At 50.1% G+C, this 70,225-nt stretch overlaps 2 protein-coding genes across 2 annotated transcripts; one reads left to right on the top strand and one right to left on the bottom strand.

The window, feature by feature from the left end:
• The first annotated feature begins 15,970 nt into the window (after positions 1-15,970).
• Positions 15,971-33,418, top strand: ACSBG2 (acyl-CoA synthetase bubblegum family member 2). Its single transcript, XM_082297710.1, has 15 exons — positions 15,971-16,020; positions 20,198-20,327; positions 22,337-22,416; positions 22,967-23,208; positions 24,430-24,518; positions 25,071-25,191; positions 25,645-25,725; positions 26,222-26,371; positions 26,864-27,040; positions 27,594-27,775; positions 28,017-28,250; positions 28,841-29,058; positions 30,227-30,366; positions 31,245-31,491; positions 32,071-33,418. Exons 2-15 carry the CDS (start codon positions 20,227-20,229, stop codon positions 32,181-32,183), a joined length of 2,175 nt encoding a protein of 724 aa, XP_082153836.1. The 5' UTR covers positions 15,971-16,020; positions 20,198-20,226; the 3' UTR covers positions 32,184-33,418.
• Positions 33,419-34,069: 651 nt separating this feature from the next.
• On the bottom strand, positions 34,070-66,482 carry MLLT1 (MLLT1 super elongation complex subunit). The gene is made up of 12 exons (XM_082297643.1): positions 66,350-66,482; positions 62,602-62,782; positions 59,659-59,741; positions 50,795-50,938; positions 49,146-49,271; positions 47,376-47,921; positions 42,508-42,595; positions 41,674-41,785; positions 40,398-40,497; positions 40,130-40,201; positions 38,726-38,797; positions 34,070-37,981 (listed from the first exon to the last, which is right to left on the bottom strand). Exons 1-12 carry the CDS (start codon positions 66,359-66,361, stop codon positions 37,853-37,855), a joined length of 1,665 nt encoding a protein of 554 aa, XP_082153769.1. The 5' UTR covers positions 66,362-66,482; the 3' UTR covers positions 34,070-37,852.
• Between the last annotated feature and the right edge of the window lie 3,743 nt (positions 66,483-70,225).

Raw genomic sequence — 70,225 nt, 5'->3', positions numbered from 1 at the left:
ACGGGATGTTTATGAGTTTGGAGCATGGGTTCAGCTCCTGATGGGAAAGGGAAAATGTGCACAGGAGAGAAATAAATCCAGCCAGGATCCTCTTCTCTGGAAGGGATGGGGAATATATAATTTTATGTGCAAACGTAGAATCACGGAATGGTTTGGGTTGGAAGAGACCTTAAAGCTCATCTCGTTCCACCCCCTGCCATGGCAGGGTCACCTTCCACTACTCCAAGTTCCTCCAAGCCCTATCCAACCTGGCCTTGGACACTTCCAGGAATGAGGCAGCCTCATCTTCTCTGGAAAACCTGTGGCTCACCCTCCTGACAGTGAAGAATTTCTTCAGTTATCAAACCTAAATTTCCCCTCTTTCAGTTTGAACCCATTCCCCTTTGTCCTGCCACTCCAGCTCCTGATTCAGAGATGCTGCTACACGGTGCCATCCCCTGAACCTCTTCCCTCTGCTTTGTTCCTGCTCATGTTCCACATTTCCTTTGCCAGGATAAGGCTTTGTGAGGATTAGAGACACCCTGAAGAAGTCAGAGCATGGAGTCACCCTGCCAGGGGAGACGGGGGCGTGTCTCGAGCTGCTCCTCCTCAGAACCTGCACACAGGTACCTGCTGGTGTTTGTCCTCACACACATCCAGACATTCTGCACATGAAGCCAAAGAAAAAACCCCTCACCCAGGAAAAAAAATGATTTGTGGAACCTGGATGGTGAATATGCAGTGAGCTAAATGCAGCATCAGGGAGGAATATCTCTGCAGTCAATATAATTATTACTTCTGTCAGCTTCTTGCTAGAGACACTGAGGATTTCTTTCAGACTTGGGACAAGAAAACAAAGCACCTGATTTTTGTTTGCATATTCTTTATATAAAAGTCATTATTGGTGCAGCATTGTGTGACCTGTTCCTTTGACTGCAATGTTCAGTCATCAACCTCTTGCAAAGCTTCCTCCCACTACACATTTCTACAATGCCGAGACTTCTCTGGCATTTATGAAGCCCAGAAAAACAAATTCTTAATAGAAATCTAAGTCAGGAAAAAAGCAAACTTAAGAACTGCCTTTAAATGACTTTTCAAATGCCTTCACCTGGGATTTCTACAGCTCTTCACTCCTGTGGAACATCGGGAAATACCCAAGGGAATGACACGAGGTTGTGTCAGGGGGGGTTTGGGATGGATCTCAGGGAAAGGTTCTTCTGTGATTTTATGACCAGATCAACGAACCAAAACAGTTTCTAAAGTTCTGTTTGGGAAACTCTGTGCTTCTGTTGCAATTTCAAATACACCTTGTAACTTTATTGCTGGGTAGACACTGCCTAACGCCTGCAGTGACATAAGTGAGCAGGAATACTGTGGGAAGAGGAAGATTTTCTCACTCACTGACATGAAATCACATGTCTAGACATAACTGCGTATTGTTTTAACAACTCAATTAGCTGAATTAACAGCATTTAAACTTCTCCAGAAATCGCCATCTCTCATAAAACATCACCCAAAGCTGAAAGTAAGTTTGTTTTTTTTCTCCTTTCCCCCCCTACCTGGAAACATTTTGTGCATTAATGTGTCCTGAAATAATTTCTGAAATGTGAACATTGCCATCTCTCATAAAACATCGCCCAGAACTGAAGGTGGATTTGTTTTTTCTGCTTTCCCCCCGAACGAAAATAATTTGTGTTTTAATCTGACCCTGAAATAATTTCCTCTGTGCTTTGTGGGCTAAGAAAAGTGACTCTAGAAGTGCCCTCTACAAAAGGATTCCTCCTTGCTCAAGGAGCTCAGGTTTGTGCTGAAGGAAGGTTTTGTCATTTATTTATGAATTTATGGATAATTAGTCCATAAGCCACATTCCTCTTTGCTCAGTGCGTTAAGGGGTCCACGGTTTGTGTTGAAGGAAGGTTTTGTCATCTATTTATGTATTTATGGAGAATTGCCCCATAAGCTGCTCGGACAGACACATCCCGACGTGGGAAAGCCGGCACGTTCCCAGACAATAAGCTGGATTTGTGAGTGTTTGAACAAAGGAATAAAGACCTGCCAGTCCAAAGAAGACAAAACAACGCGTCTGAAAGCGCAGATGACAGACAGAAACCTTCCCTGCGTGTCAAATATCGGCAACGCAATCCCGGATCCCGATGGATCCCAATCCCTGAGTCCGGGCGAGCCCTGGCACGCTGGGCTCCTGCTGGCCGGGATCCAGCCCTGCACTGCGCTGGCATTTGTTCCGAGGGAGGCAGGGAGAGGAGGGAGAGCTTGGGTTAAATATAACTCGGTAGCCTCCAGCAGAAACTCCGGCGGAGGAGCCGAGCGGGCGGGATCCGCCTGTTGAATCAGCAGCGCGCTCGGACTCCGCTTTTAGCTCGGGAAGGGCTAAAAGTGAGCGGGGGAAATGGGCTGGAATACGCGAAAGCAGCTCTGTTTATGGGCCTGTATCAGCAGGGAAAACATGTTGTGATTAAACGTGGCAGCTGTCGGTGCTCCGAGGTGTTACAAGCAGGGGACTATTTAAAGACAATGACTGGCGCCGTCTATTCTGCCGCGATGGAGCCGCGTTTGTGGCAGCCCCGAAGTTATTTTGTGGCAGAAAGTGACTTTTAGTGGCAGGGAATACCCTCAGTTGGAGCATTTCCACCAAAAAGCCAGGACACACGACGTCATCAGAGACACTGGCTGCTCAATGATCACAGAAGAACAGGTTGGGTTGGAAGGGAGCTGAAATCCCACCTCGTTCCACCCCCTGCCAAGGGCAAGGACACCTTCCACTATGCCAGGTTGCTCCAAGCCCCGTCCAACCTGGCCTTGGACACTGCCAGGGATGGGTCTGATCGTGTTTGCACACACAAAAGAACACAGAAAGTGAAATTCTGATGTACCTTCACATACCTAATACACGATTTAACAGCGACTCTCTCTAGACCACACTCAGCCTTCTTGGGATGGGTGACCCCAAACTTCCCTCCCAGCCCGGCTGTAGGGGCTCAGCGTGGTGCCAAGTCCCTTGATGAAGGAGGGGCCTCCATTTATGGGCCAAATCTGCAAATTCATATGGCAATCCTACAGCTTTACAAAGCAATCCTACAAATTTATATGGCAATCCTACAAAACACTCTCAGAGTGCAAATCTGATGCTAAAGGAGAACAAACTGCTGCTGGCCACGGCCCCAGTGTGCTGCCTGCAGGTCTCACCCCCTCTCAGGTGCTCTGGATTTCCCACTGGCTCGGACCCTTCCCCAGGAACAGAGCTGGCACACAGGGCCCCAGCACAGACACGCTCCTGTGAGAGGAATTCATGAGATGCAAATGGCCCAGCAGGGAGATGCAAAGCAGGGACTGTCTGTGGGAGTCCCCGGTGGCTGCGAGGGACCTGGCTCTGGCTTTCCTCGGTGGCAGTGGATGCTCCTATCCCCATCCCCAAAGCACACTGGGATCATTCCTGTTTTGCAGGAAGCAAGCAGGGACAAAGAAATTCCAGCTGTCAACCCCTTCTGTCTGCGCTTTCAGCCTTCAGGCCAAGATCCTGTTGTTACCTGAGAACCCAAATGCCGATTAAAAAGATGAGCAGTTCCAAACCTCACAGTTACAGGAAAAGCTTTGAGAACACCAACTCCAACGGCTTAAAACAAACCCCCAGAGCCTACCCACAGCTGTGTAACCCCAAGGCAAATGCAGCACATCTCACAGAATTCCAATACATCTCCCATCCCTCAGGACAGCGACACTGAGAGGTAAAGACCCAGCTGGATGGTTTTTTTAAAAACCTGAACTAAGATTTTCACGTATCCAGCACCCCACAGGACAGTCTTACAAAGTCCTACATGGTCCTGCCTTTGGGGTTTTGCCTCACCTGACTCCAGCCACCCAGAAATCAAACTCTGTTCATCCCAAACTCTCTCAGCAGACACAGAGGTTGATTCAACCCATCTTGAACCGAGGTAACCATGAAAGAGCCTCCCAAAATGCCTCCCCTTCCACAGACTGCCTTCTACTAAACGTGGCACTTTAAAATAAAACCTGAGACTGAACTGATCCTAAACTGACTGAAGCAAACTCACATCGAAAAGTGAAACAGCAGAAGCGGAGAGGAAAGCCCAGGAGCTTAAGGTCGGTATTTTAAGACTGATTTTTTTTCCTTTTTTTCTAAGCCAGACGTTACTCTCCATTCTCAAATGATTTGTAACCAAGATAGAGTTGAAAAGTTTGGGCAGAAGAAGATGAAAAAAGCCTCGACTAAATGATTCTGAAGCTGAGCTCTCAGTTTAACCTAGCAGTTAAAGCCTCAGTTTATGGACATTCAAAATGCAAAAAGGTAAAGTAGATTTAACAATATTAAAAAAAAATATTATTTATTCTGCTCTTTAACTAGTAAGCCTCGCCTCTTTCAATAGCAAAGCCAAAATAAAGGCTTCAGAGTGCTGTCTAAATAAAAAGAATGGAAAGATTTAATCAGGCAGCAGGAACTCACGCTTGAAACAGGCACGTCCACAAAATCCCACTCTAGCAGGAGATGAATCTTGTTTCACAACACACTTTATTCAAAACAAACAGGAGAAACCGCGTCAAGAACAGGCGGCAGATGCTTGCAAATAGGTCTCGCTGCGATTTTCCCTCGTTTCTAAGACCGACACGAAAGCGAACGCCGGGATCTCCCAGCTCTGGCAAACTCCAGGGATGAGCTGGAGTTGAAACCACCTCCCTCCACCCCTAAAGAGGAGGAGGAGCGCTCGGGGGGGGACGGGGACAGCAGGGAAAGAGGGACGGAGGACAGCACGGGGAGGTGGACGGGGACAGCACAGAGAGAGGGAGAGCACGGAGAGGGGCACGGGGACAGTACGGAGGGGTGCCGGCTCCGAACCCAGCGGAGCCGCTGCCCTGTGCCCCCTCCCGACCCTGGCCGGACACTTTGGGGCTCTCACCGCCCCCGGAGCCGGGTGGGACCCCCCGGCAGAGCCGCGTCCCTGCCGCCCGCGGAGCCGGGAGCGCGGCGTTCCGGGAAGCCCCGCGCCGGGAACGGCGGAGCCGCGGGGGCCGCGCCGCCCCCGCCGGCCGGGCGGTGTCGGTTCCCGTGCCCGGGCGGGGCCGCGCTGCGGGCGGTGCCCCGGGGCAGCGGAACCGGCCCGGGGAGGGGGAATCCCGGGGCGGTTCGGCGGTGCCGCCTCCGCCGCTCCCCCGCTCCCAACTTTCCGGGGGCGGCGCGACCGACGCCCCCCGCCGCGGCGCGCAGCGGGACCGCGCATCCCGCGCCGGGACAAGCGGAGTCCGCGCTGCCGGCCCGCACCGCACCGGCCCCGCGGAGGACGCGGAGACCGCGCACACATCCCCTGCACCCCCCCCCCCCCCCCCCGCCCGCGGTCCTACATCCAGCCCGTCATGGGGCGGCCCCGCTCACCTGCCGTCCCCGCCGGGTGCCGCGGGCTGCGCTGGGCTCCGGCCGCCGGGGCCGCGCGTTGCCGCCGTTGGCAAGTAACAGTCTCCAGGGCTACGGTCACTATGGCGCCGGGCGCCGGGTCTCGAGGCAACTGTTGCTACCCCGGCCCCGCGCGTCACCGCCCAGCCCCGCCCCTCAGGGGGCGGGCCCAGCGCTTCTCCGCTGCCCATTGGTGAAGCGCCTGTCCGTCATTCGACAGGGCGGGACGCGGGGCGGGAGGACCAATGGCGTGGCGGAGGGGGCGTGGCCATCAGTTGGCGCGCGGTTTGGCGCCTCGGCGCGGGGCGGGGCGGGCGCGTGACGCGCGCGCGCGCGCGCGCGGAGAGGGGGGGGGGAGCGGGGGGGGCGGGGCCAGCTCGAGCGCCTCGATGATTTCACCTCAATAAATCAATAAAAAACCCCAGAAAGTTGATTTTCCCGCTGTTAAACATTACCGAGTGGCGGGCTGGCGGTTTCTCCCGTTGCCGCTGTTTTGTGTTTTTTTTTTTTTTAATGACATCAAGCCGTTGTCATGGCGACGGGGCGTGACGTCACTGACAACAACGCATGGGGGCGGGTGGGGAGAGGGGGATTTGGGGCGGATTGGGGGGAATATCGGTGAATTGCAGCGTTCCGCCCCCGGGCCCGGCCCCTCCCGTCCTGGATCGCGGCCCCGGCAGCGCCCGGAGCTCGGGGGGACGCGGTGAGTGAGGGGAGAGGCTGCAGCAGCGCCCTTTGACATCAAATCGTCACCGAGGGACAAACGGAGCGAGCCCCGTGCTGGGGCTGCGACAGAAGGACGTGGAGCTGCTGGAGAAAGTCCAGAGAAAGCCACGGGATGCTCGCAGGGCTGGAGCCCCTCTGCTCTGGAGCCAGGCTGGGAGAGCTGGGGGTGCTCAGCTGGAGAGGAGAAGGCTCCAGGGAGAGCTCCGAGCCCCTTGCAGGGCCTAAAGGGGCTCCAGGAGAGCTGCAGAGGGACTGGGGACAAGGCATGGAGGGCCAGGAGCCAGGGAATGGCTTCCCAGTGCCAGAGGGCAGGGCTGGATGGGATCTTGGGCAGGAATTGTTCCCTGGGAGGGTGGGCAGGCCCTGGGATGGAATTCCCAGAGCAGCTGGGGCTGCCCCTGGATCCTTGGCGGTGCCCAAGGCCAGGCTGGATGGTCCTCTGCTGCCCACATCCTGTCCTGTTTTATTTTGTCAGTGAAACCCAACCCAGGCTCTAGGTCGCCTCTCATAGTTTTTGAATGCAGGTGCTGCCAAGGAAAGCAGCATTTTTTTACAAAGCTTTACGAAATATCTCTGTTTGTGGGGGTTTTATGGGTTTTCCCCCACCGTTAAACTCAGCAGAATCACCACCAATTGCTCTGAAAAATCCCCATCAGGAATTTCACGATTTCCAGGATCACCTTCCTGACATGCAATAAAAAAAAGCTTTTATGATGTATTTTTTCTGCAACGTTTTCTGAAAAGTATGTCCCAGCCTCAGCCAAGGAAGCGTGTGGAATTTGTACCCATGGAGACTCCAATAACACAGCTCACTCCAAACACCACAGGATTATTACTTTTCTTACCTAACACTTCGGGAAAGGAGTTACTGGAAAAGGAAGTGACTGAGCAAGGCAATATAAATGGGAGGCACTGGTTGGCGTGTGGTCCATCTGCAGATTTGGGGTTGCTGTTCCTGCTTTTGAGAGATTATCCTGAGAATTACACTGAAAAATTCATGGTGTTGTGTGTCTGACCACCACAGACACACGAGAAGCCCCAAAGAGAAATAACTTGCGTTTTTAATGGGTTGTAGATGCTTAAGCCATGGTTATTTAAAAAGAACAGCTTTTAGGTGAGGGGAAACATACAGTAAAATAGAAAACAGAGATGGAATTGTTGTTAAGAAGTCATCTAGTACCTATAAACATCCACCTTTACTCCTGGAAACTGAGGCCAGATGAATAGATTTGCCTTAAAACCTCCTGATGTGTTTGAAGGTTGCTCTCATTCCTTCCCTCAATCTCTTGTTTTACAAATGAAGCAATCCTTTGGTTTTCCTGCTGGAAAAATCCAGGCCTTTCCCAAAAACCACGCAATAAACAGCAATTTTTTTTTATCCTGTGGTCACTTATTACTGCTTGAGCACCGTGCATTGGGTTCAGCCACACTGAATTGCAGCATGCTGATTTTGAATTATCACTCAAATTTACCTAGAGCTGAATGAAATTCCTCAGTCCTCTCCCCTTTAGTATCACCTCCAATGTGTTGTTGCAGCTCTGTTACCACTTCAATTTTTAGGGCACAATTCCCCACTGAGCAGCGCCTGTTCCTCTGGAAAAGAAATGTAAAACACATTTGGACGTGCTCCTGTTCTTCCCAGAGCGCCGATTATTGTGTGAAACCCAAAGCACAGGTGACAACAACATCCTGAAATTCCCTCGATCACAGAGCCATCAAGGCTGGCAAAGCCCTCTGAGATCATCAAATCCAAGCAGCAACCCAGCACTGCCAAGGCCACCATCAACCCTGTCCCCAAGTGCCACAGCCACGTATTTTTGAACACTTGAAGATTCTCGGCGATGCCCAGCACACCTCGGAGAGAGCCGCTGGGAGCCAGGCAGTTCCCTGCTGGGATCCCAGGGAACCAGCCCAGCGCTGTTATTTTTAATTAGGGACCTGTCTGCCACCTCTTGTGCCAAACTGATCACGGGCAGTAAGTTTTTCCTTGTTTCTTCCAGCCTGTTCATGAGCCAGATCTCACTCCTCTCATGCAGTACCGGGGTCTGGGGGAAGGAGATTCGTTTTAAAAAGTTGTTGGTAAAGAAAGAGAAGTTTGGTTTTTCTCTTCTCTTTGCTCTCAGAGGAACAGTTTGCTGCAGCTGTCTCTGCTGCCCACAGGAGGGCAAACTTTCCTCAAAGCAAACTGGAATTCAGCTCAAACCCAATCCCGCCCAGAGATCTCATTGATTGACTCGATTTCACTAAAGGGAGGTTTTGACAGAAAAAAGAGTATTTTGATGAAAGCAAATTCCTTGTAAAGGTAGTGGGATCCTTCGAAATCTTGTGTTTATCCATGAAAAATAGTATGGTTTTGGGTGCTGGAAATGAAACCTTAACTGAAACTATTCCTTTGAATTGTTTCCTGAGTAAAAAAAATTCCCAGAGGACTGAAACCAAAAAAACCTAAAGATTTGCCTTTGGGATTTTTGCTTAAAGAAAAAGTTTGCTTGTTTTAAACGGGAGAATCCCTATTCCTACACAGGTACCAACCCACTGAGCACTTTCCTACCTGGCAGATTTCTGTGCCAGCTGCCCCCCATCCCTGGAGGTGATTCTGGGATTCTGGGATTCTCTCCGTGCTGTGTTTTACTGCTGGGTGAGCTCAGTGCAGAGCATTTGGAGCCGGAACTGGAGCCTTTCTGTGTCCCCTGTCCCACAGGATCAACAGCACCATCCCATGCGAGTTATGAGGATCATCTCACCTGTGATCGTGGATTTTCCCTTTAGTACACCAGCAATAAAATTAAACCTCACCATCATTTCATTCATGATCATTTCAAGTTGTGGTGCACATGGGAGATGTCCTGGTTTTGTGGGCAGGGATGCACTTTGGAACAGATTAAATCTCCATTCCAGCTATTTCCAATGAAACTCCAGTGGGACTGGTGCAAGCTGCAGCTTTTCCTTCAGGGAGCTGCCACATCCCATGGGTTGATAACCCTGGGTGAGATCCTGCTCCAAGCACGGCGCCAGGGCTGCGTTTTCTGCATCACAGACTCACTGCTGGTCAGACAGCAACATTCTTCAGTGCTTTTGGCTGGGCTTGAATGGAGAAATCTGTTGAGTGTGGCTGTGCCAAGGCCGTGCTGGAATTCCCCAGTGGCACCGTACCCTGTCGTGCCCTGCCCACGCGTCTCTCCAGCAGGAAAATGAATTCCAGGCTGTTACAGGGTGCTCTGTCCTGTCCTGGCAGTGGCCCAGAGCATTGTTTTCCTCCAACCTGGAAGCAAACAGGTGAGTGCTGAAGGTGGGAGAAACAAGAGAGGGTGTTCAGCCCTTCCTGTGCTCTTTTTCCTGCCTCACTTGGGTTGTATCCCGACAATCCCTGGCAGAGGCTTCCCTGCACAATGTGGGATTTGGAAAGGTCGCTCTTCTCAACCTCACATCTTCCCCCTAACAAGTTTTTAGCACAGCTAAAACCCCAAATGTTTTCTTCCCCCCCCCACCCCACCCTGGAAATTTCCTTTCATGAGATTTAAAGGACCGAACATTCATCTGCAGTTTTATCTGTTTGGTTTGGCCGTAGCCGCCTGGAAATTCCGCAGAAAACACTGGATAAAGTCATGGAAAAGAAACAGTGCCTGTGGGGTTTTGTGTGCCACTCCCTGCAGGGAGCTGCAGCCTCCTGAGCCCACGGAAGGAGGATGTGTCCACAACTTGGATGCAATCAAGTGCAGTCATACTGATATGACTAAATCCGCACAGCTTCTGTCAACACAGCTCCTGCACGGATGCAACGGATGTGGAATTACACCCTCGGTGACTGAATAGCCCCCGTGCAGGATTTAAATGGAATTTCTGCACCAAGCACAGGTTTTCTGGTGAGTGAGTTTGAATGAGGCTCCTCTCGTTCCTCAGGAAACCACAGGTGCTGAGAGCAGAGTGACCAGGAGCCTTGAGGGGGTGGTGGATGGGATCAGAGTGAGGGGCCTGGGCGATGTGGTGGGGAGGGGGCACAAAATCAACAAAACGCACGGCAGTGGCACCTTCAGCACCTGCACAGCAATAAAGAGGAACCTCTGAGGCACCTGGGGACAACCTCCTCTGCTGCTCCTCATCAGACCCTTCCCCAGCTCCATTCCCTTCCCTGGACACACTCCAGCCCCTCTATGTCCTTCTAATCATGAGGGGCCCGAAACAACCCAGGATTTGATGTGTGGCCCCAGCAATGCCCAGCACAGGGGGATGGGCACTGCCCTGGTCCTGCTGGCCACTGGTACAAGCCAGGATGCCACTGGTCTTCTTGGCCCCCTGGGCAGGCTGCTGGAAGCTTGGAATCTGAATATTGAGCAAAAAGGTTCGGTTTGTTGACAAGGGGAAGCTCAACATCCTCGTGGCTGTGAGAGTCTTAAAGCTCTGTAACTGTTTTACTCTGGTGAGTTCATGATTAAAAACCACAGAAAATGATTAAGTGGCCCTGTGGATTATTAACATCTCGGGCTGAATTGCAGGTGCAGAGGTCTTGCACCTCACTCCAGCTCAGTCAACCATCAGCAGAAAGTTGTCAGCTTGTGTTGCCCCCCGGCTCCTGGGGCAGCACCTGGCCCATGTCACCAAGGGACGTTTCTGTGTCGCTGCTGCTGGTCACTCGTTCATCCCTTTTTCCTGCTTACAACACAGCCTGAGTGGGGAGGGCAGCTGGGGCACAGCCCTGCTCTGCCTGGCAAACACTGTGGCACCACTGCCACAAAGTCCCGTGGGGCTTGGGGATGGGGGAGCATCCCGCTGCTCTCGGCCTCCAGCAGCGAGAGAAAAGACAGAATTCCATTTTTACTGAAGTTCTGGAGGTGCAGTTGGATTTGTTTCTGAGGTTACAAACAACTCTTCTCCCTGCAACATCTGTATCCATCTCATTTTAGAGCAAATGGCTTTCCAAAGAATTCTTTTCCAAAATTAGGATTACTTGTGGGCATAGATAGCGTTGCAATTTGGGTTTAGGTTTAATGTTCAGAGGATATAGGCATGGCCTCTGAAGTGAGGTGATATATAACAGCAAACTAAATAATTATACAGCCAAGAAATCCTAATTCTCCACTGCTTTTCAGGCTTTATAAATACGTATTCCCCACACTACAATTTGCATATTGCATAAACAGCCTTTGCCCGCTCTGTGTTCAAAATCCATGAGTGTGCAGTTTTTAATGAGTATTTTAAAAAAATTTAAAAGGAGTTTATGCCGATGACAGGCCAGGGTAAGTAGTTTTTGCCCTGTTTTGTTTATGAGAATTGCAGAAGACTCATTTAATCACAGACAGAGGCAGATAAAGGTCAGTTATCAGCTGGTGTATCCTGCTGATGAGTCCTTGGCTTTGCTGATTTATGACAGTTGAGAGTTGGATATTAACCTAGAGCATAATTTGGTGGCGATTTTAGTGTGTGTGTGCCTTTTTGTTGTGTTTGAGTGCTTTTGGGCTGTGTTTTTTTGGGTTTTTCCAGTATTTCCCACACCTGTTTCCTGTAGACCCTTTCACACGACGAGAAAAGATGTTGCAAGGCCTTGATGGGAAAGACACCGTGAGCAGTTGAAGTCTAGAAATGACTCAAGTATAAAGACACTCTTCTGTCTCCCTTCCTGCCTTGTGACCACGAGGTTTCCAGCCTGTTTCCTCATCACATGCATCTTCTCCTTGTGTCCAGCTTCAAGTGGAAATTGCTGAAATATTTCATTTCCCCCCATGCCCCGTTATCTTCCAAGTCAACGTCCTGAGGTGCAACAACTCGGGTTGAGTCACTTGTCAGCAGTGACTCTGGAGCTGGGAATTCGGGAGCGTTATCAGAGGAATGCTAGCCCAGACTAGCTCCCAGATCCAGTGCCAGGGCTGGTGATAAAAGTGAGAATTATGTAAACTGTCTTGGGCAATTCAGATGGTCAGACAGGGCTTGTTCCGTACGGGGAATGATTAAGCTGAAGAAGAAACTTATTTCCACTCTGTGTCCACAGGAAGGGATGATGCTTTGCTTGAGGTAGGAAAGGAAAGAACTTGCGAATGGAAATTTCACTGGGGTGATGTTCTGTAGGGCACAGGAAAGCTGTGGCTGAGGTGAAGGAGAAGCAGCAGCCAGCCCGTGTCTCACCACCAAACCTGTGCCCCAGCGTCCCTACCCACAGTGGGGTGGTTTGAAATGCACAAACCTGGAATCCCCACGGCCCCAGTCTGCTTTTATCCTGGGCCTTTGCTCTTATCCTGATGCTCTTGTGAGGGACAGCTCTGTCCCTGCTGGCATCTCCCCCTGCCTTAGTCATGTGAAATAGCTGGAAATGTCAAGGTGAGGCAGAAATGTGAAGATATCATGGAATTATTTAGGTTGGAAAAGACCCTTAAAATCAGCAAGGTCAATAGTCTAACACTGCCAGCCCACCACTAAACCATGTCCCTAAGTGCCACATCTCCACATCTTTTAAACCCCTCCAGGAGTGTGTCTACACTTGGAAAAAAGCGACTTTTATCACAGAGGCAAAAATCTGTAACATCCCAGCACAGAGAGCCCAGACACTGCTGTAACTCACCCCAGCAGATGATGAACTGAAGGCTTTGCGTGCGTTCTCACCACACATTCACCAACAGGAGCAAAATGGATTCTGTGGAGCTTTTGGTCCTCCCCTCGAGGCTGAGCCTGTGTTATCAGCAGAGCTCGAGGCTGCTGAACCTGCAGCCACCTCCGCCCTCCTGATCTTGTGCCACAAGAAATGACCCAGTCCAGCCAAAGCGGGGTCACCCGGAGCAGGTGACACGGGAACGCGCCGAGATGGGTTTGGGATGTCTCCACAACCTCTCTGGGCAGCTGTTCCAGTGCTCAGCCACCCTCAACGTAAAGTTCTTCCTCATGTTGAGGTGTTTGTCTTGTGTTTCTGTTTGTGCCCATTACTCCTCGTCCTGTCACTGGGCATGACTGAGCAGTGGCACCATCCTCTTTGCAGCCGCCTTGGAGATATTTATATGCATTGATGGGATGCTCTCTCAGCCTTCTCTTCTCTGGACTAACCAGGCTCAGCTCCCACATTCTCTCCTCATCTGAGATGCTCCCGACCCCTCATCATCTTTGTGGCGTCCGCTGGATCCTCTCCAGTAGTTCCTTGTCTTTCTTGAACCATGGAGCCAGAACTGAACACTGGACACTGCTCCAGATGTGCCTCACTAGGACCAAGGAGCAGGATCACTCCTGCCCTGCTGGCCACACTCTTCCCAATGCCCCCAGGGTCCTATTGTCCCTCCTGGGTTTGTAATCCCCTCCCTGCAGAGCTGCTCTCCACTGGGTCACCGCCAGTGTGTCCTGGTCCTGGTTCCTTCACTTTCCTGGAGCTGCTGGGGCCACCCTGCTCCTGGTGCCTCAGAAAGCAAGAATCCCGTGGCTCTCTAGGAGTTAATTCCTGGCAAATACAGAGCCAGGAAAGGAGCTGTTTGACCAGAGACCCAGTCACTCCGGTGCATTTGCTATTCCAAGCCTAACAACTCTCTGTTTGTTTATAAAGGGCTGTGTTATCACCAATCAATAATAACTCCACGGTATCAACCCCTCTCCTGCCTGTGGCAGGGCTGCCCGAGGACCACCTGGGCTCATCTCTGCTCTAACCTGGTCCCTCACCACCAGCGTGGTCCCCTTTGGCCCCAGAACCAGCAGGAATTCAGCAACCACCACAGGATCTATCTTGGGAGTGATGCCACCTCCGTTTGACGGGCAAGGACACAGGGAGCACTAAAAAAGCCGCTCACCCGAGGTAATTTGTTGGCTCAGGGAATGGCCAAAAATAGACTCTTGCCACTTGAGTTAACCTTTGGGCTGTGCCCCTGGAGCTCTCCTTGGTTCACTGGGAATTTTGTGCCCCTCATCAGCACAGCAGGTCCTGGCTGAGGATCAGGGCAGGCTGGAGTGTGAGGGTCAGGAGTCTGTGAATTTTACAGATCTCACCAACAGCTGCTTTGTCTTCCTCTTCAAAATAAATTCACCATCTGAATGAGAGCAGAGCCACATTGGAGGGGCTGCAGAGAGGAGGAGGTGAGACAGCTGGGGAGAGATGGGAGCGTGGAGGAGCTGCAAGGGAAGGCTCAAAGTGCAGATGGGAAACAGCCAACACAGCAGGAACTGGGGGTGCCTGGGCCAGAGGACAGCGCAGGGCTCCTGAGGCTGCCTTGGCACCCCTGTCTTGCTGCGCTGATGCTGTTTTACAGCTGCAATATCGCCAGCACGGCTCTGTCCTCTGGCCCTGCCGCTGCTCCAGCTGCAGCCTGACCTTCTGGCAGGAGCTTCCCTAATTACATATTCCTCAGGTTTGCTCATCAGCTGAACGGTGAGAACCATACCCTCCCCTCCCTGTGTGAGTGGGGAATGTCTCTGGGCAGTGGGAGGAGGCAGAGAAGAATTCACAGGGAAAAAAACAACGGCTTGGAATTCTTGGCCTGGCACCAGAAAAATAGCAGCAATAATCCATTTCACAGATACAGCTGTTTTCCTAACAGGATAAACAAAATCCTGGCTTTTCTGCAGCTTTATCAGCCAGGAACAACTGAGAACAGTTAGATGGATCCACCTGATCATAACCCTTAAAAACAAACAAACAAACAAGTAAATAAATATGTACTGTTGGACTCCAGCTTAAACAAGCAAGGAGGGAGGGCAGGAGATGGTGGAGCTGCCACCAGACCACAGGTTCTGCCCCAGTCTGGTAATGGGGGCCTGGACATCACGGCCAGAGCTGCCCCGTGCTTGTGCTTGTGGTGCTGCTCAGCAGCTCCAGCCCGTGTCCTTGGTTTGTGCTGATTGGAAAACAACAGCACGGGGCTGGTTTGTTCAGGGCTGTGCTCTGCCAGCCCCCACACTGCTCCTCCCTGGAGTACAGGGGGCCTCTCATCCCCTGTATCCCTACATCTAAAAACCCACTTTGATCCTTCCCTGGAGAGTTCTGCTCCACGTTGGACTGTTCTGCTCCAGCTGTGGTTGGAGCACATTTTACATCTTGCCCTGTCCAGAATGGCCCATGAGCATCTTTATGAACCACCTCCTGTTTCATTTGGTCAAAGTGTTGTTATTGCTCAGGGCCCCATTTGAAAATCTTTTTCACAGAATCACAGAATCGTTAGGGCTGGAAAGGACCTCTAAAATCATCAAACCCAACTGCCAGCCTGTGGTCACCACTAAACCATGTCTCCAAATGGCACATCCACGTGTTTTTGGAACATTTCCAGGGATTGCGACTCCACCACTGCCCTGCACAGCCTGTTCCAATGATTTACAACCTTTTCCATGAAGAAATTTTCCCTGATGTCCAATCTAGACCTCCCCTGGCGCAACTTGAGGCCGTTTCCTCTTGTCCTATTGAACCTCGCCCTTAACCTCACTTCATTTTAGGGGAAAAACAGCTTCCAGAAGCATTCCGACTATTATCCTCCTCTTCCCGAAAACTTCTGCTGCGTTGCCCCACACCACCAAAGCACCCCAGGTGCTCCAGAGCTTCACGCTGTTCCAGCACAGCCTGGGGCAGTGTTTGGGCTGTGTTCCAGGCACAGAAACAGCCGATTCCCGGTGTCCGGCACAGCCGATCCCCGACTGCCGCTGTCCCGGACACCGCGCCGGGCACTGACCGCGGGTAACCCGCGCCGCGGAGGGGGGCGTGTCCTGGCCGTTATTGACAGCCGCGTCCTCCAATCGCGCGGCGGTGCGCTTCACCCTCCCGCGAAGGGGGCGTGGCTTCACCTCTGCCCACCGCCGTCTCGTCCAATGGGATGTTTCGAAAGGGCGGGGTGGGCGGGGCGAAACGGAAATGGCCACGCCCCCAGGGGTGAGCGCTCTAAAGGGCTCCGCCCGGCGGCGCGCGGGAGCTGCTGAGGGGCCGCGCGCGCCCGCCGGGCCCGGAGGTAACGCGCGGTCCTAAAGCCCGACCTCGGCCCGGGGCTGAGGGAGGGAAGGGGGATCCCCACTCCACACAAGCCCTCTGGGTGTTCCCAGCGAGTCCCGCTGTGTGTGGGGTGCCCGCCCGCCGTGGGGGTTGCAGTGTGGGGTTCACCATGCCGGCAGATGCTTCCCGTGATGTGTCTTTTGTGGGTGGGTGTCTGGGCAGCGGGGTGGGGAAATTCTTGGTGGATTTTGGTTAAATGAACACGGGGTGGGTTGGGGGCGACTCCCCCCTAGCCTCCTGTCAGGGCAGGAGGTGGTCTGAGGAGAAGGGAGAGAAGGGCTGTCCCTTCCCTGTGCCGTCCAGGAACCCATCGTGAGGGGCCGTGAGGTGTGCTGGGAGCTTCGGATGCTCTGAGATGATCTGAGAGATTGGGGATGCTCTGTGAGGTGACCTGAGGGATCGGGGATGCTTCGTGAGGTAACCCGAGTGCTCGGGATGCTCGGTGAGGTGCTCGGAGAGTTTTGGATGCTGTGAGGTGACCCGAGTGCTCGGGATGTTCCTGTGCCAGCTCCCAGCGGACACAAAGCCACGTGTGGGAGCCGGCGGAACACAGCTGGTGCCTCTGTGGAAACTCAGCCCCGTGCTTTCCTGCTCGGCCTGAGGGGATTTCCCCCCGCCGGGCGACCGTGCAGATGGTGTGGTGAAGCAAAAGCTTAGGAAAGAGGAGCCTGGCTCAGCCTCCTGGTGAGTCACACTGCTGGGGAATTCACCTGGAACATCCCGCTGTCCTGGAGAAGCAGTGTGCCTGAAATGGAGAGTTCTGTGCTTGTCTGCGTGGCCGGGGAGCTGGGCCTGGCTGACCAAGCGATGGGCAGTGGGCAGCTTTCTCCGGCCAAAGCTCAGCTCTGAAGGTGCTGTGGTGGAGGCAGGTGCCTGTCTGCAGTCGTGACAGTCACTCATTGTCCTTACAGAGGTTGAAGTTACTTTTCCTCCTGTTTTCTCCACCCCAGCACATGTGGTCAGTGGTGCTGCCAAGGACAAAACCTTCAGTGCTCAGGAAGCTTTTATCACTGCCTCCTTTAGAAGCGGAGTTTATTTAAGAGGAAGAAGAGTGGGTTGCTCAGCTTTTGTTTCCTCACTTAGTAAACTTTAAAGGTAACAAAGGAACAAAGAGGCCCAAGTTTCACTTTTGATGGTGATGTGGCAATTGCCTGGAACCGCTCTGGACAGGGAGAACTGGAGCAGAGCGGATGTGGTGCCTTCACTGGTTAAAGAAATCAGCCACAGGAAGCCGAGTGGGGCCGTGCTGGAAAATGTCAAGTGGCTGATAACGTACTCAGTAATTTGAATTTGAACTGGTGTTGTTGAAGCTCTGTGTGTTTTAGGTAAAGGTGTGTCCAAAGCCTGTTAGAAATGAAAGCTCCACTGCCTGCTCCGTTCACTATCATGAGTCTGCACATTCTCAGACCTTTGTTCTGCTTTGTCAGTGAAGCCCCATAGTGGTTCCAATTCTTCCAGTTCTTCTGGGTCACGGTGCTCCCTCAAAGCAGAACACGTTTTTATTTAAATGATTTAAGGAGTCAGACAGGCTTAATTAAAAGAGACGTTTCTCCCCACAGGTTTTTGTTTGGGTGTGTGTTCCCCATGTTCCCGAACACCTGTGGTACATCATGGTGTGTTAATTCCTCAGGGAACAGCGTGAGGTGGGAGAGGAGCATTTGGGGTTCAAGAGTTACACCTGGCTCTGGTAAACCATGGACTATTTCGGGGTGGAAAGGACCTTAAAGATCATCCCCTCCCAACCCTGGAACACGTGTGATTTCCAGTGGCTTGTGTTTGTAACTAAGCATCAGGGAGGGAAGGGCCGAGCTGCAGTGCTGAGCAGAGCTAGGGAGAGTCTGTATATATTAGGAAATATTTGCTTCTAACCTGAATTGATTGGATAAAATGCATGTCTGGTCTGGGATCTGGTTTGGGAAGCTGCACAGTCAGGTTGGACTTCAGTTCTTGGTGCAAGTGTACCCAGGGCTGTGCACAGTGAGGACAGGACACAGGGATGGTCTCCACTGGGAGGAACTTTTTGCTCTTGAGTGACTGAAGGTGATGCAGAAAGCCTACCATGGACATGAAACTTAGAGGGATGGAACACTCTGCTGTGAGGAAAGGGTGAGAGAATTGGGATTGTTCAGCCTGGAGAAGAGAAGCTTTGGGGTGACCTAATTGTGGCCTTCCAGGACCTGAAGGGAGGCAGCAAGAAAACTAGAGAGAGAGAGGGAGAGACTTTAAAAGGGCCTGTAATGCCAGAACAAGGGGCATTGGCTTCCCACTGACAGAGGGCAGGTGGGTGAGGGAGGGGAGGCCCAGGCTGGCACAGGGTGCCCAGAGCAGCTGTGGCTGCCCCTGGATCCCTGGCAGTGCCCAAGGCCAGGCTGGACACTGGGGCTTGGAGCGGCCTGGGACAGTGGAAGGTGTCCCTGCCCATGGCAGGTGGGGAATGGGGTATTCTTTAAGGTCCCTTTCCACCCAAACCATCCCGGGATGCTGTGATTCCCTTATAGCTGGAGTGAGAACGCCTCCCCCTTTCCCTTGAAACTTTGTTACTGCACTAATGCACAGCTGGCAAGAGAAACGCTGCAGTTAGTGCAGAGGCCAAAGCTTCCCTCAGGGGCACTGGGGTGCCCTGAACCCCTCGCTTTGGGGTGCTGGGAACGAAAGTGGGAGCAGCATTGCAAAAGGGGGTCAGGAGTGACGGCAGCTGCTGTGGTCTGTCCCTCCTGGGCTCTGCTCGGCTTTTCCTTGAGCAAGAGAGGCCGTGGGGACATCTCGGGTGGCACCGCGGGTGGGTTTGCCCTGCCACGGGTGCGTTTGGGCTGCTCCTGGCTGGGCAGGTCCGAGTGGCTGCTCCGAGCACGGGGCTGCTGATACAACACCCTCTTCTCACACTCCCAATAAACCTCTCTGGTGTTCCAGCCCAGAACGGGGTGTGGGGCAGCGTCTGCCAGTTACCTCGGCGCTTCAGAATGGGGATTTTTTGCAGCCATCCCCCTCTCAGCTGCTCGTGAATTAAACTATTTTTGGCGTGGTGACTCGCAGGCTGTAGCAGAGCTCGGCGTGAGCAGCAACGTGTCCTTGCGCAGATGAGTAAGCGGAAAGGGGGACGTCCCCGAGTTGTGGCTGGCGTGGCTTTCCTCTCCCGGCAGAGGCGGGAGGCTGCAGCGTGGCTGGGTCGGATTTAAGAGATAAAAAGACTCTTTCCTTTCTCTCCTGTCCCTCATCGAGATGCTCCTCAAACATACGATTTAAATTTTAAAAACATGCTCCTCACATCATACGATTTAAATGAGTCTGTCTAATGCAGGCACAAAATAGCAAGCACAAAATCCACTTCTTAGAGAGATCAAGGATGATGGGATTCATCTCTAATCAGCTTGAAATCCTTTGAAACAATTAAAGCTCAGCCTGGCAACTCATAAGCACCAAAGGCTTTTGATGAGTGTAAACCTTAAATAAAATCAGCGTTTAGAACACACTTCGTTTAGGCGATGAAATCCCTCAAGACGAGGTGCTGAAAGCAGTGTGAGAGCCACCAAAAAAACCAGCTGCAAACCGCTTATTTTGATGAGAACAGGCTAAATGTGGGGTGTCCCAGGGCTGCGTCCCCCCAGAGGGACCTGAAATCCCCGGTGTGCCGAGGCTGACGGGCAGGCGTGGGGCCAGAGCCTCCTTAAGAGGCGGCGGTGTGGGGTGACGAGCCGCTTCCAATTGCAAGGCAGCAGCACATGACATAAGATGCTCCAGATCTGCCTCCTGGGCGCTAGTTTAAAAATAAAGGATATTACACGTCGGGCTCGGCGCCGGTGCGGAGCGGCTGCGGAGGGGAGGCTGCGGGACCGGCGATGCGCGGTGAGGCTGGAGGGGTCGGGGGGGCTGCGAGCCGAGCGGGAGCATTTGGGGCAAAGGGAGTTGGAATTGAAATTGTTTGGCTCGTGGTGCTCTTGGGGAGCTGTGGGTGTCACGCTGGTTCTGCTGCGGGGTTTTGCAACGACCGGAGCGTGCCCGCTGTCAGAATTTCCCCTATTTCGTGCAAATGCAGCAGTCTCGAGTTGTGTGTCTTTGGGGTTGCCTCGCTCACGTCAGTGGAGCTGCTTTGTTCTGACGTTTGACTGTATTTTAATTTTTCAAACCTGTTTTCGAAGGGACAGTGCTGTGTGAGTCAGACGAAAGGATGGCACTTGCAGAACCAGTCCCCGTGGCCTATTGCAATTCAGCTCCTCAAGCGACCTGTGAGGTGTCACTGAAAGATGTGCTGCTCAACTCTTCACCCAGGTTTGTCTAATTTGGGGTTTTATTTATCCTGTTGTGACCTGTATATATAGTTCATATTCTATCATGCTTACTTTGATTAATTAAAGTGATTTTGGAAGAGCCCTGCCTCTGCAGGGAACGGCTCATGTGCAGTACCTACACTGATCTCAAACTCCTGCTGGTAAGAGGCTGCTTGGATTTACAGACTAAAGAGCAGATTAGGGTCTATATCTCACCACAGCATAATAGGATCTAGCTGTCTAAAACCTCTTTACCTAAATTTTTTTGGGGCTGCATTGAATTACATGTCGTAAGGGAGAGAAAAGATGACTTGATTGACTATGAGGGAAATAGCTGGGGCTTTTCTCCTCATATTACTGGGTCATTTGCATGCTTTGATCACAAAAGATGATGGAGAAATGGTGCAGAACTATTGCAACTGAGGATTAATTTGTGCTGAAAAATGTTCTCAATAATGAGGAGGGAGCACGGAGATGGGAACATCTCATAATCCCTTTGGGGGAAATAAAGAAATTATTTACTCAGCCCTGGTTGCTGGCTTGCAGATTAGTTCTGAGAAGCAGTTCTGCTTTAGGACAGGACATGGGATCAGCCGTGTCAGATCTTCCCATGGCCTTAAACCTCCTCATATACCCAAAGCAGTGATAGTTGACTATTCCCTAGAAATTCAGAGTAAATGTAAATTAGAGGGAAGAGATTTCCCCCTTAGCCTGAAATTCACACACTGCCTGTGCTGGATTTTCTTGTCTTTGGCCTGGTAGAAAGGGAAGAAAAGGTGGGGCTTGGTGGGAGCCCTGCCTGGCTTAGGCTGAGAAGTTTGTGTGGGACCAGAGGAGCTCTCACCTGTGTGCAGTGTGACTGTGAGGGGCAGAGTCAGGGCTCCTTTTTGCCCCAGAGCTGCCCCTGCAGTGTTGGGGTTATTGTGATGTCAGGGCCCTGCAGCCCTTCTGGAAGAGCCTGGGCTTGGTGCTGCAGCCAGGTGTTGCTGTGGGGAAGGGAAAACACCAGCCTGGAGAAACAACACCTGTGTGATGGGCTGAGGCAAAGGGCCCTGGTAGGACAGGGCGGGATGGAGAGTTTGGGTCTCTGCAGGATAATCTTAAATCAGCTAAAACTCAGACCTCAGTGCTGTGCCCATGGTCCTGGCAGGGCATTGCCCAGGGCAGGGAACCCAGCAGCGGCTCCCTGGTTGGAGGGTGGGATTCCCAAATCTCACCGGGTCTGGCTTCCCACTGCTGCTCTCAAGTGGGACATGAGACTTGATTATCCCCCTCACTTACGGTTGTGAGAAAGTCCAGCTTGGAAAGGGGCAGAGTAAGAACAGTTTTGCAATCAGGCAGGTGGTGCTGCACCAGCTCCTGCAGGGCTGAAAGTGAAAGGGGGCTGAAACTCAGCTGGGAGGAGTGTGGCTGAAGCACATGGGGATGAGCCTCTTTCCATTTCTTCCCAAGCATCTGGTGGGAGCCCTGGCTTTAATAGGAATACCTAAGAACAAGATTTCCTGTTAAATCAATTTCCTGCTCTTTTGCAGGAAATCTCTGTGGGTTTCCCCATGGGGTGACTTGAGAGTGTCCCCAGGGCCTCCCTGTTGTTGGACTCACATACTGCAGACAGGAGATGAGCTCCAGATCCATGTGTCCCTTCCTGCCCCCCTCCTTCTCCTCCTCCCAGCTGCAGGCTCTTTGTTTCAGGCACCTGGAGCAGACCTTAGGAATTAAATGATGGCTGTTTTTGGGATGATGTTTATGGATTCTTCTGCAGCTCGCCTGCAATGAAAGCTGCAATTAGGACAACACTCACGTGTTCGAAACAGGCAGAGCTTGCACACTCTGAGGGACCTGTTCCATTGCTGGGGCCATGCAGGGCAGTGAATTAATAAAGTCACCTGCAGAACATCAGGAGTCACTTTGACATCCAAGGACTGAGTGACATTAAGGGGTGGAGCAAACCTGCCTGTGGCAGGCAGCCCTCAGTGTTCTCATCCAGGGATAATTCCTCTTGCCTTGCAGAACTGCTGAGCCACACAACAGCGAGCCAGGGGAAGATTCCAAGATGGAGAAATGTCAGGTGAACTCACTCGGTCCCAAAGGTGGGTGGATGGAAGTTTGGTGACTGTGGTGTGCATGAAATTATTATTGCAATGAGAGAAGGATTTGTCATGACAATGGAAGAAGCAGCTCAGGTTGCAGGATGGGCTGTGCAGAAGTGTCTTGAACTCAGACTTTAGAGCCCAGCTGTGCTTCAAGGATTAAATAGGCAGTGTCAGTGCCTGATGCTCATCTACCAGCTACCAGTGTCCTGCTTTCAGTCCTCCTTAAAAGAAAAAAATTAAAAATAGCAGAGTATAAGATGCAGGAAGCTTTCACCTTACCAGTACAAGAGCCTTGGGGCAGCAGAGCAGGTTAGAGGGGATGTAAGTGGGAGATGTTTAACAAAATTTGAAGGTGCTCTAGAGGGCTTCCAGTCTAAAATACTGGGGGTCACATGGCAAACTTGCCAAGAAGAAAAGGTCAAAAAAGAGCTGTGGGAGGAGGTGTAACAGCATTTGCTTTCATGTGCTTGGTACTTGTATTTCTACTGCTGTTATGGCAGCAGGAAATTTCTATTCTAAGATGCTGAACACTTTTCCTTCCAAGCAGCCTCCCCCCCTCCTGGCTCCAGCGTGTGGACAACGCGTCGTGATGGAGAGGTCAGGCTGAGGATGGAGGAACAGGGCATTGGCAGCGAGGCCCCAAAGACTGTGCACCAGCTCCTGCAGGAAAGTGTGAATAAATACAGTGACTATTATGCCCTTGCATCCAAAAAAGATGGCCAGTGGATAAAGCTGACATATAAGATGTACTATGACGAGTGCTGGAAAGCAGCCAAAAGCTTTCTGAAGGTAAGAGTGTGTTGAATTCTCTTTTTTCATATTCACAGAATCCTAAAATCAGCACGGTTTGAGTTGGAAGGGACCTTAAAGCTCATTCAGTGCCACCCCTGGCACTGGCAGGGCCACCTTCCACTGTCCCAGGGTGCTCCAACCTGGCCTTGGACACTGCCAGGGATCCAGGGGCAGCCACAGCTGCTCTGGGCACCCTGTGCCAGGGCCTGCCCACCCACACAGCCAAGAATTTCTTCCCAATATCTGATGTAAATCTGTCTTCTTTTAACTTAAAACTGTTCTCCCTTTTCCTACCACTGTGTAAAAAGTCAAGTTTGATGGTCACTCATTTAAGTGCTGGAATGGCTGCATTCAGGTCTGTCTTAAACCTGCAAATTCCCTGAGTGCAGATGAATCTTAGTGACAGGGAAGTACTGAACATGCTATGGACACCTCGGTATTTAATATTTTTGACATTTGCTTCCACATTTAACCAAGAAAAAAAGCATATAAGGAAACATTTAAACTGAGGTGTCTGGTAAGCCTGGACACTGCCCCTCCAGAGGCATGGAAAAGTTCATCTTTCTAGGAAAAAAACTCAAAGGAATGCTTACAAACCAGACTTAAATGTCCCAAGTGGCCCAGCCCTTTGCCTGTGCTGTTGGGATTAGGAGACTTGGAGAGGGAAACCAACATTATCTGTTCTTACTGTTGGGATCAAGTCTTATCTCTTCAAGTTAAGGCCAGCCTGGTTGTACTCCTGTGGTGGGATCTTCCACTCTGGGACAAAACCAGGGAGTTAAAGACTGGGTCTCCAAGAGCTGGAATTTCATAGCCAAGTGTCACTGTCCCTGGAGCTTGTTGCTCTGGCCATTATTGATGTCTGACATACCCAACTTATACCAAATGTCCCAGGAGGTGTTGTCTGTCTTCACCTCTCACCTTCTCATTCCCAGCCCCAGGAACTGGTAACTCCCTGGATTGCAGGTCTATGTTCCTGTTAGTGCCAGTGAGCCAGTCTTTCCAAGGGCAGACCTCAGCAAATTTCTATTTTCCTGCCCACTTACAGTGGTGTGAAACTTTCACTGGTTCCATCTTGGCTCCTGGGAAGTTTTTCAGTGGGAATTACTCCGTGTAAGACCATGAACTCTTTCCCTCAGTGCTGTGCTCAGAGCAATGAACTCTGAGCTTTGTCCAGAGGAGAAGCCAGGCTGCTGTAATGTCATCTCTTGTTTGCAGCTGGGGCTGGAGCGTTTCCATGGAGTGGGCATCCTGGGATTTAATTCTGCAGAGTGGTTCATTGCTGACATTGGAGCTATCCTTGCAGGGTAAGAGTCTTGTTTCTTGCCATGCATTTTGCTTTGGCAGGCAGAGAGTGACTGCAGTCATAAGAAGCAGGTTTTGATTAAAACCCCCAATAAAACAAACAAAAAAAACCCCCGAACCCAACTGCTTATATTTGAATTTAATGAAGGTAGATAGAACATGAACTATTTCATAATGAATTAATGAGACCAGAGTTAAATTCTTTTTTTTAGCCAGCTGCTTCTCTCAAAATAAGATGACCAGTAGGTTAATCCAAAAGCATTCTTATGTACACAGTGATTAAAACAGGGTGGGAAATGCCAGAGAATCCCAGGGCTGGGTTGTGATATCTGCCTTCCACGTGAGACATTTTGGTGCCTCATGCCACTCTTGACATTTCCCACGCCCCAGAACAGAATCTTTCCTCTTGGAATTAAGCCCTCCCCTCTTTGTTGAGGGATATTCTTATTACAGTTTTTTTTCTCTGAAATGGTCTGAATTTTGACAGCAACTCTGCTTGTCCTCTAACTCTGTGTTTTGCTTTTCTGTTTTGTTTTTTCCCTTTTCCTTTGCAGGGGATTTGCTGTTGGGATCTACACTACAAACTCTCCTGAGGCCTGTCATTATGTGGCAGAGAACTGCAGTGCCAACGTTATAGTGGTGGAAAATCATAAACAGCTGCAAAAAATCTTAGAAGTAATTACGTTTTTTAAATAGCTGGGGGGTTACAGCAACCTGTTGACAGATGTGTGAGGGTAAAATGCTGTGGGAGGGCATTACCTGGGGGGAATGCTGGCTCTGAGAGCAGAGGGGAACTCCTTGGTGTGCTCCCTGCTCAGCTGGGTGAGCTGGCACTGGCACTACGTCTCACAAGAGGTTAAGTGGTGCTTTCACTTCTTAAAAGCCTTGGGCTTAAAATAGGAGAAGCCAAAATGAACAACTGAGCATCCTCTAGGTTGTCTGGCGACATCCCAGCTCAAATTATGACTGTTCCTAGTGAGGCAAACCCATTCTTTCAGGAGCACAGATGGGATTCTCTTGGCTTTACATAAAATGGCAAATATGAGGAGATGCTAAGTGGGGGTTACAGAGGCCTGAAAGGGACAAACAGCATTTGCTCCTTCTCATGAATCTCCCTTCTTAACACAGATTGAAGATAGACTACCTCATCTGAAGGGGATTGTCCAGTATGGGGAGGAGATCAAAGAGAAGAGACCCAATCTGTACTCGGTAAGTCCTGGGCTTCTTCACTGCTTGTGAGTCCTGGTTGTGTTCAGCTGATGGCTGCAAGTACCTCTCACCTCCCACAGGACCTTAAATGAGATGGTCTTTAAGGTCCCTTCCACCCCAACCAGCCTGGGGTTCTGTCACTGTGATCCCCTGAGCTCGTGTTGGCTGTGATGGGCAGGAGTTTGCTGTTGTGCAGCCTGGATAATCCATGTTGTAGGGGGGCTGTGAGCCTACTGACCTCTGCCAGGCAGCCTCGGGCCCTGCAGTTACTCCAGGGAGTTGCTACAGAGCTGTAAAGCTACTGGGGGTGGGCCTGTCTCCTTTCTGCTTCTCCCTGTGTCAGCCAGAAAGCACTGTGGGATGACTGTGGATTTACAGCCTTTTCCAGAGGTTTGGGCAGGGAGAACAGCATCCTTGTCCTGGTGTGCAGCAAAGGGTTTAATTTTTCATGTGGGTGATACCTTACAAAGTGACCGAGCTCTTCTGTTCTCTGCAGTGGAGGGAGTTCATGGAGCTGGGCAGGGACGTGCCGGACTCGCAGCTCCGCGAGGTCATCGCGGCCCAGAAACCCAACCAGTGCTGCACCCTCATCTACACCTCGGGCACCACGGGGCAGCCCAAGGGCGTCATGCTCAGCCACGACAACGTGAGTGCCCAGAGCCACCCCAGCAACTGTGACCCTGGGGGTGCTGAGGGAGAACATCCTGAGCTGGAAGGGACCCTCAGGGATGATCAGTGCAGCCCCTGGCCCTGCACAGACACCCCAACAACCCCAGCCTGGGCATCCCTGAGAGCGCTGTCCAAACGCTCCTGCAGCTCTGGCAGCCTCGGGGCCGGGCCCATTCCCTGGGGAGCCTGGGCAGTGCCCAGCAGCCTCGGGGGGAAGAACCTTTCCCTGAGCTCCATGGCCAGCCCTGACCCAGCTCCAGCCGTTCCCTGGGCTCCTGTCCCTGTCCCAGAGCAGAGCTCAGCCCCTGCCCCTCCGCCTCCCCTCGGGAGGAGCTGCAGCCCCCAGGAGCCTCCCCTCAGTCTCCTCTGCTGCAGTCCTGCCTTTGAGATCCCAGGATGCTGTAGCTCTGTTGTGCCTGTGTGTTCTGTGCTGTCCCTGCTCTGAAGCCCCTGTGGGTCCCTGTTGCAGCTGACGTGGACGGCGGCGGCGGCCGGACGCTTCATCATGCTGAGCGATGCCCAGGACAGGCAGGAGCAGGTGGTCAGTTACCTGCCCCTCAGCCACATCGCTGCACAAATGTCTGATATTTGGTCAGCCATGACCTTTGGAGTGCAAGTTTACTTTGCCCAACCAGATGCATTGAAGGTAAAAGAAAAGATAATAAACTTACACCCATCCACCTGCTTGAGCTGGGGTGGGTGCTTAAAACAAGGCTGTGTTATCTCATGGTTCTGTCAGCTTTGCTAACTGGGTTTACTTTGCCCACTGACCAAGTGCCCCTGTTGGTTTGAGTGGAGCCACTCTGACCGTCACCTTTTGACTGTCACAGACTGGGAGAAGCTGACCCAGCACTTCTCAACTGGGAGCTGCTGAGTTCTCACCTGATACCTGGTCCCACATCTAGAACTGGTTGAGCAACAGCTTTGCTCTGCCCACATTGCACAATGGCCCCAGCTAAATCTGAGTCCTGGTTGTAAAGGACTCTTTTGTCAGCACTGGCACTGAGAGCATCGACCCTTGCTCCCTTCCCAGTTCCCCCTGGAATGCCCCAGGGGTTCCCTTCTCTTGGTGCCACTGCAAAAAACAAACAATTCCTCAAAACTGATGGCAGAGTCCCAAGTTTTGCTAGTGACCAGAGCTGGCCTGAAGTCTGCAGTGAATCACTTCTAAAAACTGCATTAAATCCTTCTTCTCTCAGGGCAGCTTGGTGGAGACCCTGCGGGAAGTGAGGCCAACTGCTTTTTTGGGAGTTCCTCGTGTCTGGGAAAAAATGGAAGAGAAAATGAAATCTGTGGGCATGAAATCCTCAGCGCTCCGAAGGAAGGTGGCATCGTGGGCCAAGGGAGTGGGGCTGCAGACCAACCTGAAGAGGATGAATGGGTAATTATGAGCTACATTTCAGGAATGCTGATGAGTTTTAGGAGAACTTTACTGTCAGATCAGGGATCATATCCCACCCAGGGATTATATTCCATCCAGGATTATGTCCCATGTGAAAGGCCAGTGGCGCTCGGACCCGAGGGGGGAAATCATCTGTTATTTTATTGAATAAACTAAAGTAGGATGAAGATAAAAGGAGGAAGGGGGAGAAGTTCCACGTGTGCCCGTTTTCCTTCCGCAGGTGCTCCGAGGTGCCGGTGAATTTCCGCCTGGCCAGGCAGTTGGTGTACAGGAAGGTGCGCAAGGCCATCGGGCTGGACCGCTGCACCAAGTGCTACACGGGGGCTGCTCCCATCACCAGAGACACCCTGGAGTTCTTTTTGAGCCTGAACATTCCCGTGCTGGAGCTGTATGGGATGAGTGAGAGCTCTGGGCCTCACACTGTCTCCCTACCTCACGCCTTCAAGCTCGGCAGGTGAGCACCTTCCTGGGAGCAGAGGGAGTGGTGGGTTCTGCCTCTGGCACATCCCTCTCTCCTGGCACAGCTCATCCCCAGAGCTTTGCTGCCACTAAAAGGTCACTGGGGAGCCACATCATGGGTGAAGAGATCTGCTGAGGGCAGAGGCAGCAGGGATGTGTGAATTTGCCTTGGCTGGGTTCTGTAGGAGCTGGGGAAGAAGTGAAGGGCTGGTAGGAAGAAGGAAGAATTGGTAACTCCAACTACCCTTCCCTTTAATGACTGAAGGGTGCAGGGTGTCTTTGGGTGGCTCGTTCAGTCTGCACAGTGAAAGTTTGCTGCCAAGGATGTAAATCTGTTCATTCAAAGCTCAGGTGTTGAGAACAATGAGTGCAAACCAGCAGGTGTGTGAGCCCTGGTCTCTGCAATAACAGCTCTTTCTGCAGCTGCCCTTCCATGAGCAGATGCCTTTGAAGCTCTTTGCTGAAGCTGTCGTGCTAAAAAGCTGCTGGGCTTTGTTCAAACCCCTTCAGCTTGAGAAGTGCTGCTGTAACCTCTGCTTGAATTCAGTTTAAAATAAATTAATCCCTGGTCTGCGTCACTTTCAGCTGTGGGAAGGAGCTGATGGGCTGCCACACCCTGATCCATAAACCCGACAAGGATGGTGTTGGGGAGATCTGCTTCTCAGGAAGGCACATCTTCATGGGCTACCTGAACATGGAGGACAAAACCAAAGAGGCCATCGATGAGGATGGCTGGCTGCACTCAGGGGACCTGGGCAAGCACGACAAGGATGGATTCCTTTTCATCACAGGCAGAATTAAAGGTAACACATCGCCTGACTTTACCTTGGTGTTGTGCAGCCCTATAGAAGTTGTTAATGTTGGGAAAGGCCTCATGGAGCCCAACTGTTCCCCAGCACTGCCAAGGCCACCACTAACCCATGTCCCCAGTTGCCACATCTTTTAAATCCTTCCAGGGATGGTGACTCCACCACTGCCCTGGGCAGCCTGTTCCAATGCTGAACAGTGAAGAAATTTTCCCAGTATCCAACCTAAACCTCTGCTGGTTGTGTGGTTGTGACTTGCATAGAAGAACATTTAAATCCTTCTCCTCCTGGAGATTCCATGTGAACGTGGCTGCAGGGTGTGGTGGGAGGAGAGGGGCAGCCTCTGGAGCCTGGGTGTGTTTGCAGAGTGAGGGAGAAGCCCTGTGATTTCAGCACCAGCAGAGTTAATGCTTTGTGGGCTTGTTTTACCAGCAGCTCCCTCAGTTTCAGGAGCTTTGCTGGGTGCCCTCCAAGGAAAACAGCAGCTTAACTCTGTTGTGCAAGTGCCTTGTAGCAATGTGGCTCTTGGGACAGCAATTTGAGCAACCCCAAACAAAGCCAAAGTCATGCAAGACTTCAGCCCTCAGAAAGAGAGAGGTGCTCATGTGAGGGCTGCTCTGAGGAACAGGAGATAACTGAGAAGGGGAGGCTCCCCTCTGCTCTGCAACACATGGGAACCTCCAGCACTGCCCCAGCAAATCTTTCACTTCAATTTCTGACAATTTGGGTGCCCACTTAGGTGCCTTAGACCCCCAGGGGTCTGTGCCAGGGTGCCAAGGGGCTCTGTATTGCCAGACTGCAAACACCTGCGGAGCACCAAGGCAGCTCTGGCAGGGCTGTGTGTGCACAGCTCCTGCTCCTCTCTCCGGGCCTGGCTGGAGTCATGGGATCAGCACTGAGGCTGGAAAAGCCCTTTAAGATCCCTGAGTACGGCCCTGCCAAGGCCACCACTAAACCACATCCCCAAGTGCCACATCCACACATTTTTGAACACTTCCAGGGATGGTCACCCTGTGACTTTCCCAGGCCTGGTGTGCTGCCTCCTCCAGCTCTGCTGACACAGGCTCACTGTTTGATCAGCAGACACAAAGGAGCAGTTGAGTTCTTTGAGATTGTGGGAAGGGAAGAAGCTCCAAGCATTAATCAGGATTTGATTGTTTTCCAGAGCTCATCATCACTGCAGGAGGTGAGAACATTCCTCCCGTTCCAATCGAAGATGCTGTCAAGAATGCTGTTCCCATCATCAGCAACGCCATGTTGGTTGGAGACAAAGCCAAATTCCTTGCTATGCTTCTGACACTAAAGGTAATGGAAAACAGGATGGGAATCCACCACCTGTGCTGCTGAATCTCATTAAATCCAGGGAGGAGGAGAGCTTTTACTCACTTCTAGTGTCTTGTGGAGCCAGGAACCCGCAGCACAATTTGCTGTAGCTGAGCTGCAAAGAGCAGCTGAAAGCACAGAGCTGTCACTTGCTCAGACTGTCAGGTCCTGCTGCTGTTCCGAGCAGCTTTTTCTGTGCCACACAGGGCAGGAAGAAACAGAAGGAAAAGACCCAGAAGTGAGGCTGGAAAAGGAAACCTTTCAGGTCTCCTCACCTCTTTTAGTTTCTTCCAGAGCAGTCTGGGAGGTAAAAAGCTGTCAGGGATTTCTTTGTCAGACTCTGGCTTTAAACTCCAGCAGGACACATCCGTGGTGGCCTGTGCTGACTGTCAGAGTGGGAATTGCCCCTTAGTGAGACCGAGGCCAACAGCCTGGGCCTGGGGCAGGAGACCTGAGGTGGCCCTGGTGGTGGCCCTGCTGTGCTTGTCGTGATCGAATGCTGTGTGTGACTTCCAAGAATGCTGCTGCACAGTGTAGGGAAGTAAATTGTGCTCCAGAAAAGGTCTGGAAAAAGTGATTAACTTTGGATAGCACAGGAGGAATTTGGCAGGTGAGCTCTGTACCCTGCTTGCTCCTTGGCCCTGAGGTGGCTCCTGAGCAGGCAGAGATCTCAGGGGTTTATCTGTGTTTTGTCCCCAGCTTCCACTGGCACCCAGGGGCTGGGTGAGAGCTGAGGGGCTGATGGGGTTGGAGCAGGGTGGGGAAGGGAGCCTGGGAACCATTCCAGGGCTGGAGACTCCTCAGTGCAGAGGGCCTCAGGTGCTCAGCAATGCACAGTTCCCCTTCTGCCTGTCCTGCAGTGCGTTGTGGATGCAGAAACGGGTGAGCCTGGAGATGACCTCACTCCAGAAGCTCTGGAATTCTGTCAGAAGCTGGGCAGCAAGGCCACCAAGGTCTCGGAAATTATCAGCAGCAAAGACAAGGCCGTCTATGCTGCCATCCAGAAAGGGATCTCTGCTGTCAATGAGAGAGCTGTGTCCAATGCCCAGAAAGTCCAGAAGTGGATCCTGCTGGAGAAGGACTTCTCCCTCTTTGGTGGAGAGCTTGGTGAGTGGTGGGGGAGGTGTCTGGGGTTTTCCCTGCGCCCCTTCCCTGGCTATTGAGCACCCACAGAACCCCAGTGCACAGAGCTGCCCCCAGCCTTTCCTCACTGTGCCTTTTCCATGTGGCAGTTTGGGGTGGGATGAGCTGGGGTGAATTCCCACTTCTGCCCAACAGCACCCAGGGGGGCAGTGAGCAGTGCTTACCCTCCTGCAATCCTGGAATATCCTGAGCTGGAAGGGACCCTCAGGGATGATCAGTGCAGCCCCTGGCCCTGCACAGACACCCCAACAACCCCAGCCTGGGCATCCCTGAGAGCACTGTCCAAACGCTCCTGCAGCTCTGGCAGCCTCGGGGCCGGGCCCATTCCCTGGGGAGCCTGGGCAGTGCCAGCAGCCTCTGGGTGCTGCTGTGCTGCTTCTGCTCACAGGGGAGGGAGGGAGATTCTATTAAACCCAAAGAGAAGTTTAGAACTGGTCGCTGTTCCTGTGTTCTTCCTCTCCCCTCCAGCCCTGCTTCACCCCAGGCCGGGTGGGTGCTCCCAGTGCTTCCCTCCCCATTAACCCCAGTGCTGGTTCCCTACAGGCCCCACCATGAAGCTGAAGAGGCCGGTGGTGGCTCAGAAATACCAGGACCAAATCTCTCAGTTTTACACGGACATCGAAACCCCCTCGGGGGAGCCCTCGACCCGGCCATAGAGCCTGGGACTGAAACCACTCCCGAGGGCGTTCCCAGCTGCCCAGGAAGGATTCCCTGGATTCTGTTGAAATAAAGAGGCTCAGCCCTCAGGCAGCCCCTCGGCGTCGCTTCGCTGTCATGTCCTGGCCCTGCAGTGTGGTGAGCGTGGTCCTGCCCATGTTCTGCCATGTCTTGTGTCCCGTGCTGAGATATCCCAAATATCTCAACTTTGTATTTTTTATTTCCATTTTTATAAGGGCAATACGATGTTTACCTTAAATCCACGTGACATGTTACGTTCTAACCAAAGTTTTCTTTTCCTGAGATGAATGTAAAACAGGAGCTGCAAATCAGGAGCTGCACTTTTCCTGCTGAGGGCGAAAGGCAGATTTTATTTTCCAGCAGTGTCCTCACTCCCTGCTGCCCGTTTCCCTGCATGCTGATGGCATCCATATAGTTTTACATCTCCTTTCCCACAAACTATTCCTGTCTGAGATGACAAATGCTGTGTGACTACACACAGCAGTGGAGGTGGAACCTCACATGAACTGGGTTTGTCTGTGCAATATTTTGAGTTTGTTTTACCTTTTTGAGTTATAATGAAGCCATAAATTGTATTGTTGAGTTGTATCCATGGCTGGTATTCTGGGAAGTGATTTATTCCAGGGATTATTTATAAGGCTGTGTACAGTGTGTGAAATCTGTCTGTGTCTTACAATCCAGAAATGTTGTAGTGTCTGAACTGGGGAACTCTGGAGTGGAGGGGGGTGGGCTGAGGCTCTGTCCCTGTGCTTGGGGAGAGGAGATGGTGCTGGGAGCCCAGGCTGGTTCTCCTGAGGGTCTGCAATCAACCAGCCCAAGGCTGTGAAGATCCTTCATGGTGAATTCACTGTCTGGAGGACACAGAATGACCTGCAAAGCTGGAGGGCAGCACCTGGACCCAGGAGCTCCTGGCTTATTCCAGGCTGCCCAGCACCAGGGGCACTGGGAGGCCCAACGGCACATGAAGGTTTGCCTGTAAATGGCTTATTTCAAACCAGGAATCCTTCCCTGCACACAGGCAGAGCAGCCCAGCTGCTTCCCAGCACCATTTCCCAGGGAAAGGAGGAGCAGGGGCAGGTGGGAGCAGCTCAGTGCTGGTATCACAGCAGGCTCAGGGTGGGTTAAACCTAAACCTGTCTCTCCTTTGGGTCAGTGAAATTCCAGTGCCCGGTGGAAGGGTAGGAATGCCCTACTGGAACTGCTGCTCATCCTGTGCCAGTGTGTGTTTGCAGAGGAATGTGTAATAAACTCCTCCGTTTGTGTCTCTCAACTCTCTCTCATTCCTGGGAAGCAGCAGGGCTGGGCACGGGGCTGGGCCGGGTTTGCCCCGGGCAGGGACAGCAGCGGCCAGAGCTGGGCCTGGGCCGCTCCCTGGGCAGCCACGGACACGGCCACTCCCTCAGGGGCGGGACGGTACCACCCTTAACCTGTGCTGGGCCATGCCCGTGCCAGGGCTCCTCCTTGTGCAGTGGGGACCCCCTCAACTCTCAGGGCTGCTGCCCCAGGCCAGGGACCTGCTGCTCCAGCTCCCCCCAGGGCAGGGACCCCTCACCTGAACAGCCAAAGCTCTGATGGATGAGGGGATGCTGGAGCCATCCCACGCTTTTATAACAACTCCCTTTTCCCTGGCTTTTCCCCTGCCAGGCCCCATGGTGTTCCCAGCCCCAGTGCTGTGCCACGAGGAGAGGTTTTGGGAAAGCCACGGTGCCATCCCTGGAGAAACAACACAACAACAGAAAAACACTTCTGAGTTTTACTTTTCCATCTTACTTTATTTCACTTTTTCTAGAAAATTCCTCCATAGTTCCACAAATTTAACAAAAAGTTTAAAATTCAGGACAAACAATCCTGTAACGTATTACAAACATGAGTTTTTTTGTGGTTTTTTTTTTTAATCTTGCAGTTAGTCTTGGCTCAGCTGCATTTCTTCCAGCTGAGTAAAGAACTTTCTCCCAACACAACTTTTAAAATCCTCAGGTGCTGAGGTATTTAATACCTCGGCTCTAGGCAGAAATACAATTAAAAATTCTCTAGAAGTTGAAGTACTTACATTTTTCTTTAGGAGTGCAAACTCATCTTGTCAGTTTTTGATGGCTATTCCGCGCCCCAGGAAAGCAACACCGATTTGGGTCCTTCCAGCACTAATTAACACCTGGCCCAGGTGCACCGGGGCTGCCACAGCGTCCCCACAGCACCCGGGCCAGCAGGGAGGAGCCTCATGCGAGCAGAGCCGGCTCCAGCACATCCCCAATGGAAAACTGCGGAACCGGAGCCGCTCCGGGCTCTGCTCGTGGAGAGGCCCCTCCGTAAGGGACGTTTAAACCTCTCTCACCATCAAACACCTTCCAAGATCTGACAAAAAAACTGCTTCTGGATTGTTGCATCAATTGCTTGGCTCGTTCTGATGCTCCCACCGCACCCCACGATCCCACGGGTGGCAGAGTCATTGCACTTCCATGGATTCAGCCTGACCTCAGCCAGCCTCGCTCCCTCCGTGGCCCAAACGCCTCAGCCGGGCTTTGCAGCCAGCCAGCCTTCCTCTCCTCTTTTTTTTTTAGCTTTTTTAATAGTACATGTCAGTAATCAAAGCCTCAAGGCTCAACACATCGCAGACCAGGACCCAGGAAAATGCTCCCGACCCCTCCCTGGCCTCTGATCTGGGCCAAGGACGAAGGAGCCGAGTCCTGATCCCACCTCCAACACGATTCCAACTCAACTCGGGAAGCCCTGGGGCTGCCCAGCACCTGTCTGTGCCAGCAGCACCACCATGAAGGACACGGAAAAGTAACAGAGTCCTGTCCATTTTCCTTGGAAAAACCATTATGGCTACAAGTCAATTTTGGATTCTTTTTTTTTTTTTCTTCCTTTTTTTAACAACGCAAGCTACTACACATCCTCGAGGACCTGAAGCAATGCCCACAGCAGCATTGCCCCCTCCTTCCTAGAGTACAATAATCCATCCATGCTCTCAAGAGTGACACAAGAACAAACACTTTATCCACAAAAACCTGTACACGGCATGTTCAGAACAGCGTTCAGCCAGCCTAGAGGGAATCTACACAGGGAACTCCAAGGGGACACAAGATGAGGCCCAAATGTGACCATTCTTAGTTTGCAGAGTCATTCCTCCTGTGCTCCCCAATGCTACCACATACCCCAAAAAACATCAACTCTGTAGAACAACTAAGTACTTGCAAAAACCTTTTAGTAACAAATCAGCATGTGCACACAATGGAGAGGAACTATTGCTGGGGAACAATCCTACCTCGGGTTTTCAGGGGGATTATAAACAGTCTAAAAAAATTCATGTGTAAAATACTTCTTATAAAAACCAAACCAAATCCCTATCAATGCTCAGCAGACTTCACCAACAAAGTCACTTCCAGGACAGGACGATGCCGTGGCCACGGTGCTTCCAGCCACGCTCAGGAACAGCCTCCCACGCGTGTCCTGGGCTGGCTGGGAGCTGTGAGCACGGGGCACTGGCAGCAGAGGGGCAGGAGGGAGGTGGCACCTCCAGTCCCTTGAGGGGCAGCTCTGGAGGCTGTGGACAGTCCGGAAGTGCTGGGACCGGAGCTGTGGGAGGAGTGACCAGGGTGGAGAGGGCAGCAAAGACCTCAGGAGAGCTGGGTCAGCCCGGCCACCCCCACTGCTCTGGGGACAGGACAGTGTCACCAACCCCACCCAGCACAGGGGTGCCAGGCTGCCCAGAGTGAGCACAGAGCTGCCTCCCCCGGCACAGCCCCACGGAGACACGAGGACTCGCAGTACCCAGCCAGGGGCTGTGACCGCCGGCCTCCACCATGGGTGTCCTGCTGCCACCTCCTCCTCTGCCCACTGCCCTCCACCTTCTCTGGCATTTCTCTCCAGCCCTGGCATCGTCCAGCACGAAAGAAAAGAGCTGAGATCACTGGTGTGACAGGGTTTGCACCTGGCATGAGCTTGAACTTCCATATATATATATATATATATACACACACACATATATATATATATATACACACACACAACACATGAAAGGTGGTACAAGGACAAAATTAATGGGAATCGGGTCAACATGACCCAACTCAAACAAGCTTATCATCATATTGCCACTTCAGTTGATTAGTTGCAACATTTCCATGATAAAGAAAGGGGGAACCCAAAACAAGGGACAGCAAACCTGGAGCGGTGCAACCCTCCCTGAGCAGAGGGGCTCCCCAGCACCGCTGCTCCCACACCGCCTGTGCCCCATGGACATTTGGCAAAAGCTTCCCACACCCCTTGGAAAAATGAGCAATTCCTGGGAAAATACTGAATTTAGGGACCAGGAGTGTAATACAGCTTTGAGGAAGGCGCTGGGATTTCCCCACGCCCGCCTGGACAACACTTGGAGGTCAATACTAGTTTAACTAGAAATCCAGGGAAGGGGTTGCATTAGTGTTTTTGTTTCCTGCCTTTTTCCTGCACAGGCAGCGTGGTGGGAGAGGGAGGAGGGAACAAACCTGACTCCACTCCGTGTTTTACATCAGCGTCTCCCAAAGATTTAAGCTCTCCCTTGTTTTGGTTTTCCCAAAGTACAGCCACTACTATAGGGGCCACTGCAAGGAGATTCCTCTTTGAGAACACAGAACAAAACCAATCACATGTTTTGGCAAAGTTATCAAACACTGACAAATGGAAAGACGACGGGTGAGCCCCTTCTGGAGCACGGGATGCCTGGAGGTTGCTGTCCAGCTTCCTTACACTACAAATTGTCCACAAGAGGCATTGAACGAAACGAGTCAAACCTTATTAAGCGCCTTCCCCTGCCAGAGCCATAAAAAAACAACAGAAAAACACACCCTTAAGATCATAAGACCCAACTAGGCCCTTCTTATACATACAGTACATACATATATATAATATATATATATAAAATATACAGCTTACAGTTTTGGAGTCCTATTACAGTTAAAGCAGACTGAAAGGAGTGGGACTTTGTTTAGGAGCTCAGATCAACAAACAAGACATCTCCAAACCCCAGCAGGAGACAGCAGGTTCCAGAGGCCTCCTCACCAAGCACAGAGTGTCCCTGCAGGGAGCTGAGGGTCCTGCCCCCACCGGGAGTCACCGGTGGGTGATCCCAGCTGGAATGCAGCTGGAATGCAGCCCCTCTCCTCTGCAGCAGACCAGCAGGACCCCCGGGAGCCTCCTGTGTCCCCAGTCTCTGGGCCAGCTCTGTCAATGTGACCCACACGGCGCGGGGCAGAGCGGGAGGGCTCTGAGTTCTGGAGCTCTCCGCAGGCTGGTCCCAAGCTCCGGGGGAAGGGAACAGCATCCACGCTCCTTCAGAGCTCAGAGACGCCTGGAAAATGTGCTCTTGAAACACAGTTGCTCGAAGGGAAACCGAAAAGGTCGCGCTGTGCAGCCTAAGTGCAGCACGCCTGCTCTGCTCGGGGCCTGGCCCACGAAGCCGGGGGGGACAGACTCAGCAAGGCGGGCGCTGGTTTGAAGCCTACAAGAAAAGTGCAGCTGGCTGAGCATTCCTAGAGCATGGCTGTTCTCTAAGGCAGTGCTTCTTCGGGTGAGGCAGGAGGATAAGAAGGCCTAGTTCCATGGGGTGGTTTCCTGTACCAGTGGAGGGGATCTCTGGTCGAAGAGCAGAGCCAGCTTCCCAGGCCCAGCGTCATGTGGCCACGGCCTCCAGGTAGCTCTGCAGCTTGCGGACGGTCGTCTCATCCAGGGAGAAGAGGTCAAAGTCAAAGGTTGTGTTGGTGACGTTGAAATGCCCGGTTTCCTCAATGAGATTCACGATCTGGAGACAGGGGGATGGACATCAGTACAGCACAGAGGGCAGCGGGCACACAGAGCCCATCCAGGCCTTTCCCACCCCTTTGGAACAGCCTTGGAGAGGCTCATAACAGGAAAGGAATGCTCTCCCCAAGAAAGCAAACCAGCTCCTCCTGCATGCCTGAGTAGCTCAGTCTGGACAGTGATGTGGGCACGTTTCTGTCCTTTTATATCATAAAATAACAGAATCCCCTGAGCTGGAAGGGACCCTCAGGGATGATCAGTGCAGCCCCAGGCCCTGCACAGACACCCCAACAACCCCAGCCTGGGCATCCCTGAGAGCGCTGTCCAAACGCTCCTGCAGCTCTGGCAGCCTCGGGGCCGGGCCCATTCCCTGGGGAGCCTGGGCAGTGCCCAGCAGCCTCGGGGGGAAGAACCTTTCCCTGAGCTCCATGGCCAGCCCTGACCCAGCTCCAGCCGTTCCCTGGGCTCCTGTCCCTGTCCCAGAGCAGAGCTCAGCCCTTGCCCCCAGGAAGAAGCTGTCAATCAGACCAGGAGACCCCAACTTAGGGATTGCTGCCAGGATGGCAGAGGGAAGGTGCCCACACCACACTCCTGTACTATTTCCAACAAAACACTGCATGCACAGCTGATTTTATTTTATTTTCCATATTTTTGCTTTCAAAGCAAAGCAGAAGCTCTCTGGCAGGGCCTGGCTGAGCCCTCTGGACACCCAGATCCCCGGGGCCAGCATGGACAAGGTCTGTACCTGCTGGAGCACGTTGCGCTCCCGTAGTGCCATGAGCCGCCTGTGGAGCTCCACCAGCTCATCCGTGTAGGCCTGGAACACAAACAGGGACCCGTGGAGTGTCTGAAGGCTGCCAAAGGGACTTCCCCAGTGAGGGGTCAGAAGAACTTGAGGCCCTTTCAGACATTCCCAATTTTTCCATACTTTTTTTACTGCCTCCTCCTCAAGTACTGAAGACTTCCCTTAACTACAAGTACTCTGAAGGCCATTTTTTTAAATTTAATGACACCCACACCTGTAACCAGCTCCAAGAACTGGGCAGAACCTTTAAGGACCTCAGTGAGGTGAAGTTCACCTTGGTGACCCTCAGTGTGAGCTCCTCATCAGTGGATTCTCCTAATTAACTCCAAATTACCTGAAAACATCAGGTGCATCAGTGACCAACACCCCAGCAATCTGCTGAGCAATGACTTCCATTTAGGTAAGGAAAAATTCTTGGAGTGCACTGTAGTCCCAGGTAGTTTTACCTACACCACAACAGGAAATGAAGGATTGTTCACAGGCTCAACATGTTCATTGTTCTTAGGTAAGAGTGGTTTGGGTTTCTTTTTTAATTTTTGTTTTTATTAGACAGCCAACAACAGGTCCGGACCAGCAAAGCTGATCCAAAGAATCAGTGAATCACAGCATGAACATGGATCTGCTCTCCTTGGAGGCAAGGAAAGCGGGAATTTCACTGAACAAACAAAGGTTCCAACTAAACCTGCAAAGCAGAGCAGCAAATAATATTTAATTTATAAGATTGAAGCCAGGTGAAACTGCCTTTTAATGAAATGCCCCAGCACTGCAGCAGTGCCCAGGTCCTTGGTTCAGACAAAGGGCAACCAAATACAACAATTTTAACGTTTTGCCTATGAACACCACCTGGGGCTTCACCTATGTAACATACACAATTTCTGCAGTGTCACTCTCCAAAGTGTCCTTTCAACATCTGGTTTTTGTTAAACTCAAGCTTTTACCCTGCTGAGACAGAACAATGAACAGGCTGGGCTGATTCAGGTGGTTTTGTGCATGGTGAGGCCCAGCAGCTCTGTGACACACAGCTCCTCAATCAGAGCATCCTGGAATGCTTTGGGTTGGGAGGGACCTTAAAGCTCATCCCATTGCACCCCTGCCATGGGCAGGGACACCTCCCATTGTCCCAGGCTGCTCCATGCCCCAATATCCAGCCTGGCCTTGGGCACTGCCAGGGATCCAGGGGCAGCCCCAGCTGCTCTGGGCGCCCTGTGCCAGGGCCTGCCCACCCTCCCAGGGAACAATTCCTTCCCAAGATCCCATCCAGCCCTGCCCTCTGGCACTGGGAAGCCATTCCCTGGGTCCCGTTCCTCCAGGCCCTCATGAAAGATCCCTCTCCTCAGGACACACCTTGTCATACGTTCCCTTCTTCAGGATCTTCTCTGGCTTGTTACAAGACTCTGGGCTTTTCCTTCCAGATGCCTGAGGGGAAAAGAAACCAACAACAGGATCAAAATCAGCTCAGGAACCACAGGGGTGTCCCAGCAGAGCGCTGAAATGGAAGGAATCACTTGTCTGCTGAGGACAGGAATAGGGAAAATTCAGTGCAAGTGAGAATTTGCAACGCAGGAAGCAGGAGAGGGGGGAAGCAGAGCTGTGGGAAGGTGGGATTTCATACCTTGTTGTTTGCTGGGGGCAGCTTCTGCCCAGGAGGCGGCTCCCGGCTGGGAGGGCAGGAGTCGGCGCTGTTGTCACTGTCACTGTCACTGAGGCTCAGTCTGAAAAACCACCAGCAGAGAATGAGCATCACCAGGGAGCAGCAAACTCATCAGCTGCCAGCTGAGCCACACAGAGCTGAGTGAAATTCTCTTTTATGTCATAGATCCTACACTGGCTGGGAGAATGGGTCACTGGAGATTCCAAGAATCCCTTTTTTCCCAGCTGGTGTCACCTGGCATTCCCAGGGAGGTTTAGGTGGCACAGCACAGGCAGCAGTTCAACTCTGGCATACACGAGTCCCCCAGAACAACTGAGCACCACTTGATTTTCACACACAGCCAACTGTTCAGTTCAGGAATTCCTCCCAGTGTCACCAAGAGCATGAAAGGCTCACTGACACCTCCACAGACAAAAAATGCATTTAGTGCTGCTGCTGGTGTGACCTCTAAGATTTCCTATTTATTCTCCTTCTCCTTTTGGCCCTATAAATATGGCAGGTAGCCTACCTGTGATGAACTTGAAAACTGGTTATCCCCTAAAGATCTACAAAAATACCCTTCAATGTCTCTCCATCCTTGTTCAGCTGATGATGACAAGTGCAATAATGGATATTTGTTTGTTTTGGTAACCACCAGCAGCATTTCTGATTTGCAGCTGCTCTCTGGGCCAAGCATTTGGATTAAACAATTCACTGAGACTCCAGGTTTGGGCTGTAGCAGCATTTCCTGAGGGAAGAAGGATGAAGTTCCACTCCTTCCGGGGCCTGGAGCAGGAAACAGCTGTCACTGAGTCCAGAGGAGAGGAGCAGCCAACACAGGGTGGGCACAGAGTGACTCCTGAGCCCTGTCAGTCACAGGCAGCCACAGCAGCACACTCTGCCTGTCCCCCACGTGTCCCTAATCTTGGCAGATCAAAGGTGCCACACCCCAGCAGCTCTGCAGAGATCTGAGGGTCACAATTAGGTGAAGGTGTTTGAAGGTGTCAGTCAGTGACACTTGCCAGCTCAGCTCAGCACTTCCTGGTGCCTTCCCCTCTTTGTGCTCCTCGGCCAACCCTGTTGTCCCCAGCTCTGTGTCCCCACCCTGTGCTGAGTGACCCCACACATCTGCCCTTCCTCCCCTCCCACACAGAGCCCCGGCTCTTTAATTCCTCCTTCCAAATGGAGAGCACCCCAAAATACCAAATGCAGAGGGCCGAGAGCCAAGCAAACATCCCTGTTCCGGATTTGTTACCACCTGGAATCCCGGCTGACGGGGTTTGCTTTGACTGCTGCCTCCTCTCCAGAGGAGCTGTCGTCATCATCCGACTCCTCCGACTGCAGATCCTCCACCATGGAGCGCAGGGGGCCTGGGGCAGATGGGAGAAGGGAATTCAGCACCAGGACACGACCAGCACAGCCCCAGCCCAACCCCTGCATCTCAGCTGAGACACATCCTGATTGCCAGTGAGATGTGACTGGAAAAGGACAGCCTGCCCCAGGCTCAGGGCTAAAGCAGAGCTGACAAACTTTACAACTCCCTCCCTTCCCCAAAGCCTCCCCTCCCTCCCAAATGAGAACAAAAGGACACATTTTTCATGTGTGTGGGGCTGATTTAAATGTCACTGGAGACAGCAGCAACAGCACAGCATTTGCTGCAGTTGGAACATTTACTGTTGCCAGAGTTTCCCTCTCTGGGTTATCAGTGGAGGGATCTGAGAAAGGAGCTGTTACACACTGGCAAAGTGATGAATGGCACATTTATAATTTTTAATAAAACATAGATGAGATTGGAGGAGAACTGTTCTGGTGATTCTACACACCAGGCAGCAGCAACACATTTATAAACCGAGGCAGAAACCAAAGCCAAAAGGGAAAGAACCAAATCCAGAGGGATTCCCTACTCATAAATTAGCTGCCAAGAGAAGAAAAATACTTGTTCATGATGTTATGACATTATTGCCTTTTCTTGCTGAAGCATCACAGCTCCAACACATGGCTGCATGCAAGAAACTGTATTATTATAGTGCTGGAAAAGCAGATTTATTTCTCTTGAGCCTTTTAAGGTTACACAAGGAAGGTTTTAACACACCTTGACTGTGGTTCTGAGATGGCTCAAAATCAGAGTCAGAGCTGGAGTCGGAGCTGGAGCTGGAGTTGGAAGGGCTGGACTGGACAGACTTAACCCCCCATAAAAGGGAAACAAAAGAAAAAGAATCTTAATCTTTCTAATCCAGAAAAGCAGAGCACAAAGCACTGTGAGACAGGAGCATCTGAGCACTCTACATCATCACCCATGGCTGAATGGAGTTCTTGGGATTATGGAAACAAACGAAATGTGAGGTGAATAAAAAAAACATTTATGGAAGTCTGGCAGGATGCAGCTCAGCACTCCTGGGAGCAACATCAAGGACTCCCAGCAAACCCCTTCACACCACAAGGTTCAAACCCCCCAGCTGATGATATGGAGCATCTGAAAAACCTTTAAATGAAAAGCCCTTACTTTGAAGTGACAGATGACCAGCACAGAACCCTCAACTACCTAAACCCTCTTAAAAAGTGTATTTATTGTACCTACCAAGGTTCCCTTGAGCCTCACACTGATCACTGACCATGGACTCAGAGAGTCATGGAGCGGTTTGGGTCGGAAATTACCTTAAAGATGATTTAATCCAATCCAGTCCCAGGCTTCTCCAAGCCTGGTCCAACCTGGCCTTGGACACTTCCAGGGATCCAGGGGCAGCCCCAGCTGCTCTGGGCACCCTGTGCCAGGGCCTGCCCACCCTCATAGCCAAGAATTCCTTCCCAATATCCCATTTAACCCCATTCTCTATTAGTCTGAGGCCATTCCCCCTTGTCCTGTCCCTCCATCCCTTACAAACAGTTTATCTTTCCTGCAGGCTCCTTCAGGCACTGGAGGTCACACCAAAGCTTCTTTTCTTCAATGAACAATCCCAATTCCCTATCCCTTTCCTCACAGACACGGAGATGTCTTTCCCAACTAGCTCACATGACTCCAAAATTAATTCTAAATTATTATTATTATCCCCTAAACCCAGTTGTTTCTACACCAGTTTGAGTGATCTACTGTACTGGCTCCACTACATTGTGCAAACGTAACAGAGACCAGCTCTGTGACCCCAACTCCTCCGTCAGCACTCAGCAGAAGTACCAGGAGTATCCTGTGCAGTAGGAGTAAGTGAAGAGTAAATGAATACTGGTAACAGCAGCATCCAGGAAGGAAATTTGGGTGAGATTGGGAAATTTTAATCGTAAATCCGATACCGCACAGCAATCACCTGCAATAGCCCTGGGGACCGCCAGAGGGCAGCAGAGGCCACGGCAACTCCCTCCATCCCCAAACAGCTCCTAAAATTCACCTTAAAACGGTTTTATTTGGCGCTCAGGCAGGTTCTAGTTTAAAGATTCTCAAAGTACTGTAGTATCTTGCCTTTTTAAAAGTAATTCCCTGGAAATCAGCATTTCAGTTTCACTGTTTCATTCCTAGGAATCCACTTACTACTACTGCTGCCACATCCTCACGCTGGAGCGATCACACATTCCCACTGTTAAGTTTGTTAAAGGAAGGGTTAATACTAAAAAAACTTTGTGACAGGCACAAAGAGGCACATTGGCAGCTTTGGGAATTGATAAGTGAAAGTGGCAGCAAAATTTTTCACTCCAATACCACCCTTCTTTATAACTCATCACAGAATCCCTGTGCCTTGATGCCCAACTTGTCCCCAGCCCAGAGCACTGAGTGCCATGTCCAGGCCTTCCTTGGACACCTCCAGGGATGGGGACTCCAAACCTCCCTGGGCAGCCCCTTTTGATGCCTGACCACTCCTTCCATGATGGAATTCTTCCTGGTGTCCAACCTGACCCTCCCCTGGCACAGCTTGGGGCCATTTCCTCCATCCTGTCCCTGTTCCCTGCGAGCAGAGCCCGACCCCCCCCCGGCTGCCCCCTCCTGTCAGGGAGTTGTGCAGAGCCACAAGGTCCCCCCTGAGCCTCCTTTGCTCCAGGCTGAGCCCCTTTCCCAGCTCCTTCAGCTGCTCCCGGTGCTTCAGTCCCTTCCCCAGCTCTGCTCCCTTCCCTGGACATGCTCCAGCCCCTCAGTGTCCTTCTTGTTGTGAGGGGCCCAGAAATGGACACAGCACTCGAGGTGTGGCCTCAGCAGTGCCCAGCACAAAGAACAATCCCTGCCTTGGTCCTGCTGGCCACACTGTCACCCAAGTACTGGTAAGAGTTTCATTTATTCCACTGTAAGATGGGGAAAATGTGTCAAAAATGGTATTACAACCTTTGGGAAGGGTTCAGGAGTGAAGGAGAATAATTTAAAAATTCCAACATCAGATCTACTGGCACATTGCAGCAGCCCTGGCTGTTTAGGGAAATTCCAACACGGAAGTGGAGAGCAGAGAGAACAGGTTGTCCAAAGAAGCTGGGGCTGCCCCTGGATCCCTGGCAGTGCCCAAGGCCAGGCTGGGTATTGGGGCTTGGAGCAGCCTGGGACAGTGGAAGGTGTCCCTGCCCAGGGCAGGGGATGGAACTGAATGACATTTAAAGGTCCCTTCCAACCCAAACCATTCTGGGATTTTATGAATATTTTCAAGCTAAAGGAGCACAGCTCTTGTGCTTGACCCACAGCTCCAATCCTACATCCCTCAATCCTGGTAATCTGCAGGTCTTCCCTTAAAATGACTTAACAGGACCTAAGCAGCAGAAGTTGGAGGTAACTCATCTCTCCTTTTGCCATTAACCCCATCAGCTCCTTCAGCCAGAGGAGGATGCAGCTGGACACGCTCCGTGTGCTCAGTGACTGTCACTGGGATGTGACCAAAGCAACGCCGACAATGGCAAAAAGCAACGCTGCCTCACATCCCTGTTCTCCCTTTTGTCAGCACTGAGGCAGCCAAGCATGAGGCCAGTTCAGGGAACTGGACTTGATGGGGGAAGGAAAAAAAAAAAAAGGTAAAAAAAAAGAAAGAAAGGCCAAGTAACTTCCAGCAAGAGCTGAAATAGCAGGAGAAAGTCCTTCATCCCTCTGGAGAGTCCCCCTCTGAGCTCCCAGGCCAGGAGCACAAATGGGAGCAGGGCTGCTCCTCTCCACAGCAGCCTGCAAAGATGTCAGCTAGGAGCCACCGTGGAGCTGCAGCCCTGGAGCTGTTGCACAATCCGTGGCTACAGCAGCAGAGCTGATTTAAGAGTTTCCGGGCCCTGGTCCACCTCCAGCTGCTCCCTCGCTTTAGTGATGTGGCTCCCACACGGCTCCACACACAGCTGTGCCAGGAGAAACCCTGGAGCAGCAACCAGCAGTGCTGGGAGCAGGGAGATGCCCCCAGGGTGCACAAGGAACTCCGGAGCCTGGGTGCTGCTGCCAGTGCTTTACACAGCTGTGCCCTGGAGTTCAGGTTCCACAGGAACCTCAGCTGGTGGGAGCAGCAGCTGCCACCGCTCCCTGTCCCTCACAGAGAGTGTCCCTGCCCTCCCCAGATCCCACTGTCCCGCACCCAACAGGAGCTGGAGCCAGGGAGGACAGGGGCAGGAGGGGCTGCAGCAGATGCTGAGGCTCCAGTGCCACAGGCTGTGGCTTCAGGGACAGCCTGGCAGCACGATCAGCTCACACTGGCCGGGCCCGCGAGGGGATGGGGACACCTCGGGGACAGCGAAGGACACTCTGGGATCAGCACAGGACACGGGTCTGCAGGGAGGGCTGTGGGTCTGGAATTGAGATGTGGGGCTTGCTGCACACTGCTGCACTTTGGGTAAAAGGCTAAAAGAGGGGAGGAACTGCCTCTTCCTAATGCCCAATGTAAGTATTTAATCCATCTGGGAAATAAAATCATAAAATGCCAGAATGGTTTGGGTGGGAAGGGACCTTAAAGATCATTCTGTGCCACCCCCTGCCATGGGCAGGGACACCTTCCACTATCCCAGGGTGCTCCAAGCTCTGTCCAACCTGGCCTTGGACACTTCCAGGGATGTTACTTCTCTGCAGAGTGGAATTAACACTACCCCAATCAACTCTTCTACTGGGAATCCTGCAGAAAAAACCCCTCCTGACAAACACATCAGTATTTGCTGTATCACAGTGCTGATTAAATCGTAACACAAACTGTCCCCAGAACATTCATCTTAATAAAATAAACCTTTCTTAAAGCGGTCAGGAGGAACCAGTTCCAGAATTCCCATGACATTATCCTGTGAACCCTACTACAAGATATATGGCTTCTTTATAACAAATATACAAGTGAAAAGTAGCAACAGTTTGGATTTGTCTGTCCCTTCTTACATTTTTTTTTTGCCTTCTTTTGGAAAACACTTTTTAGAAAACAGAGGATGAGGAATGTTCTCAGTTGTAAAAATGAAAAAATATTTAGACAGCTTTTAAAAATAGTAGTACAAGAACATAATTTGTTTTATGTTTCACAACACAACTTATTTAGATTTAGTGGCATGTGGTTGTATTTTGAGCTTCAGCCAATGGCACATTTCTTACAGGCCATGACAGGAAGAGGGGCTTTATTTACATTTTAATACTGGGGTTTTTTCATTACCAAAACTGAGATGATTTCCTTCTTTTCTGAAATTAGATCACATTCAAAAACATTGCTATCATAAGCAGGCAGAAAAGTGTCCCTGTATCTCCTGTAGCTCTGTAGATATCACTGCCAGGGATGAATGAGGGACCATAACCTTAAACTCTGACTTTTAGGTAACTCTGCCTGCACATAAAGCTCAATAGAAGTTTGTATCTGAAGCAGGAGCTAAACCACACAGGAGGAACAATTAATATTGATTAGAGTTTCAAAGAAGAATTTCATCTGAGATACAACCCAGCCTAAGCATTTACCAATCTGCTTCTCTCTTCTCGGAGAGATTATTTTTAACATCTTTTTCAGGCAGGGATTTAACATCATCCTTCCAAATTGTGGTAAAGGATAAATCCCTACTCACCTCTGACTTGAAAGAAGTTTCATCCTCTGAGTTTGACTCCTCCATTTCCATGGGCTTTTTGATCTCCTTGGCCTCGCTCTCAGATTTTACCTTTTCCACTTTGGCATTCATCTTCTCCTTGGTTTGTTTCTTCTCTGGATATGAGGAAGACGAGGTTCTGGGAGATGTCCCCAGGATATTCTTTACGCCTTTGGAGCTACTCTTTTTTTGTTTTTTGGCACTAGGCTTTGGTGACTCCACATTGGAGGGCCTCTTGCTGGAAGACTTTAACTCCGGCTGTGGCCCCCCCTTTGGAGAGGTGTTCTCCAGTTTGGTCTCCTTCACGGCCAGTTTTGGTTCCTTGAAAGCAGCTTTTGGAGGTGCCTTCTCCTCCTTAGGCAGTTTGTTCTCAGTTGGTTTTCTGGAGGAGTCCTTCAAAGGCTTGTTCTGTTCTCTCTCAAGGTCTTTGGAGGAGTTTTTGCTCTCAGAGTCTTTCCTGGGCCTCTCCCTGTGCTCCTTGGTTACTTTATGTGGCTTGGATGCTTTGCTGCTTTCCTTGTTTGCATCCTAAAATTCAGCAACAGAAACATACAAGCTGGGTATGAAACTGCAGCTCCACACAGAATGATAAAACACATCCTCATAAATCCCATGGCAAGGTTTGTTTCATGCAGAAATCCACCCCCACGTGCCCAGGTAAACATCCACACTTCCCTCAAGCTGGTGGACACAAACTGACAGTGTTTCAACATTAGGAAAGGATGAAACATGTTCCTGCTCCTTACCAGGGTCTGTCAAAGGTCTAGAAACATCTAGAGATGTTTAATTCAGGTTTAATCTGAATGCAAACAGAGATGCACCTCTGAGGGCACCCTGGAGGAATGGAAGCAGGAGAATGTTGTCTCTTTAGCAACTGGCAATTTTCACCAGAGCTCATCTCAGAGCCCTTTATTTCTCTGCTGTTTCCTGTGTTTTCCATTGCTTAATTCCTGACCAAAATGAAATCAGCCACTAACAGGTAAGTCATCTTCACTCTGTTTCATAACATCAGAAGGCATAACTGAAGTGCCAGAGTGTTTAGAGCCCTGAAGAACACGGTATCAGAATTGAATTACACTGGAAAATGAATTGTTGTTAATACCTCTGACTGTTCAGGCTGATAAAATGCATGTAATCTGCTCCAAAACACAGTGCTTGGGGATCGTTTCTCCCATGTAGGACTACACAAAAATAGCTTCAGTACATAAGGGAAAAAAATAAAGAACTTGAGGTTCTTTGGAAGTCTCAGGAACTGGCTACTGCTGGATGCAAACATCAAATCTGGAAAGCACCAGTTTGACCAAGTGAAGCATATTTGATGTTCTCTCCAGCACTGCCCTGAGGACAGAGGAAGGGCTGACTTTCCACTCAGCCTTCATGCCAAGAGGTGCAGGGACTCAGAGTGTGGCATGGCAGACAGTGAGAGAGCCACAGAATCCATCCTCAGCATCGAGGACACAACCAGAACAATCAGAGAGGATTTCATCCACCTTTAAGGAAGATACAATTCGCCAAAAATTCCCAGTCTTGCACATTTAATTTTCTTTTCAAAACTTCCCTGGAGAGAAGTCTATCAGATCATAAAAAAGCCTCCTAAAGGCTGGGAAGTTCCAGACCATTAACTACTGAACTGCAGAGTACAAGGAGGTTCAGAATTAGCAGCAGCCAGGAACAGCTGCTGAACAAGCTCTCAGCAGCCTGGCCTGAAAGACTCCTTCACCTCAGGCTGACCCAAAAGTGTGCTGCACTGACCTTTGACCCATGGGAGGGTTTGGTCTTCTTGGGATCAGAGAAGGCAGAGAGAGGTATCGTGGGCAGCATCGGATAATCGGGACTTGGCCTCGAAACAGTCTCTGCTCCTTCTGGCATCACCATTACCTGCGAATAAAGAGGAGGGAAATTATGTCTGAGCAAAATCTCACGGACTATTAACTATTAACACATGATTATGTTAAGCCACTTGCTCAATTAACACACTATTATTCATCTTTTCAATGTTTTTTCCTCTCCTGCTTAAAGGCCATAAAAAGATATTGTCTATGGAATGCTCAGTTTCAAGGCAGCTCCTCAAATACAGAATATTAAACCCACAAAAACTGAAAGGCAGCAATGCAATATCGAGTGTCTTTCCCAAAGGGAATGCCAATATTCTGAGCACAGGCAGGCAATAAAGCTCTGGACAAGAACTGTGTGTTCTGCTGTAAATGCTCTTCCCCTGAAAAAGGCTAGGGAGATAAATCTGGAAGAAATAAGCAAGACTTTCTCTGTTTAGGAGAAGCTGAATTCACTCTTTCAGGGGAAAAAGGAAAAAAACAAGGCTTGGGTCTCTCCCTTCACAAAATCCTAACACCAAGCACTGAGCTGCATGGAACAATTCCCTTCTTACCTCCCCTGCATTGTCAGGATAATTCTGTGGAAAACTGCCACCAGAGAAAGGGCATCAAAAGTGATTAACAGCTGAAACACCTCAGTACACAAGGACTCAAATAACATACTGTGACAATCCTAGAGAGCAGATGATGTTCCAGCCACCCTAGGGCTGAAATGAGCACCTTCCTCTGTGTGCCCAATACAGGAAAGCCCTGGCACAAGGAGGAACGGGAATCATGAAGCAATTTGGATTGGAAGGGACCTCAAAGCTCATCTTATTCCACCCCCTGCCATGGGCAGGGACACCTCCCACTATTCCAGGTTGCTCCAAGTCCCGTCCAACCTGGCCTTGACATCCTCTGGCTCATTAAAAACTTCTTGCCCTTTGTGGCTTGGACTGATTTGCCCAGATCCTGCAGTTATTTGAGAATAATCCTAGAGTCTATCACTATTTATTGCCTTCCCAGATGGAAGAGCTCAGCTACCGCAGCAACCCATACTTTACTGGGCCTTCTAGAAAATATCTATTTTTCAACCCCCACACCTGTTTTCACTCTATATTGACCAATTTTTCATTAACTTTTTATTGGTGAAGCCACAAGTAGCTGATGCCAAGTTTAGAGGTCATTTATTGACCAGGAAGCACTACCTACAAAAAATTAATAAGCTAAAAAAAATTAATAGGGAATATTTTGGAAGCTGCTCGCTTTCCTTGAGCTTTTCTGCTCCTGGCGCCAGGAAGGTCACAGGTAACTGCAGCCTGCAACATCCACTGCAGATCTCATTTTCCAGTGGGGTTCAGTGCTTTGATATTAATGCTCACAATTTAAATTGACAAATGAAGTGTCACCAATCACACACCACCAGCAGGTTTGTTCTGCTACAGGTGCTGCACTCCTGTAACCACGAGTCAAAACTGGCTGGCTCATCTTTTAAATGAATGAAGAAAACTGCTTGAAGCCTGCTGGGCTAAAAGAAACCTCAGAGCAAAACGAGCTCACTCCTTTTAGGATCCCAAATTGGGCACTTACCCCTCCAGCCCTGATGAGTTTGCGCCTGAATTCCTTGGTAGGGTTGTTGAAAGTCAGTTTCTCACAACGCAGGTGGTTCACAGGTGGATTCCCCTCCAGATTTAGGAACAGGTCGTATGTGAAACAAACCTTTTTGGGCTCCTCCTAAAAACAAGAAAGGCTTTGGGAAACTGGAAGAAGCTTGGCAAGCACACTAAGTCTGGGGATCCGAACAGTCACTCCTGAAAATCCCAAATAAACCACTAAGTGTTGCACTCATGGAGTTTTTCACCATGAGATCAGAGAGCTGGAAATTAAACTATTTGTGCCTGAAGTTAATATTGTTCATCAGGAACTCAGGCATGAGGCTTCTCATGCAAAAGCAATGTATGGACACAGATTTTGAATGAAAATAAGTCTGTTTAAAGCTGCTCAAGCCTCCCCAGAAAAGCAGATTCACAAGCTTTATGCACTACTCTGTTTTCACCAAAATTCAGATCCTATCTCCTTTGGGAAGCAAACTCTAAGTATCAATATTAAGAAAGGCATAATCCTTTTTTAGAGAAGGAACAACTTCTGAACTCCCAGGATCTCTGCAGGCACTGAGAAAAGATTAAACGCAATGGGAAAAGGATGGCTTGGTTTGCAAAATCCTTTTCAATATGCATATTGCAGGGACTGAATGGGAAGATATCCCAGGCTTTTGAACTTTCCAAGGGCACTTTCACCCAAGCAATCCAGAGTTTGTATGCCTGGTGGGGGGATCATCTGCGCCTCACTGCTTCTGTTCCACCTGCTGCGTTTGCAGCACAGAATGGAAGAAATCCCCCCTTTCCCCCCCCCCCCCCCACCAAAACTGCAAATACACTTCTTGTGTATTACAAATATCGACAGGACACCGCCTGGTGTTCCTTGCATTTTGCATTTCCAAGCTGGAAATTCAATGTGGCAAGAGAGACTCTGCTGGGAGGCCCAGCGAGGCCGGCGGTGCCCTGCGTATTTCCATGAATGCATCCCACATGCCTCATTCCCTGCGCAGCACCGAGCAGCTGCACAGCAGTCTTTTCCAGAATTCCCATCCAGCAGCTCCATTTCCTGGTGCAGTGGCATTGTTGGATGGGAACAGGCGCTGCAGGCTCCCAGCCTCAGCCATTAGATTTGCTGAAAATAGGCTGAAACGGCTTCAGCCCACCCCGGTTCCTGCTGTTTGCTCCAGAGGCTATTCCTTGGACAAACTACACCTCTAATAACATAAAGGGTGGTAGCTACACCTGGTTTACATCAAAGTCAGTACCCTGAGCTCATCTGGGAGTAGAGGTCTTGGATCCTCACCCCCAAACAGGGGTAGGCATCAATAGACACAGAGAAGAGTCTCAGATTAACGTGCTGCCAACACCAGGTCTTCAGACCCTCTTTTGGCAAAGTCCTGAATAATCCACATGCTCCTCAAAGGAGTCTACTAAAACAGATAGATGGGAGGAAAAAGAAAAATCCTTGCAAAGTACACTGCCCTGTCATTTGCCTCTTTTCCATGCCCGTTCTCATTAACAGAATCATTAGTGAGCTCTGCGTGTGCGCTCGCTGTAGTTCAAACAGCAGCTGCACAGGGTCCCTCAAAGTCTAATAAACTGAAATGAAGGATGAATAGAAATCCAAATGTGGCCTAATAATGGCTTCTAAAATGCTTTCCCTGGTTTACAACAGAGTAAATAATCTTGGCTCTATCAGCAAGCGCAGGCTTTGGTCAGGAGCTGTTTTGCCATCCCATTACCAGCTCTGCTTTGTCATTTGCCCATTTGCTTTCTGAGCAGGAGAGAGGCAGCAGATCCTGCTCCCTCTCACCTTGGGTATCCCATTTTTAATACAGCCTCACAAGCATCAAAATGTTCATCATGTCTCAGTTGAATTTTTGTAGAATTAAAGCAGTTTTTAATGTGATATTACTCCAGCTCAGAGATCACAACTGCCCTGGGAATGAGCCCCAGCAGAGTGCCCTGATCATTAAAATCTCCTTTGTATCCCCCAGGCCATAAGGAGCTCCCCACCCCCCCCAGTGAATAGTTGAAATTACAGCACTCCTAAAAGAACCACCACAAAAGTCTCAAAGCAAAAAGCTGCAAATAAACATTCTTTCCTTTACTGCCCTCACTGCCCAGCTAATGATTACAGCTCAGGCCACTCCAAAGCTTAATCCATCCGGTCCTCCCTAAAAGGTTCTTCCCCCAAACAACCATCAAGGGGGAGAAGGGGGGTAGAAACCCAAGGAAAATCTCCCTCAATTGACCCAGACCTACCCATCCTCTAACTTAAGTGGAAAGCCAGGCTGAATCCACAGTGCCACACTTCAAAGCCTCTCTCAATATGCTGGGATCCATACATCCTGCTGCTGGGAGCTGCAACCCCGTGTAGGGTCTTTCTCACCCTACAAACTTTGGTCCAGACAATCCTACAACATCCTTCATGTACTCCTGCTTCAGTAGCAACTACACACACAATCCAGGCTTTGCTCTTAGATAACTCCACCTTCTGATATTCCTTGATGTCAATCAGTAAAACTGACCAGGGAAGACCATTTCTGTGGGTCCGTTTGCTGCTCCCAAGACTGTAAGATTTTCTAAAGGGCCCTACTTCCAATAAAAGCTTTAAAAAAGATGGATCATGTCCATTTCTAACTGGTAGATATGAATTGTTCAGATTCAAATTCAGTGGTGCATTTGGCCATGAAATGGTTAAGCTGGTGCAGGGATGTCTCAGCAAGGCACTTCAGAACCTCACTTTACATCTGCCCCTTAAATCCCAGGATGCCAGAGAAGTAAACTACAAGTGAGCACCACAAAGCCAGGGCTTTTATTTGCAGCTGCTGTAAACTTCCCTTCATCCCGTGAATCCCCCTATTCCACCTCCAATCTCCTGAGCTGGGTACATTAGGTTTTATTTTTACTGCTTCCTGTCTGCACCACCTGCCACTGTGCTGTTACGAGCTCTGAAGCTGCTTTATTTTTCCTTTGAGTTCTGAACTAATGGGTTAAAGTTCTTTTGGCACTTTTCGTAAGAGGAGGAATTTTTCAAAGTCTTTTGTTAAAATTTCCTTGTCTTGTTTTTAAGGCAGGGTGTGCCCTTTGCCACTTAACACAAATCAAAAGAATTTCACTGGTAGCGTGCGCATAAAGCTCATAAATCACTTTTAGAAAGCCATAAAACAAAATTATCTACAAAAATCTAGCACACCAAGGAAGCAGGCTCATGGTTATTCAATAACTATAACATCTAACACCACTTCCCTTTTGCCATAGATCCAGCCTGACAGAGGCATTTATCCGGAACGTCTGGAGAAATGAAACCCCTTTCCAGGCTGGTACAACCTGTCTGACGGGTCCTGGAGCTGCTTCCAGACAGGGCATTGGAAAAGCAATAGCCCAATATTCACATTTTGAAATAAACAGCCTTATGTTCCACTCAGGAATCCATGAACCACCCTTATCTTTTGGAAGATTCTCCAGGGTTAAGCATTTAGGACTTTGCTCCATCAGAAGCTTATTACTTTGTTTGAAAATTAGGTTTTCCTAATATATTTTTATATATATATAGATATATATATCTACATATATATCTCGAGTACAATAAATATATGAGTATAAATAACATAGATGAGTGTAAATACCTCTCTTTATCTACTCACTACTCCAAGACAAGCACTTAACAATCTACCAACTCTTACAAATACAGGATATGAAGCTGGCATGGCTGATAAAGCTGCAAACACATCCTTGGAACGCACTGCAAATATATATATAAAAATATTTACATGTATTTTCAGCATCTCGAGGTGCCTATGTGCCACACTGAATGGCTACTCAAACACACAAAGCCCAGGGGTTTTGGCCCTGCTCAGATAAATGAATGGGTAAATTGATAATCCATCCTAATTTCTGACAGAAAAAGGTAAAAGAAAAGATTCACCAGACAGCAGCAGCAGGACAAAAGGAATTGCTGCATGTTTGGGAGGGAAGATGGTACAGGACAGACCTAAACTGCTTCCCTTAAAGAGCAGACAAAAGGACAAGTTTTACTCCTCCTTCCACAACTTTCAGCAACACTGAGTAAACACCAACAGGTTAAAGCTACTCCTCCTCTCAAACCTGTGCACATCCTGCCCCAAATGGCAATTCCAGTAAAATCAAATGTCTCATGCAAACACAGGCTCTTCAACCTTCCCTAGGAGTATTTCCCAGGCCAATCCCTTCCTGATGGCACAGTCCTGACACCAGTTGTAGCAGATCTCGTTTCACCTCCCCTGCCATACGTGCAGCCCACCTACAACGTCTCCACTGAGTCCCTACTTTGATGCACAAATAATTTTTCCCTTTTCCAATATTTCTCTATTTGTTTTCTCTATCACACCTACAAAGGTTGCAGAAGGGGTAAAATATGCGTATTTTTCTTTTGAACCTCACTGGAAAAATCAAACAGATTTCTCTGCTTTCTTTGCTTATCTCCTTCTCACTAATAGGAAAAGCCCAAGTTCCATGTATCCATTATGTAAATCCTGGAAGGCTTTTATCTCCAGCACTAAAATTAGGAGGTAGCATCTTTAAAGAGACTTTAATACAACATCTTATCCATGTTGCAATAATATCATCTGCCTTATATCAGAATAACATGAAAATCTACTAGACCTTTAGCTTTGTTGGGAGGATTGATCTAATTTGATTAGGATGCAAAAAATGTCACAGGGAATGAATACCAAAGCCAGACCTGTATTACAGCCTCCAGATTACAACGTGTACCACTAGAAGAGATTTATTTGGAGACAACAATGAAAAAAAAAAAGCCTCCAGACTGTTGAAATTGAGGGGGAGAGGGAAGGGGAAGAGCAGGAGAAAAACAGCAACGCATTTGTTGTACCCGGTTTGTATCGATTTGAGCACCAGAAGCCACTCACAGCAGACCTCGTTACAGGAACACAAAGGATTTCAAAACAAAAATAGCACACTAACATTTCCAGTCTAAATGATCTGCTGTCATTAGCCAACTCGACTTTCAAAAGCTTTATCAATCAACCTGCTGAGCCCCTGCCATTTGTTTTTCAGGATCAGTTACAGCAGCAAAGGCTCTGCCAGTGTTAAAGGAGACTGCGAGTCCTGTGGCTGCTCAGAGCCCCAAACTGCCCAGGCTCATTGCAATATTCACAATTCATATTCTGCAATTCAAATTCCAGCCCTGAGAAAGCACCTACTCATGGAGGAGCTGGATTGCAGCACAGGAAGGACAAACACAAACCAGCGATGTTGATGGAGAATAAGAACAGGCTCTTAGACCTTTTTCACGCTCTCCTGACGCTTCCCTGTCTGACAAAAAGGCACCAAGAGCACCGAGTCTGCTGCTCCAAACACACAACAATGATAAAAAACAGAGTTCTCCAACACAAAGTCAATGGGCAATTTTATGCCAAGCTGCTTAAAAAATCCCTGATGAAGTTCATTAAAACCATTCTTAGTAAAGCTGCTCCTTCCCAGAGCACAGGTTGGTATTTCTTTAGCCAAAGCAAAGAGCACACGGGCTCTGACAGCCAGGATTTGTCATCCCAGGAACAAATCAGAACAGGGAAAGGAAATAGCTAAGAAAGGAGGCTTAAACTGTGGAAAAAAACCCCATTTCAGCCAACCATGGCAAAGATCAATCTCCACAGACTGGCTCACTCCCTCTTTAAATCCTTTCTCTTCTCACCTTCACAAAGCTAAACATGCATTGATAAACAAATCCCAAAGCCTCTGCAAGTCTGGTTTCAGCTGAGGACATACATCAACAAAAATGTGTCAGAATGTGAGGAACATATGGCCACAAAACCCATTCAACTCCTCCTGCCCAGTCACATCCAAAGAGCCTTTTCACCCCAATCCTAGAATCAATCCATAACATCTACTTGAAGAGAATTACTCAAGGATGAGTCCCAAATGCTGTAATCAATTCACAATATCTGCTGCACACACACCAGCTGATCCCCACCAGTGTCAACAGGTTTAAACAGATCAGAGTGAAAACATGGTGTTCAAGTAATGAAGACTTTGATTTATTTGGTGTTTTAACATCATATTCTTTAATTCAGGAGAACACAGGCCTTTGCCATTCTAAACCTTTGCCATTCGTCCTCCTCTTTCCCTACCTTTTTAATTTTCACTACATCCCAGTCTTTGCATTTCTACCTTTGTAGAAGTATTTACATCTTACATTTCCTTCAACTCCACTTAACTGAAAAGAATCATTGCTCTTAAAACTCGCAGATGGCATCATCACTGGGCAGTGATGGATAGAGGAGCCCAACTCTTAACACAGAATCCCAGAATATCCTGAGCTGGAAGGGACCCTCAGGGATGATCAGTGCAGCCCCTGGCCCTGCACAGACACCCCAACAACCCCAGCCTGGGCATCCCTGAGAGCGCTGTCCAAACGCTCCTGCAGCTCTGGCAGCCTCGGGGCCGGGCCCATTCCCTGGGGAGCCTGGGCAGTGCCCAGCAGCCTCGGGGGGAAGAACCTTTCCCTGAGCTCCATGGCCAGCCCTGACCCAGCTCCAGCCGTTCCCTGAGGTCCTGTCCCTGCTCACCCCCTCAGCAACAGCTTCTGAGCTCCCTGCAATCCTAAATTAGTTCATGGTTGAATCCAAGAAAATGCCTTTGTTCCAGTGATGTGCTGGAAGACGGAACCTGTCACCTTTTCCCTCAACCACCCCTTGCCCCAATTAAATAATGAGAGGTGCTGCCTGAAAGTCCTAAATTAGCAATTTGTTAATCAGCTTAAAAATGGAAAATAACTTCTCCAGAAAACATGCAGCTAAAAAACAGGGCAAAAATAAAAATTTTGAAGATCTGTAGATTTGAAAACAAGTCTGCAACTCAACCTGTTCTCCTATTTATTTGTCATGTTTCTGAAGACCAAAATGTCAGAAACAAAGAGCCTTCTCCTAAATTAACAGCTCCTTCCATTGTTTCCAGGGAGAACAGAGCCCACCTATTTCCCTTATTTATAAAAGCCACCTCTCTGCTCAGTGCTGGGGAACAACTCTGCAGTCACGTGCGTAGAGAAACAATGAGGAGTGATGACCCCAGTGGGTGTGAAACCAAGTTCTAGTCAGAAAAGCTGCCAGCTCCATATTCTGTGAGGAACGTGGGAATATGAGGGACAGAGGAAAAAAAAAAGCCACAGGAAGGCAGATGGCAGTCAAAGCAAACATGAGCACCTACAAAAAGACACACAGAAATGAGGGAGACCTGAGGATTTGTGAAAGACAAACCACTGGAGAGCTGCAGGGAAAAGGGAAGTGTGGAGAAAGGCTGGGTGAAGAAAGGAAGGGAAAATAAAAGGAAAAGGCAGAACTAAAACACAGCTCACCCCTCCCAGGCATGAGAGGTTCCACTTCTAAGGAATCAGCGTGGAGAAGTTCACATTTTTTGGTCAGGAGTGTAAAGGACTTTGAACCTGACTTAAGCCAACATTTAGTGCAGCTGGAGAGTTTTCTGATTCCCATCTAAAACCTCAGAAAAGCCACCAGAAGTAGAGCTACTTTCAAGCTTTTGAGGTGTTTTTGTTGCACTCAAGTCGTAGCTCTCAGTGTTTGCCAAAAAAATTGCTTTCATCAACAACATTCACCTCCCCAGCCCCTGACTGCCATTCCACTTCCCAGCCTTCTGGCTTACCCTACCCACCCAAAAAACAACTTGTGGGCAAAACATTCCCAGGTTTAGGAGTGCAGGCTGTCTTCTGTGGCTCAGTCCCATTATCTGGCTTGTTCCTCTGACCCATAAAGTGGGGTCAGAGCAATGTGGTAGGCCAAAAACCCAACCCAAAATGCTAATTATTCACAAAATGACACTGCCAGGAGAGCATCCTGAGCTGGAGTGGGGACAGAAGGAAACAGCAGACAGATGTTTGTGGGAGGGACAGGGAAAAGAGGATGGGAAACTAAATAGAATCAGGCTGTTACATGTGGTCTGCTGTCAACACACCTGGGGTAAAGGCTTGTCATTGGAGAGCTGAGGGGGTGGGAGAGCACAGGGATATGGCTCAACATTTTTAGCTTAGTTTACCTCGGTTCCCTCTTAGGGATCATAAGCAAAACATTCGTTTTTATTTTATTATTTAAGCAGTAATCAAACCCAGAAACATCCATTATTCATGTTTAACAAAACAATTTAACTGAAACTGAGGTAATATGAACACAAGTGCCCAATTCCCTGTTTTCATAACCTACAGCATGTGACCTCTGTGGTAGACTTAAAGCAAGCAATAAATCCCAAATTTTAACTTTCATATACTTGCTGGCAGTGCATCTTAAGACTTAAAATATTTAGTGTTTTCATTCTGGAAGAGCACTGAGTTTAGAACAAGGATATCTTTAACACAGCTCTAAATACTTGTGCTACACATGCAAATGTTTGTCTTGGGCTTCTAAAAATTTCATACCTATATAGTTAAATGTAATAAGCTTGCAAATTTAAAAGTAGATTTTTTAATATATTGACAACCAACACAGTGTTTACAAATCTTTATAATACCAGTGTTTTATGTTTATTTACTTCCATAAGTACATAAAATATTTTAAGTTGTTTTAATATCCTCCATGTTAAAGAAGCTACAAGTGGTACAATCTCTGCTCAGAATCTCCAGGGCCATCCACTGTCCTGCTATCACCTCCCTATGCAATTCCATTTCTGCCAAAAGCTTTCTTTTGAAGTCTGGCAGGAGCTTCCAACTCCCAGTTAAATTCTATTTATTAGACTAATAAAAAACACACACATAAACCAGTCACATAATTTAAGAGTCTTTCTGTCAGGCAGTTTCAGGCTCTGGCACAGCTCAAAACAATTAGACGACCAGAAATCAGATTCTACCTTATTTTTGAAGTGCACTTCAATGGGCATAATGAAGCCAGCGTAGCCAGACTCCTCCACCTTGTAGGGGGGCTCCTTGCACACTGAAAGAGAACAAATAAATGTGAACTTGCAATTCAGCACAACTTTCTCTGAGCCAAAAAGGAGATGCAAGAGGAGAACTGGGCCTCTGTTGATTCAGGGCACAGTTAAAATAGTGACCTTTGTGGAAAAGCCCACACAGAGTAAGATGGTGGCCACAGGCTCAGTTAATAACATGAAATCTGTTCTTAGCTCCTCCCATGGAACGGAAACATAAAACACTCCAGGCCCGAGTCTAACTGAGATCCTTCCCCTCCCGTGCAGTGAGATACAATTACATTCCTGGGCAGTCCCACAACAACGCCAACTGCCAGTTCCAAGTGCCTGGCAAGGAAAGGCCAAGACCCAAAAGGTGGAACAGCACAGAAAGGTAAAGTTTACTTTGATGCCCATATTTGTGAATAAAAACACTACCACACACAAGCAAGTGATTATTTTTGCCTTGAAATACTCCCCTGCACTCCTCAATGCTCCTAATTGGGTAACGGCCACACTCCTGGCTGCTGCTTCCCCCAGAGGTGAACAAACCTGAAGGGCAGGTGAGCACTGCTATTTATTGCACACACAAGGAAACACGAGGAGGAAGGTGAACCAGTTTGCTGCTAAGGTCAGAGCTGCTTACTGCAGAAACAGCAATTAGAAAAGTTAATTGCTTCTCAGAAATTAATCTGCATGTCCCTGCCTCAGTTCCCCCTGTCCCGCTACCTGATGCAGCTTCATGCTCCTGAATCCTTCCTATTATCCATTCCAGGATATCCAACTTGGAGGATTCCAGGATCTTTTATTTGGCCATGACGTAGCAGCACACAGCAGCTGCCAGGAGAAACATGAGACCCACACAGATATTCTCTCTCTCAGGAACCGGATGCACTTGCATATAATTTATGCACTACAATATATGTAAATAAAGTCAATTAGGTAATTAGAGGAATTCAGCGCAAATCTTTTGAGTTTCTCTTAAGAATTCCAAGTAATTAATATGATTAGGAAACAGTACATCAAACCTAAAAGCACACAAATTATTTTCCTTTAATGTAGCTGTATTATCCCCACCCAGCTCTAAGCACTTCTACCATCATTAAGGTGCTGGAAAGCAGCACTCCAAATTCAACTGTGAAAAAAGGGCATAACTAAAAATAACAAAAACCTCTAGACTTGCTTTAACTTGAATTTCATATAAGAACCCTGTCATTTAGAGGGAAAAATCCCAAACCAAAGAGCAGTGCCAATATGGCAGCAGGAATCTTAAGCCTATCTGCCAAGCAGCCTTTGTTCCTCTGCCACTCTATACTGACAAATTCCAAGGGCTCCAAGAGTGATCTGCCAGCAGCACAAGCCCACCTTCAGCACCAGGATCTGCTCCAAGAGGGGATCATCTGAAGAAACCCTTCAAACAAACCTAGGAATAGGAGGCATTTGCCACAGTATTTATGTACAACCCAGACACGCCTTGGTCAAAGGCACACTGGCATTAGGAGCAAGCTCAAGGAAGCATGGAAAAACCAGGGACTGGGAAAAAATACCTCTGTAAAGGCAGATGATACAGCAACTGACTGAGCAAAGGCCATGGTTCTACACTGACAGGGGGCAGGGCTAGATGGGATATTGGGAAGGAATTGTTCCCTGGGAGGGTGGGCACGCCCTGGCACAGGGTGCCCAGAGCGGCTGTGGCTGCCCCTGGATCCCTGGAAGTGTCCAAGGTCAGGTAGGACAGGGCTTGGAGCAGCCTGGGACAGTAGAAGGTGTCCCTGCCCATGGCAGGGGTGGCACTGGATGGGCTTTAAGGGCCCTTCCAACCCAAACCATTCCAGGATTCTGTGTACTATCCCAACACAGTTGTTTGTAATGCACCAGAAGACAAGAACTGTAACCCACAGATTGCATTTTTATTCTATAAATCAGCTTTCAGCTCAGTACTGCACCTGCTTATCAGACATCAGTTTTAGCAGACCAGTTTGAAGGACACATTATCAACACACAGACCAGAGTCACATCCTTGTGAATGCTGAGCACCTCTGAGTTCCTTTCCACCGTGGACTCCCACAAATACCCAAAGTCACAGTTTGTCCTAAGACATCCTGAGTGTCCTGCTTCCAAAGCAGTATTTCCAAGAATGCACATTACAACAGTTCTCACAGGCAGCTTGTATTTCTTAAACCACTAATGCTTGCAGCTTCAGTTACACAATCTTACACAGACGTAACTGCACTGCCCCTGAAAAGGGCAATTCCTGCTCCTCAACCTCATGAGCTCCTGCTGCCCTTTGCCAAGAATTTTGCTACATAGTCAGAAAACAAAGTCAGAAAATAACACTATATAACATCCATACTCTCCCCAACCACAAAGACTGCACAGGGCTTGCAGGGAGAATGTACAGCAAAGACACCATCACCCCTTGGCAGCATTGATTTCTGCTGGGTTAAAGCTACCTGAACTGGCACCTGAGACCAGAAATTGCAAGAATCTGCAAAACTCTACATACCCAGTACATATCTGAACCCAGTATTAGAGCATCTCTCATGTGCTTCCAGCTTTTGCTGGTGAATTCTAACAAATCAAACTCATCTTTCCCATTCTGTGACATGAATTATCTTCTGCTGTCACTTGTGTCTTGAGAACCTGCCCATACTAATGCTTAAATAAGAGGAGAAAGCAGCTCACCTCCTGCCCTTTCAGCAGAAGAAAGGTCCCATTCTCCCTGACCTTCCTCAAACACAGTGGGGAAAGGTTAAAGCTGGAGTGCACGCAATAGACATTTCGCTCCTCTTTAAGGAGATATTTCACAGAAAAGTGACAGTTCAACACAACCTCGACTTGCAAAATGCTCTTTCATAGAGATAAAACATCCCCAACCCCTCTGACCTCGCTTGGGTTTTGGGAAGCTCTCATGCAGCCGGAAGACGACGCGCTCCACGAAGTGCTGGATGTCGCACTGCTCCGGGCCCCGCACGAACACCATCCAGTCATGGGTGAACCCTTCCGTGGTCGGCTTCTTGCGCAGCTGGGCTCGGTGCCCCAGCTCCAGCTTCACTTGCACCGTGCACTGTGTGGGGGGACAGAGGTGGGACCGTAAGCAGAGACAACACAAAACCTTGCTGGAAGGTGCTAGATCCACCAGGGAACACAAGAGCTCCCATGGAGGGATCAGCCTCAGACTGCAGAGCGGTGTTATCACTGGCAAAGGTGGCACAAAAATAGCTCCCAGCACCGTATCATATCTATTTTCTTCCTAATATTAACATTGCAGAGAAAGCAGCTCTAGAAGAGGGATCGGTTTCTCTGCCTCACTTATCAGTTAAATTGTCAGCAAAGTCCTAATTGAGGAATCTTTATTTCTAGAAAGTGTCAGAGACAGAACTTGATGTTCACAGCTTACAGAATTCACAGCACTGACAGAAAACTCATCTTGAAACAGGAAAAATCAGTTCATGAATTGGTGGTTTATTATATTCTCTAGAATATATCACTCACCAGAAGAAAATTATGTTTCCTGTATGGTTCTAAATATATTTTATTATCACACTTTCAAAGACCAGGTTAACATATCTGCCTGTACAATGTCCAATACTAAACTGACCTAATTCTGATTTGCACTCCTGAATCCTACTCTGATCACTGAGTAACAGAGAAGGTGTACTCCATGTCTGGCTCAAAGCACAAAAATCCCATTAAGTGCCTTAAAAACCAAATGAAATTAATGGTGAAAATCCACGTAGTGTTGCAGACTTCACAGCCAGGAGAAAGGAAATGAATTAAACAGATGTAACAGGGAAAAGGCAAATGGGATTCAGACACAAGATAAATCAAGGAAATCTTAGGGCCACATTTGTAGACAGAGAATAACACTCAAGGTACATTACTTTTGTGCACATTTGTTACAAAAATCAGAGCAGCAGCAGTGATTCCAAACTAAACCTACCAAAATGCAGTTTCAGCACCAGAAGGCTCATAGAAAAAGGGGTTGGTTTTAGTCCCTACCTCATTCTTCACTTCAGGCTTGCTCTTCCTAGCAAGTCCCAACTACCATTGGGAGAGGCAGCATTATTTGTCATTACCTATATTACATGCTGACCTGCAGCCAAACCAAGGGCACGTCAGACAATGAGCAGGGAAAGAGAAAGCTTCCCGAGCTCCAGACAAATGTTTAGGGAAAGGATCACCCTTATTTTCCCCCCTGACAAACTGCAGCAAGGAGTGTAATCACAATTAATGCTCAAAAAATATTTTGCATCTCTCCAACCTGACTTTTTTTTTCCAGAGCACGGTGAATACTTGCTGAAAAAGCACAAGTGACTCCATCTCAGCCTTCTTGTCTTTGTAAAAAGCTCTCACAGGAGGTCTGCAGAGCACCAGGCATCAAAGCCTGACCTCCCAAATTGCAGTCCAGTTCCAATTTCAACCATAAGCCTTAACACACTCTTTCAGGCAGTTTAAATCTTTACAGCAAAATACCTTCAGCCACCCAACGCATCAATCCTACGGCTCGGGGACAAGCTCATCTAATTAATTCCTCCACCATTATTGCTACAGCATTTCTTTGGGATACCTTCCTCTGCAAGTTCTCTTGGCAAGCCATTTTTTCCTGTTCTTAAGGCTTATCTCCACCAGCTCCACCTCGCTCCTGCGCTAAGAACCAAGGCCCAGGGCCGGCTGTTCTTTCATGTCGCATTAAGGGCTGAGAAGAAAGGCAAGGTGTGCTTCACTCCGAGCACAGCAATCCCTCCAACGCTGCAAAAGCATTACGTGGAGCCAGCCTGCCGAAATCCTAAGCTCACATTGGAGTGTGCCTGCAGGCCTGCTTTATCTGGGATGCTTCCCACAGTGTTCACATCCCCTGAGCCAGTCTGTGCCGCAGCCTCACGTTATCGATTCCATAATTACCCTTTAAATCCTGCTACTGTTGCCAGTTACTACCCCTCTCCTGAGAAGTGCAAATGACTGTCAGGCTACAAAATCTGCCTTTCCGAGTTGAAACGGCTGAGAAATGGGAGCTGAGAACCAGATGGGGCTGTGTGGAAGAGACCGAAATTAAACATAAAAGAGAACTGTTTAACTGAGAGTGAAAGTTGTACTTGCTGCACTCCTCACACCCCGCTCCAATTAACAATCGCTGTGAATTAAGCCAGAAGTTGAAACACATTTGAAAATAAGATCTCCCAACATAACCAGCATCCAAAGTTGTTCCGCTGAAAATGGAGGGTTTTTCCTTTTTTTTCCAAGCGTGTCTCTCAACAAAGGGAAATCAGGATCCTATTCAAACAATTTGTAATAATACAAAGGAGCCTGCTTTCAACTTCTCAATAAACATTCTGAAGGCTGCTCTGGTTTTTGTTTGATGTGCTAATTGCCTGAAAGCCATCAGCAGCTCCCATTCCCGCTCCTCAGGGTGATTATCCGGGATAGCGGGGCTCGTTCCCAAACCCCAGCCCGAGAGGTACCTGTTACCCGCTCCCCGCACACAAAAGGCTCCTCATCCCCATCACCTCAGGTAAACTTCCCGCATCCATCCTGGAACCCCCCCGGGCCGGCAGGGACTCTCCCGGTGGCATTAACCCTTCCCGGTGGCATTAACCCTTTCCGGCACGCCTCGGGGGGGGGGGGTCGCCCCGCCGGCACCTCCCTCCCCGGCAATAATCCCAGGCAGGAATTTGCGGGAAATGCTGCTCACACCCCCCGCCGCGGGCGAGGCTGCAGCGGCCGCCCACGGAGGGGACAGGGCTAAGAACCCCCCCCCCCACAAAAGGGTGGGGGGAGGTGTCCCCCCTCAATGGGATTAGGAAGGAGGTGTAACCCCAAAATGAGGGGTGGGAAGGAGGTGTGCCCATCAAATGAGGGGTGTGACGTGCCCCCCCCAAATGGGATTGGGGAGATGATGTACCCTCTCAAAGGGGTATGGGGAGGAGGTATGTCCCCCAAAGGGGGGATGCGGAGGAGGTGTGCCCCCCCCAAATGGGATTGGGGAGGAGATGTGCCCACACAAAAGGTGCGGCAAGGAGGAGGTATGCCCCCCAAATGGGATTAAGAGTATGTGTCCCTCAAAAGGGGAGTGGGGAGAAGGCGTGCACCCTCCCCAAATGGGGGGTGGGGAGGAGATGTGACCCCCCCAAATTGGATTGAGGGGATGTGCTACCCCCGAAAGGGTGTGAGGAGGAGACATGCCCCCGAAGTGGGGAGTGTAGGGAGGAGGTGTGCCCCCACAAAGGGGTGTGAGGAGGACGTGTAGCGCCCCAATGGGATTGGAGACGTGCCCCCGCAACAGGGTGTGGGAAGGCGGAGGTGTGCCCCCCAAAAGGGGCTGGGGAGGAGGTGTGCCCCCCCCCCCCAAATGGCATGGGGAAGAGATGTGCCCCTTAGAGGGTATGGGGAGGACATGTATCCCCCAAACGAGGGGTATGGAGGACGTGTGTCCCCCCAAAGAGACTGTTAGGACGGGATATGCCCCCCCAAAGGGGGGCGATGCCCCCCGGCCCCCCCTTCCCGAGGACAGGGACCCCCCCCCCCTTTAGAGCCCCCTCCCAGGGGGTCCCTCCCCTACGTGCCCCCCTTTCTGGGGGGGGGGGGGCGGCACCGCCCCACCCCTCCGGCAGCGCGGCGCGGCCGCTCCCCTCACCTGATTGTCCATGGCTGGGCACAGCAGCGCCGCGGGCCCCGCTCGCTCGCTCCCGCCGCCGCGGCGGTTTCGCTGCCCGGTCGGCGGGGCGGGGGGGAGAGAATCTCTTCCCCCGCTCTGTCCACGAGCGAAGCCGCTCTGTCCGTCCCCCCCACCCCCCTCCCCACCGCCTCGGCCGCCGCCTGCTCGGTCGCGGCCCCTCACGGCCCCGCCGCCCGCCTCATTGTGTGTCACTCACAGGCAGCGCCAGCCCCGCGCCCGCCCCGCGGAACCGGAAACCGCCTCAGCGCCACAGCGGCCCCCGCGCGCCGCCAATGCCCGCGCGCCGCACGCCGCGGGGCGGGGCCTCGCCCTCCGCCCTGTGATGGACGGGCGCTTCCACCAATGAGCGGCGGGCGGGCTGCGGAGTGGGCGGGGCTGTGGGCGGGGTCAGCGCTGTGGGTCAGGCGGGGGGCGGGAGCGGGGTCCGGCCGCCCCCCCCAGCCCCGTGTGGGGCGATGAGGCGGCTGCGCTGCTCAGGTTGCTGTGCCGCTGATGTGCCGCTGCTGTCCCCGCTTCTGTCCCCCGGGATGTCCCTCTTAGTGCACAACCAACACCGGCACCAGGCGAGTGGGCCTCGTCGGGCGCTCCCGGCCGCGCCATCCCGCCCCTTCTCCTCCCATCCCGCCCTCGGTCCACGTTTCCCCGCCGGTGTGTTAATTCCCCACATAAATGAGCCGGGAACAAGGGGAATCGAGGGAAGCTGCAGGTCCCGATGCGGTGGGCTCGGCAGCCCGGGATGGCCGGGCAGGGCTCGCCTTGTTCCCCGTAGCCTCGCTCCTTCCTGCGCCTTTTCTCTCCCTTCTCTCCCTCACGTTCCCCTGTCTCATTTTTCCCTTCGTTGTCTTTCATTTTCCCTCAGTGCTCCCCTTTTCCCCCTGCTTATCTCTCATTTCTCCTCCGTTTCTCCCATTTGCTCTTGTTCTCCCCCGCTTTGCTTCACTCCTTTATTCTCCCTTGTTCTCCCTTATTTTTCCTTTGCTCTCTCTCGTTTCAATTGCCCTCACTCTCCCTTATTTTCTTTAAATTTCTTTCCTTTTTCTCTCAGTCTCCCTCATTTCTCCCAACTGTTTCCCACATTTTCTCTCAGTTTCCATTTTCTCCTTAGTGTCCCTCCTTTTTCTTTCTGTTTTTCTCCTTTCCCCCTCAGTTTCACTCTTTTTTTCCTTGGTCTCCCTCATTTTCTTTCAGTTTCCCTCATTCCCCCCTCATTTTCTCTCCTTTTCCCCTCAGTCTCCCTCATTTTCCCCTCAGTTTCTATTTTCCCTTCAGTATCCCATGTTTTCTCTCATTTTCTCTCTCAATCTCACTTTCTTTCAGTTTCTCTCATTTCCCCCCTCATTTTCTTTCCTTTCCCCCCTCAATCTTCCACATTTCCTCTAAAGTTTCCATTTTCCCTTTGTCTCACACATTTTCTCCCCAAGTCTCCCTAATTTCCCTCTGTTTATCTCCTTTTCCTTTTGGTCTTCCTCCTTTTATCCCCTCAGTCTCCCTAATTTTATGTTTTTCTCCTTTTCCCCTCAGTCTCCTAGATTTCCCCTCTCAGTTTCTCTCATTTCCCCCTCCGTCTTCCTTATTTCTCCTCTCAGTCTCACACATTTCCTCAGGTTCCAATTTCCCCACATTTCCCCTCATTCCGCCGATTTTTTTCCCCTCAGTCCCCTTCATTTTCCCCCTCGGTTTCTCTCCTTTTCCCCCCTCACTCTCCCATATTCCTCCTCAGTCTCCCTCATTTTCCCTCCATTCCTCTCAATTTTCCTCTCACTCTCCTTCGTTTCTCCCTCAGTTTCTCTCCTTTTTCCCCCTCGATCTCCCTCATTTTCCTCTCATTCTCCCCCTCAGTCTCCCACATTTCCTCTCGATTCCAATTTCCCCTCCACTTCCCTCGTTTCTCCCCTTTGTCCCTCATTCCCCCGCAGTTCCCTTCCCGCCTTCCTTCCCCCTCTCCCCCCTCTTTCCCCCTCCATCATTCTCCCTCCTGGGGAGAGTTTTACCCTTTTTTTTAGAGTTTTAAGTGACAAGTTATAGCTCTCAATTTTGCCAGCCCTAAAGGAACGCGGGACTTATCTTTACAAGTGCAATTGGTGACTGTTTCCGAGCAAACTCGCTCAGAATTTCTTTTCCTCCGTGCAAGTTTCTTGTTTGAAATAGTTTGTTGATCTCTGCGAGGCAGCAGAAAACCCCCGTGTTAGCCAATAACTCTGTGTGTCGCTGACTGATCGCCACAGGCAAGGATTAATCGGTTCCCAAATCGTTCTAAAGAGCCACTTTACCTCATCAACCTGATAGAGGATATTAGCGAAGCAAAATGCTTAATCGCTTCAGTTAACAACAACAACAACAAAAAAGAGCCTGATTTGGGTTCCTTTAAGTGCTCCAGTTTTAATTTTCCATGTTTCTGTCTGATGCAGTCCCAAGAGACATCTCCTTGGACAGTCCCTTTTCTTCTCTGTTGAGACAGGGCCTCTTTCTCTGGGAGTTCTCATTGATACCTTTAATTGTGAACATTATTCCCATGCACGTGACTCTCGGGTCTAAATCTTTTTATTTTCTACCTCCCCATCTTGGCTATTCACTCACAGCCTCATCAGAGTCCTCGGTGGTTACGTGCTCCCAGGGCTGAATATTTCCTGGGAATGTCTTCGTCTTTTCCAAGCTTGCTGTTGCTCTGCTGAGTTTCCACCTTGTGCAAGAGGTGTTGTTCAGACACACCAGACCATGAGCTTTTTCCTGAAAAATTGCCTGTTACTTCCTCTGAAACATCATTAGAATTTGCTTTTTGTTTTAATTTCCCTCAATGGCAATTTTCCCGTGCCTTTATTTTTGCCCAGCCTGGTGTTAATGGTTGTTTTTGTGCTCTCCCAGTGCAGGACACAGCTGCCTTCCCACTTCTGGATTGGACACAGGTCTCTTCTCCGGCTTTCAGGGGCAGGATCTGAGCAAGAGCTTGGATACTTCCAAGATAGGAAACCCAGAGCCAAGTGCCTCAGCTTCCACATGCATGCTGGCAGCCCAATAATTGGGTATTAAACCACATTTTACTGAACAATTTGGAGTGTCCCATTTGGGGTAAGCACCAGCTGGTGCTCCAAGCTCTCTCTGCTGGGACAAGCAGTTTGGAGCTGGACTTTGCTGATCCCCGTGGATCCCTTCCAACTCAGGATATTCGATGAAGTGGCGTGAATGGATTAATTTAAAATGTGCTGGGGTGGCTCTTTACATTCAACTGTGAAAACACTCAAGGAGAGAAATTCCTAGAACCAGCCTTTGCTCCGCTAGCAGTTCCCAGCCTGAACCGTTTCCAGCGCAACCACTGATCAAACCTACCCCGGTTTTCTTTTCAAGCTCCCCTCAAACAGAAAAAAAAAATCACAGCCAAGGGTAGAAAATTTGCCAGGCTCTTTGGGAGCGTGTTGGGAGTTTCGGGTGCTGGGGACGCCGGAGCCAGCAGCCATCCAGGCTTCTCCAAACTCCTAATTTTGCAGGGAGATCTCAAGCTAACGAGCTGTCAGCCGAGTGCCTTCGCACCCGAGGCAGCCGTGGGCTGAGCTCCTGGTTCTTTATACCTATTCCAGCAACTTCTGGGCTTTGCAATAAGCGTCTGCAAATCCAATTAGCGTCTTTCTTTGTGGCACTGGATGCTGGCAGAGATCCGCTGTGCTGCTGCCATCTACAGTAGGGCCAGTGCCAATGGATAAGAAACAGCTCTGATTTGCATATTCAAATATGCAAATGAGACGCGACAGCTCTCCTTCATTTTTGTTTGGGTTTTATTTTTTAATTTTTCTTTCCAGACTCTTGCCTCAAAGATCCTTGTCTTGGACTGAAAGGTGTGTG

This window comes from Coloeus monedula (genome assembly GCF_965178545.1).
Source record: "Coloeus monedula genome assembly, chromosome: 27".
NCBI lineage: Eukaryota > Metazoa > Chordata > Aves > Passeriformes > Corvidae > Coloeus > Coloeus monedula.
Note: the sequence above shows the minus strand (reverse complement) of the source record. Positions and strands in the feature narration are given on the sequence as shown.

Bases quoted from the DNA above. Each gene is read 5' to 3' on its own strand.
- ACSBG2 (XM_082297710.1), top strand. From the start codon at position 20,227: ATGGCACTTGCAGAACCAGTCCCCGTGGCCTATTGCAATTCAGCTCCT. The intron at 22,417-22,966 runs GTGGGTGGATGG...CCTTCCAAGCAG, and splicing joins GAACTCACTCGGTCCCAAAG to CCTCCCCCCCTCCTGGCTCC. The intron at 24,519-25,070 runs GTAAGAGTCTTG...TTTCCTTTGCAG, and splicing joins ATTGGAGCTATCCTTGCAGG to GGGATTTGCTGTTGGGATCT.
- MLLT1 (XM_082297643.1), bottom strand. The intron at 59,742-62,601 runs GTCAGAGGGGTT...GTTCTCTTTCAG, and splicing joins CTTCCCAAAACCCAAGCGAG to TGTGCAAGGAGCCCCCCTAC. The intron at 40,498-41,673 runs GTGGTAACAAAT...GTGGTTTTTCAG, and splicing joins CCCGTCAGCCGGGATTCCAG to ACTGAGCCTCAGTGACAGTG.